General features: G+C 28.3%; 1 protein-coding gene and 1 long non-coding RNA gene across 3 annotated transcripts; one reads left to right on the top strand and one right to left on the bottom strand.

Annotated features, from left to right (window-relative positions):
- Positions 1-8,664: 8,664 nt before the first annotated feature.
- LOC107447386 (ellipsoid body open) lies at positions 8,665-45,802 on the top strand. 2 transcript variants are annotated; one of them, XM_016062290.3, is made up of 25 exons: positions 8,665-8,929; positions 11,471-11,558; positions 12,379-12,491; positions 12,591-12,788; positions 12,910-13,069; positions 14,191-14,313; positions 16,131-16,351; positions 21,975-22,204; positions 23,816-23,942; positions 25,520-25,629; positions 26,704-26,812; positions 27,682-27,774; positions 30,236-30,471; positions 31,343-31,435; positions 31,518-31,668; positions 32,368-32,514; positions 33,840-34,029; positions 37,674-37,829; positions 38,223-38,337; positions 38,925-38,984; positions 39,454-39,565; positions 40,448-40,606; positions 41,488-41,586; positions 43,429-43,659; positions 43,974-45,802. In XM_016062290.3, the coding sequence occupies exons 1-25, from the start codon at positions 8,912-8,914 to the stop codon at positions 44,055-44,057; spliced, it is 3,423 nt and encodes a 1,140-aa protein (XP_015917776.1). In that variant the 5' UTR covers positions 8,665-8,911; the 3' UTR covers positions 44,058-45,802. The 2 variants fall into 2 exon arrangements, with proteins under 2 accessions (XP_015917776.1, XP_015917777.1); XM_016062291.3 differs by having other exon boundaries at positions 8,666-8,929; positions 16,131-16,339.
- LOC139426343 (uncharacterized) lies at positions 13,196-13,400 on the bottom strand. Its single transcript, XR_011637588.1, has 2 exons — positions 13,283-13,400; positions 13,196-13,251 (listed from the first exon to the last, which is right to left on the bottom strand). It is a non-coding gene; the product is annotated as an uncharacterized lncRNA (long non-coding RNA).
- Positions 45,803-59,210: the final 13,408 nt, after the last annotated feature.

Raw genomic sequence — 59,210 nt, 5'->3', positions numbered from 1 at the left:
GAACTTTGATTAAATTTTTTTATTTTTGTTTTTTATACTAAAATATAATCTTATAGTATGAAATCTCTATAAATACATATTAGAGAGACATTATAATAATATTATATTTATGTAAAAATCGTTTTATCTGAATAAACGGCTCAGATTTATCTGAGTATGTCAGAAAGAGTATGTCACATTTAAAGTATGTCACAAAGAAAAAATTTCATGTTCACGATTTTTTCTCGCCTTTTTAGGGTGTAAGGAAGAAGAAAATTCATGTAGAAATAGTGTGCCTCCCAAAAAATTTTTTATTATTTTTTGGCCGCCTAACTGGCGTTTATTTGTAGAATTGCTCATATAAGGAATGGTGGCAAAGAAGTAAAATTGTTCACAAGCGCTTTAAAAGACTTTCAGTGCAATAACCGCATAGTTATGGCACAAAGGAAGCATTTGGTTGATTTTTTACGTGGCAGAATCATCGGACGACTGGATCGTACCCAGCTGGTAGTATCCGAGGAACTTTGAATCACCCAGAGTGTCATCTCCAGGCTTTGGCAACGATTCCAAGATGATGGTAATGTGAGTAGACATTACAGCACAGGTCGCCCCCGAGTTACAACGCCGAATGAAGACCGGTATTTGGCAGTTCTGCCAAAAGAAACAGACAGAGCTCAGCATCAGACCTGTCTCGTCAGCTCTCTTCAGCTACCAGTACGACAGTTTCAAGGCAGACTGTGTACATACGCTTAGGGCACATTGGTCTATATGCTCGTAGGCCTGTCAGATGTGTTCCACTTACCGCAACTCACTGTCGCCTACGATTAGCTTGGAGTAGAGAGCATGCATTGTGGACACCGCAACAGTGGTCTTGTGTGATGTTTTCCGACGAGTTCAGGTTTAGTTTGCAGTCTGATTCTCGCCGGACTTTCATATGGAGAGCGCCAGGTACCCGTTACCACCAAGACAACACCATTGAACGACACCGTTACGGTGGTGCAGGATGGCTCGTTTGGGGAGGAATTATTCTTAGTTCCAGAACTGACCTGCATGTTCAGGGTGTAGCGATGACAGGCCACATCTATAGGGATGTCATTCTGGAACAACATGTATGTTTGTTTCGGGGCTCCATGGGTGCTGAATTTCTGTTTATGGAGGACAACGCCCGTCCTCACCGTGCAAACATTGTAGACGATTGCCTTCAATCGGAAGATATCACCCGTATGGATTGGCCAGCATACTCACTGGACTTGAATCCAATAGAGCATGTGTGGGATATGCTTGGCCGACGAATTGCAGCCCGTCAACCCCCTCCCACCTGCCTACCGGACTTTCGGAGGGCATTGCTTGATGAGTGGTGTAATATTCCCCATGATCAGATTGATAATTTGATACTCAGCATGCCTAGACGTTGTACGGCCGGTATTGTATCGTCCGGAAGACATACTCCGTATTAACCATCATACTAACCATGTTATACTGTTTTTTGTAAATAGGTTCTTCTTTGAAATTTGCTCCAGAGAGTAAAAATCGCAATTTTTTTTAATTATGTCAAACATATAGCATCTTTTTTGCTCTTTACCTTTTGTTTAATACACAGACTTTACAAATAAGTCAAATTTGTTTGGCTTCTGTCTCTTTCTGTGCCTGAACTTCATTATCCTTAATTTATGGACATGAGTGTAAAATGATCAATTCTGCGTAAATATGCAGTGGAATGAGTTTTCGTTATTAAGAAAGCCTTTTCCAAATTCAATAATGTAATATTGGGACAGTATATTATTGAAATTAGAAAAAAAAAAACCTAAGAGCTCTCCCGAAAAAACCAATTGAACTCGAATTAGATAAACAAAGATATTCGAACTAATGGATGATTGACAAAACAGGAAATCCGGAATTATATTACTTGCTTGGGTTACATACGTGTAACATGTGGTTACATACGTGTTGTGTTACATGCGTGTTGCATCTTGAATTGTGTTACATGCCCCGTTTTCAGCATTGTATTGCATATTATGCTGAAAACGGAGCAATAGGAACGGAGTTTAGAATCCCAAATGACAACACCGCGAAGTATAAATTATAATTATTTTATACTTTTCATTAGTATGATTCAGTATTAGTTAAAACTAAATTCTTAGTAAATCCAGTAAGTTCATATTTTATTTTTTATTTTATGTAATAAATTCTTTTTTTTAATTGGGTATTAATTTTTAGTAATCAACATGTATTATTCATAATAATATTTCAAATTAGTAATTACTTAAGTAAAAATGAAAGGTTATTAATTTTTAGTAATCGATATATTATTAATAATAATCAGACTAACCGGGATAATAATTCGGCAAGGAAATTCAGGATTGTTCTCCCCAACATGATGTTTTATCTAATCGGATATTATATTAATGACAACCAAATGAGCGGGCCTAAAAAAATTCGTTTTATAAAAGAATGGTTTATTGAATAACAAAATTGTTATTTTTCTGGTCAAAAATATTATTTTTCTGATTTTGATTGCCAGCTCACTAAGCTGTCCGTTGTCGCAGTCGGTTAAGGCGTCGCTCTCACCGCTGGTTAAGACTCAGGGGTAATGAGTTCAATCAACACCTCCTAGAAGTAGAAAGGCCTCAGCACGGATCAATTTAGTAGTCCGATGTGACGAAGTTAACTGCGCAGTAGACGAAAAAAAAAGAAAGATGTCATTACGTTAGGAGTACTAAGCTGCGCAGTGGTTGAAAATACAAAATATGTCATTACGTTTGGACTACTAAAGGATATTTATGGTAACCCGTGCTGAGGCCTGTTCTTTCTAGGAGGTGTTGGTTCAATCCTGGTGGCAGATAAAAATAAATTTAAAAGCAACTAGGTGTATCTGTTGTAAAATTACACATTGAATTCATCGTGGCTGTTGGTTATGATGTGGAAGTTTGAAGAGAGGGGAACTAGGTCAGGCGCTGTCCACGTCGTCTGACGATAGTCAAATTATGAAACATTCCTACCATAGCAGTTAAAAGATTAAGTGCTTGGCAATAGTTGGAGGACGATGATGAATAGTCAACTCAGTAATACTTTTTAAAATAAGGAAACAAAAAAATAAGGCAATGTGTATCTTTTTTTAAGATTTTTAAATCTTTCACTTTGCCTTAAGAAAGTTTATTATGTACAATGTTTAAGCATTCAATATAATGACAAAGATCCTAGACTTTTTAATATCAAATTACTAATTTGACAGAACTTAAGAAAATTTACAAGAATGACTGACTAATGCTGAGAAAAGTCGTTCAGACATGCATGTGCTTAGTAAAGAATAAAGTTGCGAGTTATCTGAAAAAAATCGTTTTCATAAAAAGTGGGACAAATTTCCTAAAACCTGGTCAACTATATCTAAAATGTCACCAGAGTTAATGACAGTGCCGTAAAATATTAGTAAGACTAACTTCCTTTGCTCTTTTATGGAATCTAAAACCCCGAAAGTTATAAATCACCTACTTTTAGAGTTTCTAATTAAGACTAATAACAAAATCGATTCCAGAAACTTTAATTTGCAAATATATCTTCGAGCCTAGAATTACAAAATTTCTCGGCATTTAATAGGTATTCCTTTTGGTCTGAAATTACGAAGATTCTGAGCAATTAAGAAAATTTGTATAAGAATTACGAACTTTTTGTTAATTATCTTTTTCTTTTTAGTATATTTTATTTACAGGGAGTTCAAAATTAGACTGACGGTTTTTAAAACTTTATTCTAGAAAAGGATTAAAAACTTTACAAACAAATATATGGGACAAGACATGAAGTTTCCTCTCAATCTATTTTAGTTCGAAAAGTTTTCAACAGATGGCTCTGCATCTAGTAAACCTGTAAATCAAAGAAACACAAATGAAAATCTTCAATTTTTCGAATTCTTCCAATATATAAAAAACTTATCACGATATTTTTGAAATGTCCACTATCTGCGTCAGCCATAATCCTATTCCGTAATCGGAGTGTCAAGTTTTTTACAACAAAACACAACGAAGGAAATGATATAAGGAACTTAAAGCGCCATCTGTTAGAAAATTTTAACTGAATTAAGGAACACTGAGGGAAAAAATTATGATTTTGTCATACGAGTCTTATAACAAAGTTGTTTTTTAATCTTAACTGTTATTAATAGCCGCCAATATAACTTAAGACACCTCATGAAAAAAAAACTACATTATACTAACATAATTATAAAATATTATAACTGCAAGAGCTTTATTTTATTTATATTTTAGCACATTAAATAATATATAACACACATATGAAAGAGTTCATTCTTTGGCTAGTCGACATAAGTTTCTATGATGCGTTTTGCCAAAAATGTCGTCAAACATAAAATATTATTAACACCATACTAGCGAAATTTAGCACTGAATTTTTATATCAACTCAACCGTTCATTGATCAAAAGACTGTTGAAGTTTAGCAAGTAAGTCTTGATGATACCTAAGAATAAAAGCTTTTAATCTAGATATTTATATAGATTTTTGGTCCTTAAGCAGCACATTAAATGTATAATTAAATTTGTATAAGTCACAAATCCCGTCCTTCAAGCAGTTAATTCGAAACATATATAAAGTTGCTATATTCAATCTCAATCTATTTTCAATCTCAATCTATTTTCAATCTCAATCTATTTTCAATCTCAATCTCAAAGCTCCATAATCTCAAGGCACAGTAGTGATCATTCCTGAAATACTCTTTCCTTCTGCTTAGGAACTGAGTTATTTATTCCAAATGAGTTTTAATATCTGTTACAAAGAAATCAACTCACTAAAAATGATTGCACTACCATATAAAAAATTATAAAACAAAGCTTTTAGAATGACCAGTTGCGCAAACAGCGGGCTGCTCTGTAAAAACAAAAGAAACAGACGCCTGTACAGCAAAAATTTCAACTAAAATAGTCTGAAGGCAGCAGAGAGAAATCTTTATATTTTCTAGTCAGTCGCGACATCTGTTGATGAACTTTTAAAGTACTTTTTAAAATGTACTTTCAAAATCAGCTCATTAAAGCAGGTTCATCAGGTTGTACATTTCTATCTTCTTACTTTTTTCTTAAACAGATTTTTAAAATCATCTGTTATTTTAAGAACAACCAATACCTTTAAGAATATCTAACTTGAACCTTGTCTGGTAGACATGAATTTTATAAAATAGAGGCACCCTAGTGATCTTTCATCAGTTTTTATTTTGTTTTATGAATAACAGACTTAATTTAAAAAAACATGAGTTGATTCCATGCTTGACGCTATCTAGTCGATTCCATTTCTTATTTATTATTCAATCCATTCGAAAATTATCTGTAAACGTAGTGGTTTATCATTCTTCCCCTTCCCTGAAACGAAAATTTTTTTTCTACGTCTAAAACCGTTGTATCTATAGACAGGGAGCCACAAAATCTATTTTATTTCCTAAAATATTCCGAAATGGCATCGATTGTATATACCTTTTATGTGTTATGCAAATTTAAATTTTCCGAATTGCTACTAGCCTATATTGCGATCACTTAAAAAACAAAACTAAAAGATAAGGCATTTTATAGCATTTTCAAACATCATCTGTAGCTGAAAGTATTTTTATGGCTTGTCTGAGGATGCGAATCTGTTGTTATTTTAGAGAAATTGAAAACAAAACGAGAAAAAATTGTTTCCTACAATATGTTGAAGATTATGCAGATAAATATTTTTCTTTTCTTTTTTTTTCCCTCTTCTCAATTCCCTTTAAGCTTAATATATTTTTTAATTTTGTGCTGTACTTACTTGTTTTGAAGTTTATTTCAGTTTATATTCAATTTAAATACTTTTATTTTAATTTTCTTTTCATGCATTTAAAAAAAAACTTACAACTTCAAGCAAGGTACTATTATAAAAGTCTATCTCGTAAAAAATAATAATTATAAAAATTATATATTTTTTGTCCCGTAGTGGACTGATCGTTAAGACACGGTTCCCAGCAGATCACCGAAGTCAAGCATCAATGGCTGCGGTCAGTGTGCGGGTGGGTGACCACTTAGATCAGCCTGCGTAGGAACCGAGGGTGTGCGGTTTTGGTCCTCGTTAAACTGTTCTACAGTAAAGTGCTCGACTTCGCGTGCAGGTCGTCGGGCTACCGAAGCGGGGGTGCCATCCCCTCCGCAGAGGATCAAAATTGTGATGGCATGTCTTCGGATCATCCTCAGGGATGTTTCCCAGACCGTCGCCAATAGCCCATTGTGCAGCTCTAGTGCGACGTAAATGAACAACAACTATATATTTCCTTCTTTTGAAGCAAACAGAAACTATATTTTCATCTGTAACTTTAACAAATTTCTCGTAGTTTTGGATAAATCAAAAAACAAAAACAAAAAAACAAAAAGAAGTTCTTTGTAATATGACGCTTATAAAAATGGCGGCCTATCTGACAAATGTTTTTGTCATTCAAACCTCTTGGAACTTTTTTTTTTTTAGTTTCTATTATGAATTAATTTAGTAGTAATCTAATAGCATGCTGTGCTCAGAATGTTTGGAAGTTTATTTCATTCTTTACCTTTTAAGAAACTGTTTCAGAGATGTCTAAATAAGATTAGAAGCTGGCATCTAACGTCATTTATCTGTCCACTAGCAATCTGTCTATGATTAATGAGTTACAGATGTCAAGCAATAGAAATAACTTAACGTTTTGATTGTGGTGTGAATATGAATAACTTAACAGAAATTGTGCAAATGACAATTGATTGATTTATTCTGCTCAGTGATCTAGTTCAGCTTCTGGCTTGGACATCTATTCATTAGATAGCTGTGCCTTCTGCTCGCTGCAACAACTGCTATGTAATTATGTTTTTGTTTTGCTTCGCAGCAAAATATAATACACCAAGCACTCAAAACAAAATTCATTACGCTGCATTCACTTGCATTGGTTTTAATTATATTGTGAAAACATTAAAATGAGCTGATTAAAAATTTTGTCAAGCCCTTAAACTCAAACAAAGAACTTTCATTTTAATAAAAAGCAAGCATTAGTATGGATGGGTGGTCTAATGTAAACAATAACAAGCGTCCTTAAAGCGGAAGAAATTTAGAAAATTTCCGGTGTATCCCTCCGCTTATGTTATGACTACGAGGTGATGTGTGAACAAGCCTAATATTCTATGCAGTTTTGTTATTGTAATTTGGGTTCAAATCTAAACATAATTGTACCATTCATAAGAGCTTTCAGAAATGTATTGATTCTCAGAGGTCGTAAGGCCAAAAAAAATTTTGGAAAGTTAATATCTCATTGTGAATAATTCCTAAGATTTGCCATGTTTTGTATTCCATCCCTTATTTGGCTACATTTGAATAAAATGTCGCCAAAAATAGCTTAAAAATATCTTTTTAAGTTAGCCCAATTAGAAAATATTCTAATGATTATAATATTAATATGATAATGCTGAAGTTTAAAGGCTGAAAGAAAGAACTCGGTACATGTGAAATACTGCAAAAAATATGATGCAATAATATGATGGCGCGCTTTTTCAATCTGTGGGGTAAAAATATATCGGAAGCAGTAACCCCGAAGTCTTGAAAGAGTAATTTTACCACTAGCGCCACCACCCTTAGCTTTACACGATCACCCATCCATATAGAACACTAATAATAACACATTTTACCTAGTGCTATCATTTAAGTTAAGATCAAAATTTACACTGGAGCACTAAATGGGGATTATCCTCTGTTTTCATTGTAAACTGTGCAGAAACATTGACACTTTTGATACTTATAGCAACACAAAAACAAATCAAATCAGAAAAAAATACGGTTTATAAAACCCTTAATCTGTTTAATTTTAATTAACAAGGACAAATTTTTTTTCAAATATATCATGAAAAAACGTCGGTCTGTTTTATGAATCTTTCTTCATTTTTTTTATTTTGTTGAGTATTTTATTAACTTAACACAAGGTGGTAGTAATCAAATTAAAAATGAAGCCAAATAATTTTGTTATCAATTTATTTTGAAACGGAGCTACAATATGTAGGCTTATATTTTACTCGCCTGTGTTTATTTCACACTAAAAATATATATTGATGTGCTAAGAACTTATTTAGGGAACTCTTCCGCTGAACCTTCCAGGCATCTGCGGACTTGTCGGAATAGAAGGAGCGGGTTGGAATGAAGTTCTCCTGCTTTTGGTGCCAAATCACCTTGGCGTCAATAAAGTTTCATGGTCTTCTCTTTTTTTCGAGCTCGTGTTTTTTTCTCCCAACTTTCTAACGATTCTAATTACGGCTACTTTTACATATTTGTTTCACCTATTCATTCGCCAGAAGAAATGCACTCATTATTCGCACACTGTAACGTTCCTCATCTATGAAAAAGTGAACCCTTCCGCTGAAATTTCCAACGGGATGGAATGAAGCTTGGCCAAACAACCTTGGCTCTTTGTTTGCAAGGAATGAAGTTGCTTGTTTTTTGTGCCAAGGATGCTTCACCTTAAACTCATTTTAAGGACCATTCTCACTGCCTGTAAGCTACATTAGAGGAAAATATTTACCCTGGATTCAGGCTCTCGCTCATGAGGGAGGAAAGTCGCAAACAGTGAGAATGGGCCTTTAGATATAACGCATATGAATAATCCGCTCACGCGGAAAATATTTCCGCAGTAGTAAAAAGGAAATGAACTGAAGAAAAATACAATTTCTGAAGTCTATTTTCTATTAAACGTTTTATTTCATTTGTATTGAAAAAACTCAACTAGTTTGACTTTCTAAACATAGATACGAGAAAAGTATAACTTTTTGAACGAAACCTGAAGCAAGCGTGTCAATCTAACAAATCGTTTCAACGGTATAAAAATCAACCCTGCCTAAAGTGTTTGTCATCTGCTTTGATTTTCGGTCAATTTTCGGTGTAGAATTTATATCAAGACTTGTCATGTTAATTCGATAAATGAAATTTTTTACAATGGTTAGTAATGTCTTATACTTGATTGTGGTATCTACGATTTCTGTTCTTTTAATCATACTCAGTATATTTGTATCTTACTGTCACTTGATTTTTCACACCCTAAGCTGTTCCTTACAATAATTCTAATTACAACTTCATAGCAAAAAGAAAGTAATTGGTACACACTCTAGTTTTTAGCTTTTAATTATGTATCATTACATTAGCTAATGTCAAGTTAATTATCAAATTGCTGTTTTTGTCCAAATGCTGCTACTTTTACTGAGATAATACCTGAGCCATTTCTGAATCTGGAAAGATTTTCATTTTGGTATCTGTGCAAAGATAAACTCTTAATTTTGGCTACAATCAGGCAGATGCATGCGAGAAACTAAACAAAAAATGTCAAAGTATGAGGTATACTTAAAATGTGACACTCTTAGCCACCCTTTAATTTACTGTATGTATTAATTTTAAAATTATTCTTAGTATAGCTATCAGACATTTTCATTTTGTGATTTAGAAATTTCGGTTGGCGTGTACAGGTATCAGTATATAACAATCCCCTAGGAATATATTGTGTATTATTCTATATTAGTCATTAACTGGGTTTGGCTGGGAGTAGCTACAAGTTGGTCCCTTTCTGTAATGCGTTTTTTTAGTTTCCCGATGGCTGCTGCCCAGAAGATATGGCTCCAAAACAGTTGTCTTTCCTGCATTCTCAAAATGTCAAGGCAGATTTTTACAATACATAGAACATTTCGTGTAGATTAATTATTAAGCAACTTATGACCAAAAATGTGTAGGTGTTGCCCTGCATTCCACTATTTTACATTGATAAATCATAGTTACCAATCTTGTCAGCAAAAGCACAATTTATTTTGATAATATATTTAAAATTTACTGCACACTGACAACACTTAACAATTATAGTTAACTCTTTATGTATCAGATTCTTAAAAAAAATGCTCATCTTTTTAAGTTCGTCACTTTAAACACTAATTAATACAAAAAAATTACATATAATTAAAAATTTATTGAAAAAAAAAATAGTTGCATTTCGCTAACAATGTTAAAAATGGCCCAACAGTGATAGTTTCATTTATGCTCTTTGAAAAATGACATAAAGATTAAAAAATTTCAGTTTTAATAATAATCCTGAAACAAAAATGTGCTATTTTGTTAGCAACAAATTGAACTTCAATTCTAAAAATCGAGTAATGCTACAGGATTGCAGAAATTGTCCTTCAAAAGTGTTAGGAAAATTCTATATGTTTTTCTTTGTCTCTATTGCAAATATGTAATACAGTGACATAAGGGGTAAATTGTTGATTTTTTAATAATAAAAAAAAATGCTTAAACTGGTTATAATATTTTATTTATAATTTACAGGAAAATATATATTTGAATTATAATTTAAGGAAATTTATCTTGGAAGTGTGTACTCACATGCAATAGATATCTGTCATATTTGTTGCTTTAGAAGTAAAAATTAATATTTCAAAACTATAATATATTTGTATAATAATCGGTTAGGTAATGACCAAATTAGTTATAACACCTTTCTTGGAAGATGGCTATGGTTGAGGCTCAAAGAGCTTAAAATAGTTTTAAAAAAATTAAACTCTATAAAAAAGTTTGTTTTTCATTTCCCCCCCCCCCCTATTTTTTAAGCTGAAGGTAGAGATAACCTCGACCTCTCCCCCCATCCTAAACAATACTTTTGTTGGATCTAGGACTTGAAAGTCACAAGGAAATGGTGACAAGTATAACATAAAATTTAGTTTTTGACCAACTTTTTTATTGTTTTTTAGATGTTGAATTTAAATAATGTCATTCATTTTAAGGCGGCTCATATGCAAAGCTTAAAGTAATGGTGGTCGATGTGTCGAGAATTTCTAAAATTGGACTTAAATTAAATAAATAAACAGTGGTTTAACAAAATGTTTTATTTGATATAAAAAAAATTTAATGTTTTGTATAACCTCAAATTTAAGAACTTTTTTTTCTAATTTTGCTCAGACACTTTGTAAAGAAAGCATTATAGGCGTGGAAACTAAAAAGTCACTGACAATTTTGGTAACCACAGATTTAAGACATTTTTTTTTTTTCTTATTTTGCTAAGACACTTTGTAAATGAAGCATTGTAGGGGTTAGAATTAAGATGTCACTGACCAGTGACTAAAATATTTTGCCTGTCCATATGCATTTCCATTGGCATGTTTATGTGTCACTTTTTTTTATGGAAAAAAAGAATGCAAAATATGTTAATTGCTCAAGATTATGAGGAAATATGTTATTCTGCAACAAAAACATGAAGCCTAAAATCAAATAACTAAAATAGCCTTTATAATCCCTTTACTGAACTAGGAGTTACTGGTACTGACTTCTGAAAATTATTTTATGGATGTCCCTTTCAAATTGTAGTCATTTTTAATCCTGTATTGCATGAGTATACTTCGTTTTAATTTCTTATCTTTTTTAAAAAAATAACTCTGATGTTCTTAAGCAAAGAATTATGTAGTCTTTTTGTTTTTATTAATTCCTTGTATCTTAATTTTTCAGTCTTCTGAAGAGCTTTTAACGTCACTAGAAGTCCTTATTCATGAATTTTATAACATTTCTACAACAAATGAAAGGAAAAGACAAATAGGTACTATTCTAACATTTAAAAATGTATTATTGCAAAATATTTATTATTTGTATTTAATAAATTAATATTAATCTATAAACTAATAATAGTAACAATTAATAAAGTTGTTGCTAATATAGTTTTCTTTTACTGAGTTACCATTTTGTCAAAAATAATTTTTCTTTATTGTCCATGCAAGAGAAAATTTATCAATAACATAATATGCTGTTATATTTTTATGTAAATCGAATTTTAATTAAAGATTTATCAGCAAACAATTACCCTTATAAAGTGTATCTCTTGAAAAGGGACATTTGTTAAAATGTGCTTTTTTTAAATTTATTTAAAAACATGTACAGTACAGAACCCGTTATCCGGAAATCAGAAAACCAAAAAACCGGAATGAAATTCAATAAATTCTCCGGTCATTTTTTTTTTTAATGTTTTTTTCCTCATAAGATTTTAAGATTTTTCTTTCTTTTTTAAAAGATGTTTACCTTACCATCATTTTGGAAATAATCATTAGTGTATTACTTCATCGTTTTTTCTTCTTTTTAAGATTATTTCCAATTTTTTTTTTTTTTAGTTGGGTTTAACAATAAAAACGGCTTTTTGTAGCAATTCAGAAAACCGGAAAAATCACTTATCCGGAATAGCGATGGTCCCGATCGTTCCGGATAATCAGTTCCCTACTGTAGTATAACATAATAGTAATTCTGTATTAAACTAAACTCACCGTTTGGGTCATTGTTTATCTGAACATGTTTTGCTTTAAAGATTTGCTTGTTTTAATGAAGTAATTTTTCATAACTATAAACTTACTGATTTCTTTGGTTTGCAGAAGAAATTTTAGAAAATTTTAAAAATCAACCAGAATGTTGGAAACACTGCTTAAGTTTCTTGTCTAATACTTCCAATGAATTTGTGATGATGTATTGTTTGACTGTTTTGGAGGTATGCAACAAAGCTTCATATAATATGAATTCAACTTACAAGTATTTTAATTATAATTTTTATCTATATGTTTCTTAATACAATAATTTTATATTTCAGTATGTTATAAATAAGTTGTGGATTAGGATGCCAGGACCAGATAAGGCAGAGTTAAGAACAAAACTCAATAGCTTTATGATTAACCATCACCTGAAAGTACCGAATTATATCACTAATAAATTAGGAAAATTGATTGTAGATATTGGTAGGCATGATTGGCCTCATTTCTATCCTGATTTTTATATGAATATTCATCAGGTAAGATTAAATCAACGTTATTTTATGCAATGTAATATTTTTAATGAAGAAAATTTTGATTGTTGTAGGTAATAAAATCAATATTGTTATTTGCCTCTTCAATATTTATTTTTACTTACAGCTTGCACAGTCAAGTGAAACTGCACCTCTAGGTTTAATGTTAATAATAACATCTTTTGAAGAATTTACAAGTCCTCGTGAAGATGTTGCTGTTACACGTAAAGCAGAATTACACAGATTGATGTTAGACCAAGTTCCTGTAGTATTAAATATTTTAGCAGGTTATTGCTTATCTTTAAATTTGTTTTTTTTTTTTTTTCCTTATTTTCTTGTGACTGAAACCAAACCTCTATATGATATATGTGTTTGATTTAATTATGTGTAATTGTTGTCTACACCATATTAAATCAGGGTGGCCACCCACCTGGAATTATCAGGGAATTTTTTTTATACTGGAAAAAACCTGGAAATATCAGGGAAATTTGGATAAAAACCTGGAAAAATCAGGGAATTTTAAAGAAAAGCTGGAAATTTTTTCTTTGATAATTTTTTTAATTTCACTAATTTAAATTATTTACTAATTTTCTTAATTTAAATTATTTCATCCATTATAGCCACTTTTTTTTTAATGGAAATGTATCGCCAAACAGTTGAAATATCATAAACTTAGCGATACTTTGCTTGCATCAAAATTTGCTCTATTACGGCTCTGTTAAACTAGAATGCCACATAAAATTCTCCCACGGTTGCTAAAGGAATGCAGAAACCTTTGACCGCTATGGAATTGTACAATTTAGTAAAGATTCTGGTGGAGGTGGAAAAAGGGATTAGGATATTAGCTTCTGTTTTTAAATTCTGTCCTTGGACTTATTTTTAAAAAATGTTTTTTTAAGAACCAACTATATATTAATATTTCATTTTACTCTTTTGTAGATCAATATATGATCTTTGATTCAAAATTTTGTACCAAAACATTTGAAAAAGAAATAAAAAATCTTGCCAAATTGTCAAAATAAATTATTTTTTTCAAGATATGTTAAAAAAAATAACATTTTGAATAAAATATTTTATAATGTAGACACTTTTCTAGTACACATCCTACACTTTATAAGAAAAAAGAAACAAAAACCTGGAAATTTTAAGATTTTTATCTGGAAAAATCAGGGAAATTTGAAATCTGATTTGAGTGGTCACCCTGTAAATTAAACTTATAAATCAATGAAATGAATAGAAAAATCATAAATTTTGCGGCCACTTTAATTAAAAATATAAAATTTAATTTGACAATTGCGCTACTAAAAAGTTTAAAAGCGTGCTATTTAAACTCCTTGAAGCAGCTGTTAAACAACAAAAGTGGTTAGTTTATAATTTTTTATACACAAAATATTATTCTTATTTTCAGGACATCTAGATGCAGTGTTAGAAAAGCACAGTCATTTGGTAACTGCTACACCACCTCCATCGCCAACTCACTACCAAAATAATAGTCATGAAAGTCTTTTCAGCACATCACCATTGCATACTGGTATGGTAACACTCTTTAATATTTACTGACCAAATAAAATTTATTATTGTGTAGATTTCTAAACCGTGTACTTATTTAAATTCTTATAATATTCTATCAGGTTATAAACAAAACTTTTTTGGAAATACAGTAAGAGACTCCTTTTCTATCAGTTACTCATTTCTTAAATAATTCTCTAATTTAAAAATTTTCTACTAAATGATTTAGTTGTATAGCGTTTGTATTTTGATTGAAAAGTTATTAATTTATTTAAATACTATATTTTCCATAATTGAACTGTATGATCGCTAAAGGGAAAAGATTAGGCTAGTGAAATTTCTCAAAATTTTCAAGCATTTTTGAGCCATAAGTTTGATCAAGTATAGAAGTGTTCACATTTCAGTCATGAGACCTATTGCAATTTTTATCCTTATTGTTGAGTTATAATATTAGGGAGAGAAAAAATTAAAATAAACCATTCCTACAATGAAAGTTTTAAAGTTAGATTGTATCAATAGAAACATCATAAGCTGGGTAAATTATATTGTTGTGGTAGGAAAAAAAACTATTGAGTTTTAGGTCATTACAAACATTAAGGTGAAAGATTACTATTTGTACAGTAGGCTCCTGACTATCCAATCTAATGTGGAGGAATAGGCAGAATAACAAAATAGTTGAATATGGTGAAGTTCTACCTCCTACCACCTTTTCCATAGAATTAAAAACAAATGTTACATATTTTAAGTAATTGATTAATACGAAAATACTCAATCTTTTTTATTTATTTATTTTTTAAATGAACTGCATAAATGGGAAAAGTTATGACCAGAAAGAGTCAATGTGTACTGATAAATGGTGCCATTCTTCAGTCTTGAGAACTGAAAACGATCTTGTAAAAAACTCAGTTGACTTAATTCCCTTAAACCTTTTCCAATTATTTTTATTAATTAAATTTATTTTTTCCCATAAAATTGTGCTAAACCTTTTCTGTTAAAAATGAAAATAAATAATTTTAATAAAAACATTATTTTTTATATTTATTGTGAAATGATCAAGTAGTGATGTCACATCACAATGAAAGAATGGAATTAATCGAACTTCAACATCTTCTTGTGTAATCAAGATATGTACTATTGTTAAATATAAATACGTCCTAACATTTTGAAATACTAACCAAAGTTAAATTACGATTATTTAAACAAAATACATAGAGTGCTAGGACAAATAAATAGTGGTCTGCTGAAAAATAAATGGAGAAATGATAGGCTTTAGAAAAAAGTTTGGTTTATATCAGCGATTAGTGTGAAAAGGTATTCAAAGCTATCTGCTGTTTTTATTTTGTTTGTTGTATAAAATAAGGAAAAATATTGTTTTATTTTTTTTTTAAGAAAAATAAAAAAAATCATTGGTTTAATTATATATATGAGCCATTATGATGGAAAGATATATTTTGGAGTAAGATAGCTATAAAATTCTAGTAAACAATGTTAGACTGTGTTAATTGGTAGAAAAAATAAGTTCGGTCTTTAAATTCTTTTAAGAGTGACACCCATACAGTCTATCTCTTTAACATTCTTGTTTCTTCCACCTTCCTCAATGAGTTTTAACGAAAAGCTGATTCCATTATTCCCTACTTTTACTAGGCTGGATAATATAGAGATCATAAGCCTGCTGTATATTTAAAAAATATTGTAACTAAGTTATGTTTTTTCTGATACCTAAATAAATGTTTCTGTTTATATGTGTCTGTCATGGATCTCCCTAATTTGATTTTTTTTAAAATTTCAATTATTCAGTCTTACTAATTATCAACTGTCTTTTTATTTGAACCCATTTAGGTAGCATATTGAGTGGAATGTTTAAGTCTACAAGCAAAAATCCATTCCAGTCCATGCCTCCGTTAGACGATGAATCTCACCAGCTCAGTGTATTAGCCTTGAAATGTCTTGCCCAGTTGTTGAGTTGGATACCGCTTTCTTCTTACATTACTTCATCACTGCTAACAACGGTTTTTCATTTTGCTAGTTTCGGCTGTCACCCTGAACCTGTAAGCATTGATGTATGTTTTTGGTTCCTCTTGGCGGACATGTTCTGGGATCTATCCTATTTTTTTTTTTCACTCTCATAATTTAACACTTTCATTTTCTAGCTAAACTTTTCATGCATGTTTACTCTTGTATGCAATTGCATGGTCAAACATTGTCCTGAAACACTTTCACTAATTTAAAAAATTTATTAAATAAGCATGTGTGTTTATTAATTGTAAGATGTCACAAAAATAATGTCAGAACTTGACAGTTCGGAGATAGTTTATTAGTTATCAGTAAATTATTATTGTTGAAGCTATTTTTATATTGATTGTTTTTTCTGGTAGGAAATTGTTTTTGCTTGTGTGTTGCTATTTGAATCTAAAAAGTATGTTAATATCTAATGTACGATAATTTTAAATATATTAAGGAAATTATACATTAGGGGAAATGCTTTAATTGCTTAAATGGGAATTTAAACATATCAGCATCATTCAGCTGCAATTTATTAATTATTTTATTTTTTGCATCCTTATTATTATAATAAAAGCTCAGAAAGGCAATTTTTACTTCTTGGATTTTTAACATTTACTGTAAAATAGAGATTATATTGGGCAACTACAAATTCTAAACAACTTTAATGTTACACGAATTCTTGATAAAAATTTGGTCAATTTACCCCTTAAAAGTAAAAGCTGTTTTTTTTATTTGTTTTTGAAATTGATAGTTTAAAGTAGCGGTGCGGTTCCCAAATGGTTTTCGGCGGAATCCCAGGATTCCGTGGAATAGTTAAGTTATAAATAGGTTCCAAGAGTTTTGGCATTTGTTTTAACCAGTAAACTTTAATTATAGTTAGATCTAATCAATAATTGATTATTTATTTGATATTTTGGTTGCCCTTGTGAAATTATTTAAAGTAAAATGTCATTGAAAAAGAAATGGGTGTTTTTTTTAATAAATATTATTTTTCTATTAGCAATATATTGATTAAATTATGAAAAGATCATGCATTTATAAAACTTTTGTTATTTCCCATTTGCAATTTTTTTATTTACTTTATCCGTGAAGTTGAGGCTCCATCGAAAGAAGATTAATAATTACGAGTTCAATTTCCGAAAAATATTGGGAACATCTGATGTAAAATAAGATAAAGGTTTGACAGGCTTTTTTGTTCTAAAAACAAATGACCAAATAATATAATTTTTTTTCCTAATGAGTTTTAAAGTATAAATGCAAAAGAAGTGGAACATTTAGTATAAATTAAAACTTTATTAAATGAGAAAATATAATACATGTTGCATTGATAAATGAGGAAAAAAATTGTAAACTTAAATTTTCTTACAAGTGATTTTTGCTCCTGTGGGCTTGAATAGGTTTTTTTGCCCTATTTCTATGAAAATATAATGGCATATACTTGAATTTGTTTATTGGTTTTACATGAGGTTTTTTAAAGTTTTGATTGATTAAATGACAACTTTTAGTAAAAATAATAAGGTAAAAAGGTGTTTTCGTATCAATATTACTATTTTATCAAAAACTAAAGAGGAAAATTTAATTTACCCAACCTGTTCAACTGACAAATATATTCAAAAAAGAGTTTTAAGTTATGAACCATGCATCTGCAACTTACTATTCTATGTATACAGTAAAACCTGTTTGAGAATTTTGACAGAAAGGACAGATAAAACTTCTTAGACAGTAAAACTGTTTTAGCTGATAGGCTTAAGTTATAAATATGTATAAGATTAAATCTCATAAGTTCTTATTTTTCAAATAATAATATGTACACATAGAATTACTTCATAAAATTTAACTTAGATATTTTCAGACTGAAACATTGATAAAAAAATTAAAAAAAAGTATATATTAAGACTAACTTTCCTAAATGTTTTTGATTTTTTCATGCAATTGCAGGATGTTCTTCTTCAAAAGTTACATCAATATGTTTAGAGTATTAGATTTTTACTAAAATTAAAATATATTTGATCATAGACAAACTTTACATTGGGATATACAGTCAATTCGCTATAACTCGAAGTACGATAACTCGATTATTACTATAACTCGATTTTTTTATGAGGTCCCGACCCTTTTATCTTCAATTTCATGTTAATTATTCTCGATTGCTCGAATTTTACTCCCTTTAACTCGATTTTTTTTGGATCTTTTAAAGCAAGAAAAAAAACCTAGAAGCTGATATCTTGCCCCTTCCTTTGCAACGCACACACAATGTCTTTCGCACTCTTCATGGAGAAGATAAAGCTGTCTCTCTTGAAGTATGTGAACAGTGGTTAAGTGAAACGTTACCAAATTTACTTCAAGGATACAGTTAAAATTATGTTTTCAATATTGATGAAATGGGTTTATTTTTTAAATGTCTTCCAAATAAGACTATGATGTTTAAGGATGAAAGCTGCTCAGGGGGTAAAATGAGCAAGGAACGTTTGACTGTCCTAGTTGGAGGAAATGCGCCTGGGACAGAGAAATTGACCTTACTTGTTATCGGAAAGAAAAAAAAAAGCGAAATCCCCGATGTTTCAAGAATGTTAAAACGTATCCTTTGGATTACAAGTCTAACAAAAAGTTTTGGATGACATCAGTTTTATTTGAAGACTATGTAAGAAAATTGGATCGGAAATTCTTCGCTAAAAAAAGAAAAGTGATACTCTTTATGGATAAATGCACAGCGCATAGTGATCTACCTAATTTGAAAGCAGTAAACTTGCAGTTTCTCCCGCCAAACACAACAGCAAAGTTGCAGCCGATGGACCAGGGTATCATAAAGTGCTTCAAACAGTCTTATCGTAAATGGCTTGTCAGAAAAATGATCTTAAATATTGTAAGCATTTAGAAGATTTGTAATTAATAAGCATTAATTAAATAATCCGACAATATTTTGAAAGTCCAAAACCGAAACTAACGGTAAGTCGAACTTCCGATATGGCGAAGTTTTTCGTCAGTCCTATCAGATTCGAGTTATCGCGAATTCACTGTATATTATATTATTAATATTATAGAATTTACATTCGTGTGAAAATTAAAATTTTTATATAATTTACTATAATTGAAAAGTAAATCTTCGATATATATGATGCATACATCAAGCTGCCCACTTGAATTCATATTCAGCTTTTGAACAACTGCAGCAATAGTTATGAAAGGGGTTATCTAGATGAAGTAACTATGCACTACAAGATAAGAAGATCAACTACACAACCCTGTGGAAAATTAGATATTATTAGTTCTTAGATTAGTAAAAGATATTAGATATTAATTCTTAGAAAAGAATGTTTAAAACCTGCTTCTTACAAATTCCTACATATTATCATGACTAAGCAATCTTAGAAGGAAGAAAAAAAAAGCACTACTATTTATCTCAGAATTTGTTCATTTTCGATGTTCGAAGTGCAAGAGAAATTTATACTCCGAAAGTAAATGTATATTATGAAAAATAGTTTTTTGATAATGGTTTCATCACAGAAGGGATGTTTCCTAGACCAATGCCAATAGCCTTTTGTACAGCTCTAGTGTGACATAAATAAGTATTCATCACGAGGAATGAGATTGTAAACACACAAATGTGCTCTTTCTAAATCTTAATGTACACAAGTTATATATTTGCAATAAATTAATGGTGCTCTTCTACTTAGTCTATTGAACTTTTTCCTTCTTTCTTGCTGCTTTGAAGGAAGGTATAATTACTCCACAGTTTACCTATCACCAGGTGACTCACTAATTAGTGCAGCAAAAGTTGAAGAGGTTTTGCTACAAGCTTAAGTGGGTATTGACATTGTGTGTTAAAAGCAAAATTTGCATGTGTCAATACTAGAGAAATAAATGTGACTTGGAGAAAAGAAAAATTTTATCAGTGTCAACTGAGTTCAATACACAGTTTTAGCTACACAAAAAAAATTTTATTAAAACTTAACTTTCATTCAGAATCAAAAATGTAACTAAAAAGCTTTAGCAAAAAGAAATGTGCAGTTAATTATTTCGTAACTTTTTTTGCTAATAAGATAGACAAACATAAAGATAATTTAACAAGTTTAAAAGAGTAATCTTGTGACTGTGATGTAACTTCACAGTCAGAACTCTTTTTTTTTTTCCCCTTTGCATTTTGGGTTTACTTTTTAACAAAAAGCACTCAAAGAACTGCAGGCAAAGAAAAACCTGTAACGCAAAACTTTTCATTGTGTATTCCGTATTTCTTTTTTTATTATTATTATTAAATTGCAGACTCTAATTAATTGAATTAAAACTGAGATTTTAAATGAAATTTCTGAAAATCTGAGTTTTTGAATCATTAAATGATTCAATAGCAAAATTTCAAAAAATGCAATTTGTGAGATGTCAAAACATTTAAGTCACCTGAACTATTTATTTTTACCTCTTTTTAGTTTGTTATTGATATTGATGGTGAAAAAAAAAGATAACTTTCATCAATGTTTTCTATATTTTTACTTACTTATCATTGTTTTCTGCAATTGCGGGTTTTCAAGTGCATGAAAAATATTTCAAGTAGGAGACAAAATTAGATTCAAAATGCAAAAAGGAAATTGATTGATTTAATATTGTAACGAATATTAAATGTCATCATTAAAACTATAAGAAATCATTAAATATTTTTATCTTGGAAAAATTAAATAATAAAATACATGGCCAAACCATTTATTTGTAATATTCAATTCAACCAAAAATATTTGATTAACAAAAGCAAACCTTACTCTTTTGCAAGAGTTATCTTAATTGAATGGACCAAATACTTTTCATAAGTTAGGCGTGTAATGTGTCAAATAAGTTTGATGTAATAATAGGACTATAATTTGATTATGAGTTCACAGAAATGATTTTAGAAGAGAGACAAAGGAAATGTGTGCTAAATTTATGGTGTTACTTTTTTTTTTCTTAAAAAAACATTAATGAAGTTTTGTTTTACTATATGAAATATGCCAATTGGAAATACACATTTTAATTCTATCTTGGAAAGTTGATTAGTTGAACCTCCTAATATTTAAATAATGTTTTTTTGTGGGATTGTTAAGACTATCTTTAAAATATTACTTAATTTTTCTGTTATTTTATGTTAAAATTATTTTTCCCTTTTTTTTCAGTTGGTATGAAAAAAAATTTCTTTTTGGTTTTTAGGGACGACAAGTTCTAGCAACAAGTTCTGACCATTTCGCACATTTGACTTACCTCTACATTTTCATTTAATTTTCTTTAATAATAATACCGAAGTTAAACTGAATTCATATTAATATACACCTATATCTACTAATATTCCTCTTTCTATGCTGTTGTAGATTGATTCGGTGGCGAATGGGTGCATTGAATAAAGAAACCAGTTTGTTATCAAATATCGATACCAAGCAATTTCAATAATAGTTAAGTAAAACAAAAAAATATGATGGTTTTTTAGGGCTTTCTAAAATGCCATTCATTCCGATCCATTGCCTGTCACACAAGTGATTCAGAATTATTATGAGTGATTACAATGCATTCTGTTGATCAGACAGAAATTCATAACATAGACATATATATCTACTAATTTTCCTCTTTCTATGCATGTGTCTGAATGCTAGTAAAATCCGTACATAAGGGGAGAAAATTAGAAACAAACTGAATCTTAAAATTTATTTTGCTTTTTAATTTTAGGTTATGCATGTCGGAATGCAACAATACCAGCCTCTAAGGAAAAATACAGATCTTGGCATTCAAGCAATGGGGTGCATTAATGAAATTATGTCTAAACAGTGTATACCTGCAGATTATGAAGGGTTCTTGCTTCAAGTATTCCAAGACACTTTTCATTTACTGCAAAATCTTACCAAGGATAACTCAAAAAGTGCTTCTAACAGAAATACTTTAGCCGATATTGATGATGTGTAATAACTTTTTTCTTTCTTATTTTATAGTTTAAAATTTGAAGGGGGTTGCATAATAGCTTTTTTTTATTTTATTTAAGTACAGCTATGTAAAAGAATATGTATAAATATATTTTATATGTCATGGCTCTCAGAAAATTGTGAACATAAATATTTGCTGACTTTTTACAAAATAAAATCCTTCGAGTTGGAACAACGGTAAAAAACTGCAAAAATATTAAAAAATTGCAAAGAAGTTTTAATGTACAAACGTGCTTTGGTTGTGTTCATTTTATGATAAAGCCAAACTTTATTTAATTTTCGTGCAATAGATACATTTTTATCTTTTTTTAAATTATTTTTTAGTACCAAGTATGAGTTACAACTAAAAATAAAAAAAAACTAGATTTTACAAACAGATAATGTTTTGATTATGTTTTTTTTTTTTTTTTTTTTAATTATATCAGGTTTGAGTTTTAACTTTGAAAATGATAAAAAGAACTGTAAAAATGTTATAAAGTTTTAATGTACGAATATGCCTAAGTAATATTCTTTTATGATGAGGCAATACTTTCTTTAATTTTAGTGCAATAGATACATATTTATCTCTTTTTTTTTATTCAATTATTTTTTTAGAACCAAGTTTGAGTTGTAACTAAAAATAAAAGAACTAGATTTTACAAATAGATAATTTTCAGATTACTTTTTATATCGGGTTTGAGTTTTCACTAGAAAAAGGATTAAGGGGATATTTTCAGATAAACAAAAAATTGTGCACACCAGTCTATACTATGCATGTTTGTGTTAGTGTAATATAAGTAATATAATATACATGGCTGACCATTCATTCTATATTGAAAATTTGTCACCATTTATGTTTAGAAACATTTATAATTGTGCACAACTAAACCATGTGAAAATTTGATTGGAAATAATAATGCATTTTTATATGTACTGAAACATTATGCTAAGATGTTTGAATCACACAATGTTTCTAAAATTGGTAATATTACCCTAATTTTAGAAGCAGTGCCTGCAATTATTGCATTGGAAGTTAAAATCAATATCTTTTTATGATAACTCTGTTGAGGTATTTATATCTTCTGTTTTATTAGAAACAATCTTATTCTCTGTTTTGAAAATCATTGCTGTTATTGATTTTTAAGAAGAAAAAAAAAAAACATCTAAATATTCTTAATAAGATGTTGCACACTATTAACTGTTTCTAAGCAGATTTTAAATAATATCAGAGACTGTAGTTATTAAAGGTTAACCAAAGATAATGCATATTTCAGAATTGTTGCAAAAATCTTTCTCATCGTATTTTACATAGTAGTACATTTAAGCTTGCAATAAGATCATTTGTCTATGCTATCAGGCTATCATCAAACAGGCCTGCTGACCAGGAACGATCCACTAACTTAAAAATGATGGTAAATAATAAAAACACAACAAGGGAAATTTATAAAGATTTCATAAAATTCCCCGTTAATTAACTACTATTTTTTACTCTTTTCTAGGCCTGCAATTTAAGACATTTTATCTCTCCCTTTTTGCTATACATTACACATAAATTAAGTTTAAATAAAATTGTTTTTCTGCCAATTTATTTTGATTTTTTTTTTCTAATAGATACATTGAGAAGTTCACATATTTTCTTCAACTCTTTGTAACTAATCATCTAAAAAGATTTGAAAGCAGTGCTCAGTTTCCAATTTTAGAATTTCTCGCGCTCCTCTTCAAGTATACTTTTCAACAGGTAAGTAAATTATTACATTTTGTTTCTTAAAAAAAAACATTTATGATGACTGTAAATCTAGTTCAACTATGTTCTTGCCTTTTTCAAAGTCACAGAACAATTGTAATTTTATTAGATTTTTGTGGAATACTGTCTTTAAATAAAAATGTAATTTTTTTAAAAAATAAAATTAGATATATTTTATAGTAAAATTTGGTTTTTTTTTAGTACAATAGTTACATAGAATGCTTTATTCTCGTTAAATAGTATGATTTTTTTATTAGAAATCAGGAAATTTTTATTTCGATTTGTAAATAACCCCATCTCTTTTATTGTTTTTTAAAATTTTATTAGAACTTATTTTTAACGTATGAGCAAACTCATTTATTATTTTCAGGGGTCTGTCCAGACATTTTGTGAAAGGTCCGTTTATCGTTAAATTGTGAAAAAATTACATTCTTTCAACCAGGGTCCGCTTTTATGAATTTGTGCAAATAGAGTCCGGTTATTGCAAAAAACTCTTTCAAGGAGTTTTTAAATTGTAAATAGATACAAGATTATGCTCGGCACTGTAAATTAAAAAAATTTAATTTTCAAAAATAAACAACAATTGCTGTTTCTAAATTAGAGATGCAACATACAAATATTTGGTATTTAGCCTATACTCCTGAACGCAGAATATTCATTTCGGACGAATAATGGAAGAATCGTCTGCCGAGGACATAACTTAATTTGTTCACATCCATCTTTCTTGTTTTCTGCCCTGGGAAGGGTTTATTCGATCAACAAAATTATAATGAAGATAAGTAAATTTGAGAAGGGTCCGATTAAAAGAAAAATCATTCTGTGAAGGGTCCGTTTTTAAGTTAAAATATTTTGTGAAGGGTCCGTTTTTATGAAAAGATATTTTGTGAAGGATCCGTTAACGGACCCAAATTTCTTCTAAACAGACCCCTGATTTAGCAGTCAGATTTTAAACACTCTTGCCAAAACTTATATAACTTAGTTGCTAAATGTTTATAAGTTATATATATTAATGTTTTTTTTTTATTGTTTGAAAATTTCAGTTGTTAAATTTCAGTTAAATGTTTCATTATCTCAGCATCCATTTTGTGATTAAATGTGGCTTTTTAATCATTACACTTAACAAATTTTTGGAAAGAGAATCAGTTTTATCTTTATATTATATATTTACATATGAATAATTCAAACTAATTAAAATTCTCTAAAGGTTAACGTTTTAAATAGTTCACAAAAAAATCAAGTATCTTATTCTTAATTTACAGAACAATTGTAGTAGAAATTGAGTATATTTCTCAGGCTGTGACTCCTAAGAAATTAACTTAGTCTATATCTCTTGTTGCAGGTCCTTTTTTATGCTTGTTGAATAACATTAACAGATTTTGTATCAATACTACTTAATTATATATATATTTTTTTAACACTTGATTCTTACTATGCTACTTAATTTTATGTTTAATTTCTAAACTATTGTTTAATAAAATATTTTAATTACAATTTTTTATATATTTATTTACCATAATAATTTTTTTTTCCTGTGTATCATGTCTCTCACATGTTACTTTATTTGATTACAGCCTTCCCACGATGGTTTTTATGCTTGTTTAGAAATCTGGAACACATTTTTAGACTATTTAAATTTCAAGTTAAAAAATGAAGAGAACAATTATGACGTGACTTTCAATAAGTAAGTTTTTCATTTTGAAGATTTTCAATTGATTATTATTGTTATAATAGTTTTAATTTGAATATTATTCATATTTCATTATAAAAATGTCTTTTCTCTTACTAACTCATTTGCTTGAAGAGTTTAATAATAATTATTTGTATGAGTTTAAATTTGCTTTTTAAAATATTAAACAGTTTATTAAACAAATAAAATTCAGTTCATATCACAAAAAAAAATTTGTTTTAGTTCTTCCTCCATTTTAATACTGTTTAACTTAACAGTTTTAGTATTCACTAAGTACTCTCATGTTATTGCCAATTTTAACAACATTCTGTGTGTAACATTTTTTCTATTTTTAATATATGACCTGAATTAATCAAAACTCTTCAATCTGAAAACTTAAATAACAAAAATACATTTTTTTTTCTTCTCTTTTTTACTGAATATGTCTTTTATTTACTGAGTTATTACAACTATTTTCTGAGGCATTGCATATCAGATACTAACACTAAGGAAAAAATGACTATAAAAAAATATGCTATTGTCACTTATTTCAAAGCAGTTGCAACTCGGAAAGTGATTTAGCTCACAGTGTTATTATTTTTTTCATTGAATCATCTGTAGCTCATTTGAACAACAAATATATTGTGATTCCACTGGATAGGTGTGGTCAGAAAAAAAAATGAAACTGCATTTTAGCAAAAAATGAACTATTACATGCATGTCAATCTGTGTTTAATATATATATATATTAAACACAGATTGACATGCATGTAATNATATATATATATATATATATAATAAATTCAAATATTGTGTGATATTTTACCATCTTTTTCAGAGAAGGTGGGAAGAAAGTCTCCTGCTTATTTTTCACAATAATATAAACTACTCAGGCTTTAATCGACCACCTTAAACTGTGTAAAATATAAAGATAAAGTAGATTGCTTCCTTTTGGACATGCATTCAATGATCACAATTCTTATGGTTCTTGATTTAAATTGTTTAGAATTCCTAAAATTGTTAAATAATTATGTGAATTGTAATTGTAACTAATTGTGACTTAATTATTTGCAATGATTTTCTTTCTAGGTATAGAGAAGCCTTATTAGCTTTAGTTCAAGAAATTTTAAGGAAGTTACAATTTCGCTTTAATCAGTCAAGCTTAGAGGAACTGGACGATGAAGATTTGGATGATGATGTATATATGTTTTCCTTATATCACACTAAATAAACTAAAGAACTTTAACGGGTATAAACATTTTAAAAACTGTCAGTTGGTATACAATTGCTATCATGAGAATGTTTGCTTGAATTTGACCCAAGTGGTTGTAATATTTCAAATAGTATTTAGCTTGGGAGGTGAGTGTGGTATGTGTTTAGTTAGCTGAGTTTTACTCCGAACTTACAACATTCAAACTAGATATATAGTTCCGGAACCCTTGATTATTTACTACCATGTCTAATATGAGTTCCAAAATAAAATTGTTTATACTAAAATTTATTTTATTTTGATAAAATGTTTAAAAATATTTATTGTACCTGTTTGTGTATTTCTTTTCTTTAAAATCATCCCGTTTAGTTCAACAGAGTTTATATATATATACAGAAATATTTATTTTTTTTTTTTTTTGTAGTATATAGTTTCTATGAACAATATGAAATGTAAAAGCATGATTTCAATATTTTTCTAACCAGAAAACACTTTTAAAAATAATACTGATAAAAGACTATGACTTGATTAATAAATTGTGGTAGTAAATTGAGGTAATAAAAATACTGCAAGTTACATTAAATTAATTTAATAATAATGTAGAAAATCTCTTTTTAGAACTTAATTTAAAAATAGCAATGGGAATTAGTATCATTCTATATTGCCACTATGTTTTAATGAATGTAATAAAATCATGTAATCCAGAATAACTATATTTTTCCTTGAAGCCACGTTAAAATCAATTTAAATCTGTATTTTAAGTTTAACTACTTATTTAATAATTTTTTATAAAGACTGGTTTGATCTATGTTATGGAACATCGCACTATTATCTAATATTTCCATTTTGTTTTTTAGTCCTTTACTGAGTGGCAATCTTTTTTGTGCCAATGTCTTGAAATTGCATCCAAAGTGTCTGATTTGATGCCAAATGAAATTTTTAATTTAGTTGTAAGTACTTTTTGACAGTATCTTATTCTTCTTTTATGTGCAAACGGGAAACAATGTTTATTAATTGTAAAATAATTTTTTACTAATAAATAGAATTTTAGAAGATAGCAATAGTCCCTGTCAAAGAATTGCACCAGTTTGTTAGACCCATGGAATGTGCACATTGTGCACTACACATCCTTAATGCTTTCAAACAAATATACAAAATCTGTTTGGTTTAACTATTAGCCATAAAAAAAAAATTTAAAAATTAAGTAGCATTACATCTCTTGATCTATACATAAGTATTCTTTTTAATATATTTCTGGAAAATTTTTCAACTTTTTATAAGTTAAGGCATTATATCCTTATGAATTTTGGTCTGTAACTGGGATGATAAATCTTGAACAACAAAATTTCCTATTAGGTTCAAGTGAGCTCGGATTTAAGGTCTCCTGGCTTAGGTCACAAAATGTAGATATGAACTATTGTCTACTGTGTGCAGAAAGTCGCCATGTTTTGCAGAAAATTTTCAGTTTTGAAAAATATTTTGATTCCATTTTATAGAAACCCGCTAATCTCATTTTCACACTTTTTTAAATTCTCTTTTGATTTTTGGAATAGTGTCATTATTTTAATGTAACAAATAATGTTTTTTGTTGCTACTTAAATATCGTTTCCTTGTTGCAAAAATGTTTTATGTGCAGAAAGCTTTTGGTTTTATACTCTGCCTTTAACCAGCTTACAAACGTTTCAGTTTTTGTTGATAACTTTTGCTTCTTATGCTATTCTAATTCAGTGTTATTCTTTGTTCTTTTCTTTTTTTTAATTTCATTATGTAATGACTTTCTGCTGATTAAAAGAATCAAAATACTTACTATCAGATTTATGGTAATTCTTAAAGCTTTTACTTTTTGTCTTTCTAACTTTGCATTGTTGAGTCAATATCATTTTTTTTTCTCTTTGTACTTATTTCACGCTCTATGGTGACTTTCATTTGATGTGTATATAATATACTAGGGTGTTAAACCCCTGTCCGCTGCTGTTCACCAACCCTGATGATTCCTTCACAATAATTGTTTCTTAGCAGAAAACAGTTTTTCTACTAAAATTAAAATTATTCATTTAACATATATGAACTAACATATACTAAAAGGAATTCTGTTTGCTTACTCTTGTGCCTCCACTCCCTATGTCCAAATATTATTATCTATTCTTCTTCTTTGTCAGCACAACAGCCCCTTGCAGGCCTTCGCTGCCTCAACAGCTGACAAACACCAGCACCGCCTATAAATGGCAACTCCCTTCCAATTTCTAATCTTTAGAGTTTTCAAATCATTTTCGATGTTGTTGAGCCATCTAGTATGGGGTCTGCCTCTAGGACGTGACCCCTCGGGGCTCTTAAAGGTGACCATTCTCATGGTGCTGTTTTCAGGGCTTCTCCATAGGTGTCCCAGCCATCTCTTATTAACTATTAGTATTATAAATATTTATATCTATTGATGTGACATTCATGACAATGACATTCATATTGCTATAACATTATATTGTTTAAACAAATTTGTTGAGTTCACAACCTTAATTTAATATTTTCACTTCATCACGTATCTCATTGTGCCGGAAGCTGCAGTCTAAATCATTTAACAGATCTCTTTAACTGTAATTTATAACAGTATATTAATGTTATTTGCAGAAAGGGAATAATTGTAAAACAGTTAATAAGATTAGACCACCTTAATAAATTTTATAATAATAATAAATAAATAACTAAAACAAATCTCTTAGTTTTAAACTCTTGAATGAAAAGCGTAATAATAGCAGTACAGGAAAATAACTTTAAATTAGGGATACAAAAACATTTATAGAAGAACAATACCTTCATGACTTTTATTAATTTTATGCCGATGACAACCAAAACAATATGAAAATGAATGAGGAAAAACTGGATCCTACCACTTGATTTTACAATAAAAATGAGCAGACTACAATGGAAAACTGCGACACAATCATTAGATTTTTATGTATAGTAAAATATATAAATACTTAACACTCTTGATAATTCACAAAACTGCTTTCATATACTCTTTTTATTTCCTATCCTGCATTAAGTAAACCATGCAGCTCTTTGCCAATGAGTTTTTTGCTGATATTTATGAGACATTTAGTTTCAAAACTAGTTTTATTCATTTTCTGAAACTTCATTGGTGTAATAAATGATCTCTCACTCTACATATGAAATTAAGAACATATATTTGGAAAGAACTGAAATTCTTTACCTTTCATCAACTTTAATATAACTGTTTTATATTAATTTGATTTTGTTACAATATAAGAATTCACTAGTGCTTTCTAGATTGATTTAGTAAGAAAAAAAATTTGGAAATGTAATGATTAGAATATATAAATACTCTATGTGAAGTGTTGTATTAATTTCAGTGAAATTATTATTATTTTCAAATTTAATTTGCATATTTTTTAACAGTATTCAATATTTGAAGAGAATTTGCGAATTTACTTGGAGCTTGAAAGATTTGTTAAAACTGATGCCAATCACTCGCCAATTGAGCTTAGCATCTGTGCTGAAAATGAATGTCGTAGATTGCACTGCAGTCTCAGAGATTTGTCTTCAATGCTACAAGCTTTAGGACGTTTAGTTGTGAATTTCTGTGGTGACAATTTTGTAAATCGAAAGTTAGAGGCACAAAAAATCTTAGAAAAGTAAGTCTATTGTTTAAGTTTTACCAGAAAATGCTGTTTACATATTTTATGTTGACAAATATATTAAGTCTAGTTTTCATGTTTAACTGTGTATCATAGTTTTCTATTGTTGTTATGCATATTAATTTTGTTGTGAAGCCTATGTATATTTATTCTACTGTATATGTTTCACTATGTTATCCTACATGAAGCATACTTGTTATAAACAGGGTGCATAGCGTTTTTAAAAAATGCTTAAATGGACTTATTTTCGTTTTTTAAAAGCTCTTAAAGGTGCTTTTTTTCATTGGGTGTTTTTAAAAAGTGCTTAATTTTCCCTTTTTCAATATGAGATTTTTCCTTTACCATGTTGATTTTCGCTACAAATTATGCTTAAAGACACAGTTCACATTGTTCTATTCTGCTTTTTCATAATAAATTCAGCCCCAATTTATTTCAGAGTATTGTCAGTCTGTAGCTTATGAAAACGCCATGTGTTTTACATGTTTCAAAATTTTATGAATTTTGACAATTGTCAAAAACAATGCCAAAAGTTTTTTTTTTGACATGACGGTTAAAATAAGATAAAACCGTCAATTGTCAAAAGCTTTTCAACCCTGCCTAATTATGATATTTTTTTAAAGTGCTTACTTGTTGTGTTGTTACTTGTTGTAAAGTGTTTTTTGAGTTCTTGAAAAGTGCTTATTTTTTGTTGAATAATTTGGCTACGCTCCCTGATACACTGATACTTCATTACTTTTGGAAAGTGTAACTTTTTAACCTTACCTGTTTTTTTTATTTGGTATCTATCTCCCCTTCAATTTAAATAAAGTTTTCAGGGAAAATAGAAATGTTTTTTTAATTAATTCATAATTTTTTAATACTATTTTAGATTATGCCATGCTGCTACTTACAGTAATCGTCTTAAATTTTATGAAATGAAAACAGAAGCTCCATCTGTTTTAAAAGGAGACTTTATTGAAGTGTTAGTATTTTTTCTTTCTTTTCTCTGAAGCTTATTAAAATTTTCTTTTCCAAAATTAATTTAATTAACTTATGTATTGCAGTCATGCTCAAATTTTAGCTACATTGAAGGCTTTTTGTTACTGGTTAACAGAATACAGCAAAGAAAACATTCACATACCAGAAGAAAATTCCGATGGTGGATCTATTGAAAAAGTGTTTGCTAATATTGCAATTGTAAATATAAAAAAAGAGGTAAAATGTTCACTTTTAAATATTCCTTCCGAAGCTATAACCAAAATTTTCTTCATTTTAGAAATATTTCAGGAAAATTATAAGTAATCTAAAAGATAAACTGAAACTAAATAAAGTATAAAAACTAAACCATGAATTTTTTTTTTTGTTTTTGTAAATTCTCTTGTTCCTCAAGTTTTAACTATGAATGTTATGAACAGACCTTACACTTGATGGGCTGTATAGTTTTACATTAAATGCTATAACCAGATTTATTTTTCCTATTTATCTAAGTTTTTATAAGTTAAAAAAAAGTTTTGCATTGCAATATTTTTATTTGATTGATGTAGCAGTAATTTTGTTTATGTCTTGAAAAGTATAATTTTTCCACTTTTTTACATCACATAACATTTACATCTTATGATTGGATTGTTATTAATTGTTTTAAACAATATAATTTTAAAAATATTTTGATGCAATACTGTAAATATAACTGTATTGTAATGTTTTCCTAATATTGAAAAAAATTCCATTTTTCTCAAAAATATTATACAATTCATTTTGGTCTATAATTTTATTGATACTATTAGTTTGATTAAAAATTATCTTATAACTAGTCTTTATATCAGCAGTACCTGTTATAATTTTTTGAAAGGAGTTATTTCTGTTTTACTGCAAAAGGATTTAAAAATGGCCTCTTAATGCATACTTTTCTTTCAGGTGCCAGAAAAAGTTACACATAGCGCTGCTCACTTATTAATTTCACTTACTTATACTGTGAGACCAGCTCTTTTATTTCAGTTTATTCCCGTGCAAGAATTATTTTCTTTGGTTGCCAAATTAGCGCTCAGAACTTTGCCAATAGAAGTAAGATATTTTTAAATGTGTTTCTTGTAAACAATTTAACACTTTATATTTATTAAATCTGTTTGAAGTTTTAATAGGTCAATCTAATATAAGGTATAATATCTGAATAACATGTGCTAATCCTATTTAGATATTAGACCTGAAATTTAAAAAGTAACCAGGTTAATAAATTAATTGAAGACAAAAAAATAAAGTGTGAAAGGCTATTTTTATAACATTTGTACCAGCTAATAAACGATGTATTAAAGTTATAACTCAGAGACCCATTTCACTCAGAGCCCCATTTTAAACAAAAGCAACTCTTAAAATGTATTCATATCTTTTAAGGAAAAAAACACATAATTGTGTATTGTTCTTTTTCCACTGAATATATGAGCGAGTTCGCATATTAATAAGAATATGCTCTTGTATGATGTTTATTAATATCTAATAGTAAATATTGTTTAAATTACATTTATTTAATGAGAAAAGAACTATCTATTAATGCCCAATTAATAATTTTTTAGTAATATTTTGTATATTTATATTAGAAAATTTGAAATCAACTGAAAAATCACTAAATAAATTAGAAGCTCAGTGTCAAACTGTCAAAATCTGTATGTAAAATTCAATGATAAAAATTTAAATTTGACAATTGTATTTACTTAGATACTGTAAGTAATTAATACTAACTTTAAAAAACTTTTTTTTTCCTTTTTATCTGAGAATGGTGACAAACAACTTTTGTACTACATTAATTAAAGGAAGTGGTCCTCATTATCAGCTGAACTCTTCATATAGGCTGTCGTTTATAAAATGTATATAAAACTTACTTATAATTAATTCATGTAGATTAAAAGATTCATTATAACAACTGAATAATATGTCCTGCCATTGCTAGAATTCAAAAATCTGCACTATCTACTGACCATGTGTTGTGTGTGCCCATTAATAAAATATAAATGGAATAGAATACTGAAAAGTAATGTATGTCAAAGAAAAATAATTTTAAAAAAGCAATTTTAAGTTCATGTACTTGTGATACATTTTTAAAACATCCAGACTGGAAACTGTGGACACTAATAGATTAAAGTTCCTGTCCTTATAGTTGCAATGGATCCCTATTTTACATGGTTAAGAATAATTTCATATTCTTTTAAAACATGGTTACAGTTTTGGGCATATAGAACTCTCCAGTACATTTCCTATAAGAATGAACGTTCTCATAAAACTTAAGCATTTGAAATGTACGTATAATATATCCTTAAAAAAACCTTGATACTTATTTAAATATTGCCTATTTCTTGAATAATGTGTGTAAATATGTATTTTTTTTTTAATTTCAGACTCAACTAGTAGTTTACAGATCTATGTCTAACCTTTTAATTTTACCCTGGCCAAAAATGCAGGACTCTCAGCAGCTCTGGCCTGCTCGATCTACACAGCATGATGCTTTTTTAATATCACTTAGTGAGCCACTAAAATCTGCCTGTACTAACCCAGCTTTCCTAGAAGATAAATCTCTTCAAGAAAGAGGTAACATTTATTTTTCTATGTTTGCTGTATAAAGCCTGATTATTTATACATGCAGTTGTTTTATGGTAGATGTTTTCTAGTACTATGTTATAAAATGTGTTTGTCATCAATGTGCTATAATGAAAGAAATATTTTGCATGATGTAATGCCTAATACTTTTAAAATACTGTTTTTCTTTCAGTAAAATAATTTAACACATTCAAAGAGTATTTTGTGTTATGAATATTTAACCGTTCCCTTTTTTTTTAAACAATTGCATAAAAACTTAATTTAAATTCTGTGACTTTTTTCTAAATTATTATCTGATGTTTACATATACAACTCAAACAATAACTGTTAAAAATAAGAAGGATCATATTTTATTATGTGAATCTATATTATTAATTTATGTGAAGTTTGAACAGTGACTTATCTTTTTAGTTTCAATTACATTTTTCATATGATATTACCTGCTTTAACCTAATTGTGTAAAGGATTTAAAATTTGTGAAATTATTTAATGTGATCTTCAAGCTGATCAGTTTTTCTATGGAACTTAATGCTTACTATGAATAATGCAGAGTTCTTCTTAAGAAAAAAAAAAGGGCAGAGCGCTTCCTCTCAGAAAAGGGCACTAACACCGTAGAAATTTATTAAAATGTATAATATTATGTAATAACTGAATTTTATCTTCAATTTTAAATTACCTACTATTTTATGTGTATGTTTAAAAGTAATTCTCTCGCATTATCAAAATAAGAGAAAAATTTGTAATTTATAAAAATAATTAAAGGGATGGTAAAAGACAAATCTGTGCATAATTTTTTTTTTTTTTTTTTTCAAAAAAAGTAAACTAAAAAAAGATTAATTGATAAACAATTTGAAAGCTTCTTTCTATATTTCAAACTGAAAATTATGAGAAAATTAACATTGAAAGGTGCATTTTTAAAAAAGAAGTTTTTATTTAAAAAATAATTTTGATTTTATAATCACTTAAAAGAATTTATTAACGAAGTAAATATTTGTAATAGTAATCAGAATCAAACCTATAAATGCAGATAATTTTTCCTGAGTGTAATTATTATTTAATACAGTGAATGAATCTTTTTAAGATGAATAAAAAGACAGTGTTTTTAAGAGATTGTGGCTTATTTTTATAAAAAGGAAAAAGGTGCATTTATTGGGATCAAAGGGCAAGCAGGGCAGGCTGCCCTTCCAAAAATGCTTAGTCAGAACGCTGAATGATATTTGAATGCTTCTTTTGTTAGTTTGTTTTTTAGTTTCTTATTTAAGAATTTTACAAATCGTTTGTTCTTGTTTTAAAAATATATAGATAGATAGATTTTTTAAAGATTTGCAGTACAATTGAATTAAACTTTAAATATGTGATGAAGAAAGAAACTTTTTTAATTAGAGTTATAATGTATTGTTATCATTTTTACTTTCATTTAATATTAAAGAAGCAGAGTCAGTATTCACTGCCACATGTTGGACTCTTACTATTGATATACAATGTCTTTTTACTGAATATAAAATAATAAAAATATCCTCTGTTTCCTCAATATTAACCGCTTCCTTGGTTATAAAGTTATCTCAAATTTTATATATTGCAATTAGTAATTATCTCTAGAAAACATGGAATAGCAGTGCTTGTTATATTGATTTGTTTTATCCAGTTTTAAAACACCAAAAGGAAATAATTCTGTCTTTATTGGCAGTTTGCCACATTTTGTTTGAGAGCTATCATTTCATTTGGTAACAGGACTGGGTTTTTTTTTTTTACTCAGTTATATGTGAGATAGCTAAATTGAAATAAAAAATTATGTTAATAATGAATTAGATTAAAGAAGAGATAAAAATTATTAGTGTATACGAAGATAATGCAAATAATTTCTCCTGTAAGTAGCTTTATGAAAGACTATATTCGGCCGTCAAAACTACCCTAGCCCCTTAGCTAACTCAGGTCACTAAACTAAATATCAAACTAAATGTTTGTTTTTTTCACTTGTAAAAAAAATAAAGACATGTGAAATTTTAGATAAAGACATTAGGCAAGCATCACATTAGCTACTGTAGTCAGTGATAGTATATTCTAAGTGAAGAAATATACTTCAGCTCTATCTTGCTTAAAGAATAGTGGTTGCTAAAGTGAGATGAAACATTTAGAAGCATATTATTCTTCATTTTATATCTATTAGACAAGCATCACATTAGCTACTTCAGTCACTGATAGTATATTCTAAGTAAAGAAATAAACTTCAGCTTATCTTGCTTAAAGAATAATGGTTGCTAAAAAGAGATGCAACATTTAGAAGTATATTACTCTCCATTTCTAGTAGTTTGTAATATTTTTTGAATAAATGTTTCCGTATTGGGCACAGCATCATAAAAGTTTAAAATAATTTTATTATCCTTTGTTGCAGTTTCTTTTATTTAATAATTTAAAGTCTTTTTCTTTTTACTCTAAAAGATTGGCAGTGGAACTGATTTCATAATTATTTTATCACTTCACTGTATTAGTAAAGAAAATCATACTTGAGCAATTTAGTATAGTGTCATTTTTGGGTAAAACAATTGATAACAATAAAATATTTTTTTTAAAAAAGCGATGTGCAGGAATTTAGCCATCCTAAGTTAGTGGGTGACATATCTAACTTAGCCCTTTTTTAAGGTTTTAGGTTTTTTAGTACTTATGTTATAGTTTTACAATACAGTTATACAGTACAAGAATGTTTTCATGTTTACTCAAATCTGTTTACCGAAATTTACATTGACTTGAAACTATTATTTGTGAACATATGGCCATCGTTCTTAAGATAGTGCTATTGTATTTAATAGTTTAGAAATTAGTGTTTTTATCTTGTGATGTATCAATATGTTTTATATTGACACCCATGATGTTTAGTATGTATTTCATTGTATGAAATGTAATTTTCTCGCTGATAAATCTTTTTATTCTATTATAAAAATATAAAAATCAAAAATGATAAGTCCCACACTAAACAATAAAGTAAAAAATACAGCGCATGTAAAAATGGGGAATTTTGTCTGACATTTTTCTGAGCAACTGAATCAATTTTCATACTTATTTCTTCTGAATACTCTAGAAATACTAAAGAGATTTTTGTTTAGAACATTTTTTTAAGGGAGGAATCAATTGCTTATAAATCATGGTGTTAAATAGTTGAAGTATATAATAAGAAAAAAGTTTTTTATAGATAGGTTTATTTCTAACAGATGCTGGGAAAATGCATTTAAAGTTTTGTATAGATTGCTATCTTAATGCGGAAAAATCATTTTAGCTGACAAACCACCCTACTTAAATCAGTTAAGTTTAGTCTCAGGCAACTATAACAGAAAAGAAACTATTCTTACAAATAATGTATTTTCATTTGAATTTGACTCTGCTTAAGGGCATATTTCCATTGTGATAGTAGTATAATTGTTTGATGCTTTTTTTCTGGCTTTGCATATGTCGCAATAAATTAAGCTAAGTTATATTCTTTTTTAATGACTACTTATTATTTTTAAAGCGTTCATAAAATAATAATTAGAGCACTTATGTCTATTTCGCAATAAATAAGGCTAAGTGATATTCTTTTTTAATGACTACTTATTATTTTTAAAACATTCTTAAAATATTAATTAAAGCACTTTCTATTCTAGCAAAACCAGATGTTATATGGGTGATTAAAGTTATATGTGGCTTAATAGAAAATTTGTCTGATGCTCCCACTAGAACAAAACAAATATTTTCGAAATCCATTTTGCCTTTAATTCCATTTATAGAATCCTTGTTCCATCTTTATCTTCAGCATTCAGGTGAGCCTCGCCTTCTTTCTTATATTAAATGCTATGTGTTATATAATAATACATATTTGTTCATATGTCTGGTATAATGTTTTCATTTTGAAATTTCATGTTTTGATTTGTGTGGCTATGCTTAAGATATTTCCTTTTCATGTTAAATTGAACGTAATATTTAAGTTTAATAACAGAAAATTAAACTATACTTGGTGGATTGCTTTAAATGGTTTTCAACATTTTGATGTTCGACTCTCCAGATAAAATTATTCGTTTTCATTTTAAATTTCTGATAATTGAAATCTTGAATATCTAAATTCGCTTTCTTAGAAAAAAATTTCTTTCAATTTACTATAAGTCACTTTGTTGCTTGTGTCATTTTTTTAATGAAATTATACTTTTCTTTTTCAGACATCACCGAAAACATTTTGGAGTTTTATTTGTGTCTTTTCTCAGTTTTTAGAGTACAAATTGGATTGCCATTTGTTGAAAAAACTATTCAGACCTTATTAACCCTTTTTTCATCGTAAGTATGCGGATTTTACGCAAAGCATTCATGATTGTTTTAAATTCATGTTATATTGAATCACTTGTAAAATTATATTGCAAAAAATTTATTTTATAACACTTATAAGATTCTCATCTAGCTTTGGCTGCCAATCTCAAATTTTATCGTAATTAAATATTTTTATCTAAGAGCTTTTCAACTTGGAAAGGCAATTTACGTATTTCTGGTGCTTAACTGAAGAAATTTAAAACTTAAGAAACCAAACGTATGCAGTTTTTATAAATATCCAATATATAATTCTTATGACCACAAAATTATGCATTTTTAACCAGCACATTAGTGAACTAAAACTTTGATTTTTGAATGTTTATAAAAAGTTTGTATTTTATATAAAACAATAAATCTTAAGTTCTGAAAGCCTCTGAGAATTTTGATTCTGAATTTTCTTCCTACTTTCTCATAGAATATTTTAGAAACCAAATGATGTGTTGCAAGAAAGCCAAAAATTCACATTAAAATTTCATATCTTTATATTTTTCTTACATTTCAAATTTAAATACATATAATCTGCTCTTTGTTTATAATAATTTATTATCTGTACTTAGAAACCAGCTGATGCACTTTACATTGAATGAATCATCATCTGGTTGCAAAGTAATTGAAAAGTAAGTGCTCTTATAACTATTGTTTATTATTTTGAAATATTTATTTATGTCATAAAAATTAGAAGGCAAAGGCAGCATATCAAAACTTTTGGAAATATTCAGAAAAAAGCTTTGTCTGGCAGACGATTGATAAAGGTTTGATATGTCAATAAAATAATATACACAATCATAAAAATACCATAAGATTCACACTTGTCCTGTTATGTTTTGCTTATCCCTCCTTCTAACATGCATATATATATATATATTAGATTTTCAAAATCCTAATCTTTAAAAAGTTCTTAATTAAGCTCTTAAAAAAAATATTTTCTTGAAAAGTTTCTTTAATGATCCTTAATTTTTCTAATGAACTTTCAGAATTTGAAAATTTGCCTTCATATGAAAAAAACTTTAAATTGTATGCTTTTTTTAATTGCATAATTGTGAAAAATTTATGAACATTTATTTAATGCCTATGTATAATTTCTAGACTTCTACAGTTGCTGCAGCAAATTGTACAGGAACCTAATTCTCAATTCAAAGCATTCCTTCCTAGCACAATAAACCTTTGTTTATCCCAAATATATCCATTAATAGCAGAAGTAAGTAAAATCTCCAAAATTTATTATTTTTTATTTGTGTTAATCATTGTGCTTTCTTACACTATTTCTGGGATGTATATTAAAAATTTTAAACCAATGTATTAAAAAATGGTGTGTATTTCTACCTTGAGTTTTATTTGAATTGAGCTCATAATGTATTGCTTTTATTATATCATGTTCCTAGCAACAAAATAACCTGGGCCCTCATTGGACCCAATATTTATGAATCTTGGAAAAATATACTCAATAAGTATAAAAAGAATAAGAATTTAAAGGGCCATTATTCTCTGATATTGGCCATTATTATTCCAGTTCAAAAGATATTTTATAACTAATATCATCAGCCCTATATAGAGTTGTCATATACACCCAATATTTTATAGTCATTATTCAGCCAATATTGGCTGTATATAGGCCCTATATGAGATTGTTGCAAGTGTTATAATTTGTTAAAACTTTGATAGTTAAATTCTTGTTATTCTTGATAGTTTTTTTTTTTCTCTTCTTGTATTTAATATTCTATTTATTTTTCTTGTGCATCCTGTTTTCAAGTAAACTTAATGTTACTGAGAAGACAGTTTCTGTCTTATCTTTCGAAGAATCGACAAATGAAGTGCACCTCCAATACAAATATTTTCATTATTTAGGCTCTTAACCCGTTGATGGTTTTGCACCAAAAAAGTCCTGTAATCTTTTCTGCTTAGCAAAACGTTTTTCCATGTCGTTAGAAAGGGTAATAGTGTATTGGGGAAAAACATTATCCAAATTTTACCCATTTGCTAAGCTGCCAGTGGATTAAATGCTTATTTTCTTAAATTAAAACCAAACTTACAATATTTCTGAAACTTGTTGAGTTAAGCATTCATCAATTACATTTTCCAGAGACCATCATCTGAAGTAAAACCACCACTGTTTGAATTACTTCACAAGATCCTTCTTCATAACTGCCGTTATTTTTTTAAAGTGAATGTTATCAGTAGTCTTGGGGAATCAGGAAATGAAAAAATAGAAAATGAACAGCATTTCACAAAAATAATGGAGGTAAGATTATGCTATTTGTGTTACTATCTTTTACATTCACTTAAATTTTATTGTAATTTTCTAAAACTTATGAGAATATTCTCTGTGTTTTATATTTTCTTATAAAGAATTTCCATCCCATTAGTTTTCAAGGGCTGCAGTGAATTTAGTTTTTATATCCTTAGTGTAAGAAAAACATGAATTTGTCTAATTAAAAAACAAAGAAATTATGTATATTGTACATGTATAATATTTTCAACGTAAAAAAATTTACAAATCATCACCTTTCTTTTTCTAATTGAATTATAGCAGATTTTTATCTTCCTCTGTAAAAAAAATTTTTTTTACTATGTTTTAATTTTAAATTAATATTCTGAACTATTTTTGATTTCAACTTGGTTTTGTCTTTAAAAAAAAAAAATATTTTTAATGTTTCTAAATATTTACTTTTTTTGGCACCTACATTTTTTAATTTTAGTCTTTAAATTTGAGAATTTTTTTCTCATAAAAGCAGTTATAAAATTTCTTACGCTAATCAAGTATATTTTTCCAACTAAGCAGTTTTAATAAAGCTGATTTAAAATTAGTTAGATTACAAAAACTAGTTTATTTAAAATAATTCTACAATATAGCTTTGGTATTAAAAAATTCTTTGATCTGTTAACTGTTTACATTTTAATTATTATTATTTTAGTTTTTATGTTTTTTAATATTTGCTATGATTGTCTGAGTTATAGTTGCAATGTCCTAAAGTTTTTAATAATTAAGTCTTTATTTTGTTTGTTTTATAAAAATGTTTAAAATAAAGTTTCATGTATAATTTTAAACATAAAGATTTCATTTTATTCTTGAAAACTTGTTTTAATAAAATTACTTTACTAATGTTGATTATTTTTTCTTAGGCTTATGGTCAATCATTTTTGCAACCAGATATAAACCTTTTCAAGCAGAATTTAATATCTTTGGAAACCTTAAATAATAAATGGAAGTTATATTACAAGGTAAAATTTGTCTTTCAATTTCAACTTTTTATGTCATTTTTTAAAATAAAATTATTAAATTGAATGAAAGATATATATGATTAATTTTTTTTTTAAACTGATGCTGAAATGCTAATTGTTTTAGACTCATTGTCTCAAATGAACTGGGATTTTTATTTCTTAATTTGTATTTATTCTAAATTTCACAAGGTGAATAAAAAAAGTCATAGAATTCTTATAAGACCCTCATAAGGACTTAAGAGCATGACCATTTCTCTAACTAACCTTTAATTTACTGTATTTACTATGAAACTGTATAAGAGAAAAAAGTTGTTTTAATTCTAAGTCATTAAAATATTAGCACCTTGCATGAGGGCAATTTTTACAACAAATGTATTATAGCTGTTATATTAATTTTAAAAATAATGTTAGGCCAGGTTTCATAAAAGTTAAAGCAAACTTGTCACTGTAATTTCAACTTTAATTTATAATTATGCATTTNACATGTATTATTAAATATATATATATATATAATGACTTTAGTACTGATTACATATATACTGAATCATTTATGTTTGTGGTAATCATGAATGGATGATTTCTTTGAAAAACAGTGAAAACAAAGTGGTTTTGCTACCACTTTTTAAACTTTTGTATGGATTGCAGATAATTTAACAACTTATTTTTACGTGACACACTTGCAATGTTTGAGTACACTATATTTTTGCTACTACTGGCAAAAATATTTACTAAAACTATGGAAAACCACCTTTTGTAAAATTCTTATTAAAACTGCACGAATTACCATAATACCAATTGTTCGTATTATCAAAGTTTATTGAACCACATCTGCATATGGCGATTTCTTATGGCTCCTTTAAACAAATTTACCATTAACGTTTTCTCCATTAACTTAGCATTTTAACACACGGCTTAATTTTCTTATTCTAATGCACATACCAATATTAATTGAAAATTGGTATCAATAATATAGGTGAATATAATAATATCCTCAAGACGAGTAAGTATCTTTTCTCCATAAACTTTGCTTTTTTAGTAGATTGGTTGTTTTTTTATTTCAATTAATATATGTTATCAACATTGTCATCAATAATAGTATGGCAATTTTTTTTTGCGTTTCTTCTAAGCAAATTAGTACCGCTTTTCCATTAATTTTGCCTTTTGAATGCATAACTGATTTATTTTCTAAATTTTAATTACTATTTATTTTAAATTATTTACTTTCTTTTATAGAAACGCATTTTAAAGGAAATTACTATAAACAAAATAAGCATGTGGTATCAGACAACTTAATTTGCTGACATACTCCACGAATATAGCTCATGTTATGTTGTTCATTGAATTGATCTGATATAAATAAAAAATAATTAAATATTTTGTATAATAAACTTTTCTGATGAAATAGAGCTATAAGCTTGAAAATATCACTGATGCTGTCTTTAAAAGTTTTTAGAAAGCTGAATCGCTTGTAGTAAAATTTAAAATGATGACTAACGCTTAACAAATCAGAAAACTCCATTTTGTTTTTCGTTGATCCCGCTCGAATGGTTAGCCGCAAAATGTTCTAATATTGACAGTGACGTTCCTTGTGCTTCCTGCTATCTAATGGCCAAATTTCATCGCTTTTGGTTGGGTGGCTTAGGAGTCAGTAAAGGACACACACGGATATTTTTTTATAGATAGAGAAGAAATATTATTTATCTTTTTACATTCTAAATTTTCATCTCTTAAACTTTCTATATTTATTTTTGTAATTCTCGTTGAAAATATTAAGAACAATTAATATTTAAATATTTTTTATAAATTCCGAAAATAATCTGATCAATTTTCATTTTATTTTAGGGTTACTTTAAAAGTATTATGCTGTTTCAATTCATTAGTGTTTTCTTGCAAACCTTAATCTATAAAACACATAATTTACTGAGGGATGAAATAGTTAGCACAATTTATAGCATGGCACTTGTTGACATCCAATCATTCTACTCCACTTTCTTGCCTCAATTTCTTCAAAGTATGGAAAACTTAGACTCCAATCAAAAGACAACATTGTTGAGGAACTTCAAACATGAAACAGTAAGTAAAAGTTCAATCAGTTTGACATTGTTTAAATATATGATAATATTTGTGTGTTAGAAATGTATGGAAAGTAAAAAGACAACAATTGTTGAAGAACTTCAAACATGAAACAGTAAGTAAAAGTTTTAACCAACTGGAAATTGATTTACACAAACATCAGGTTGTCCACAGTTTCACCTACCTTGGTTCTATAGCTACTTCTTATAATAGCATATTTAAAGATGCTTAATAATAATTGTTAAAGTTGCTTAATTTAATACATATTTAATAAATAATTTTTCTGTATTTTTATTGATTATCTTTTCTTTCAGGATTCTCATACCTTTGGGGAAAATATTCAAAGATTTGTGAGTGACATTAGATACTACTGTCTTTGTTCTGAAACATCAATTTGAAATGTTGTAAATTATATTCTTTGTTGCTCTTTCATTTCATTTGTGATATTTTTTTTCATTGATTGTGATATCATTTTCATTTGCCTTCACCAAGATATGAGGGAAAACTTTATTTTGTAACGATGACAAAGCTTCTAGAAAATGTCCAGTTATAATGTTTTAGAACATGGAAAAAATTCTGTTAAATTTGATACATTTTCATGATATGTGATATTTAATATAATATTTTATAGTACTAAGAAATGTATTAAAATTTTAAAAATAAATCTTCATACGTATTTATTAAATGCATTTATATTGGCAGTAATTTGTTTCACGTTGCTCAAAAGAAACAAAAATATATTTTTTATTTAAATATAAAGCTTCCTTTTTTTTTATTATTATTACAAAAATTAGTTTTTTTTTTTTTTTTTTTTTTTTTTTTTTTTTTTTTTAAAGAACATTTTGAACAATACTACCCAGTAATAATACAATATTTTAGCTCATTTTAAAATGACCTTACACTGTTTATTTAATTCAAGTAAAGTGAAATTCCTTACTTCTATTTGTGTTTTGTTTATTGTATATACTATTAAATTCAAGGAATTTGTACTGATTAAATTAATTAATTAATCAGTAATCAAATCAGTAGTAATATTATACTATTAAAATCAAGGAATTAATAAATTTTATAATTGTACCCCCTTAAGACTTTTTGGATTGTTTTAGGTATTGAATTCTAAGATATGTATGAAACATAAGTCAATGCATTATAGGTTTCACAATTTTGAAATTAGTTATTATATTCTTTTCATGACATTTGACAATTGATTTTGCATAATCCCTCATTTATTTTTACAAATAATTATTAAATTCTATTAAAACTAGTATTTAAGTTAGGCTTCAAGAATATGTTATTTCTATATTAAGGTATTATTCTATCTAGTTTCTAATATTATTATTATTTTTTTTTTTAATTTTGACTGGAATTCTAATAAGATTTCTATTTACATTTAAGTGTATAAGCAATTTTATTCATACAAACAGAATTCTAATCTATTTGAGAGTGTTTTTCAAATCATGAAGTATTTGATTTTAACCTGCCTAATATTCAACAAATGAGTCTTGAAGAAATTATATGTATTAAGAAAATTATGTGGTATTAAGAAAGTATAAGTTTTTTTTTTTTTGTGATATGTTGATTACCTACTGACGTTCCTTCGCTTTTATATATATTTATATAAGTTCAAAATGTAGAGAAAACAGAAAAATTACAGAACAATGTTGTTTTTCTTAATTTTCTCCGTTTTCTCTTTCTTTTTGTATTTTTTTTATTATTATTGTGCTATATATATTTTTTAAGAAAGTCTAGAAATTGGGGGAAATATTAAATATATTTTGCAATTTCATTTTTTCTAAGCATAGTAATTTATCAGAAAATGTTATTAAATTTTGTGTTACTGTCTGTCACTGATACTGTTACTGTCTGTTGACATGTTTTTTTAAATTTCTCAAGAAATATAAGAGGATTGTTTTATAACGTTGGAGATGTGTGGATCAGGCGATTTATCTTAGGTATCGCTCAATTTTAAAGCTTTACAAAGCTCTAAAAGACTGGCAATAAATTACGAATGAAAACAAGTATTTTTGAACACCCTATGCCTGAAAATAAAGCAACAAGCTTATATCTTGCATAGATTTCTTTGGTTGTTATTTTCAATAATTGCATGAAATTTCTAAAACTTCGCTTAAATATTCATGAAGATATGGATATTTTTATAAACTAATTTTTTTCCTATAACTTTAAAAATATTCATCAAAATTTTAAAAAAATTTTAGAGCATTTTTCAAAAAGCACCTAATAAAAAAAAAAATGAGGTGTTTTCACAAGATTTATTTTGTACTATTATAAATGATGTCTGCATTGTGGGGATCATCTCCCATAAAAGTTTGTTTTCTTTCACATTTTTTTTTTTCTCATACCTTCACATTGGATGTTTGGACGATTGTTGTAAATTACTTTCATTTGTTATTATATTTTATTTTATGATAAAAAATTAAATTCAGGGAAAAACCCTTATCATTTAGAGCTTTCTTTCAAAAAGTACAAAAACTACTTAGAAATTTTCCAGAAATATTTTTATTTTATTTCGTTTGTTATTTTTTGCCGGCCTCTTCAGGCTCTGAAAGCTTTAAAATTTGTTGTTAAGTATGAAAAATCGCATGATCTAAAGTTATAAATAAATAAAAAAAAAAATTTTAATTATTTTAGAAACATTTATTTTAAAAAATTTTCGAAAACTGAAAGTATCTCTTTTATTCCCAGTTTCCAATTATTTTTTTTTTTTTTTCAAATATTTAAATATATGGTTTAAAAAGAAAACTGTTATGTTCATTGTATATACAACATGTTCTTTGTTATTAATGCATTTTCAATTATTTATTTTGAAATAGTATTACTCAAACATTTCAACTCTTAGTGGAATTATTCAGTTATTCATGTTAAGTTTTTCTTTTGAATTGCATGATACGATTAGTAAATTCTTTGTAATGAAAGCAGAGCTTAAAAGATTATTATCTAAGGGTGCCAATTCAAACACTACATTTGTAATAGTATTGAATTGTAATGTTGTATGTTTAGGGACCAACCAGCATTTTCAAAGTTCCTTTCATGTATTTATTTTGCTGTATATAGTGTAAATATTATTGTATGTTGTACAGTTTTCTTTTTTACAAATTTAAATAAATAATTTTGTACTAAACTTGCTGCTTGATTTCCTTAAGGTTACGAATTTTTAAAAAAAAAAAAGATTTATGTTTTTGAAATAGATTAATTTGTAAGTAATTTTGAATTTAAAAATATACTTTAAAATTTGCTTGTTTTAAAGGTATTTAAACTTCATTTTCTTATATACAATTAGGGATGCATAAAGCATAAATATCTTTCATTAAAAAACTTGTCTCATATATTGAAATAAGCTTTAGGATATAATTATACAGGATTTTTGTTTTTTGAATTTATTTGCTATTAAGTATTAGACTTTTTTGCTAATTTTTTTCTTATTGAAATTTAAACTAAAAAATCTATTTTGAATTTCAAAGTTTACAGATCCTAAAATTCAAAAGAGTATAGAAATTGAATGAGTTCCAGTATACTTAAATTTCTAAAAAATAATTTCAGTTTTTACATTTATGTTAAAGTAATTATTACAAAGTTAACTCGATTTAAAATGTAATCTTAAATTCCAGCTACATAATTATATTAAAAGACCATTTTATACATTACTCAAAGGTATACCATTAAATTTTACTTTTAAAATTTATTTGCAGATAGCGCTAAATATTTTGTTTTTATTTATATAAAAAAATCTTCCAAGTATGACTTTATTCACATTTATTGTTAGTCTGTTTATTTGTACTATAATACTCATATATATGATAATCCTAAAATCATAAGACAAACTTGAAGAGAAGGTAGGGCAAATCATAACCATTAAGAATGGCATCATACAGCTTTAATAGTGCTTCCCTATTATAAACTGTTTCTATGTGTCCTTTAAACAGGCACTTTTATTTATCTAAAATATCTTAATTTTATATTTTCTAATAATTATTGACAAAAAAAGTGTATTTAAATAGGTTCAGTAGTAGAATTTTTTAATTCTAATTTAACGATTTGGTTACTAACTTGACAAATCATTAAATTACAGCTCTGTGTCTATTTGAATGTAATTCTCAACAATATTTATTAGAAAACATAAGAATTTAGATAAATTAGTAACTAACTATGTTCGATGGCACGTGTAAGAAACAGCTTATAATAGGGAAACCCCCTAGCTACTTACAATGGCTGCCATGGGTTCCTTTGCGATTCTTAATCCTTATGATGTGCCCTATCTCCTCTCTAAGCTCGTCCTGTGATGATCCCTATTCGGATACTTATTTTATATCACTTTAAGCATTTCACATATATTTAAGAATTTAATAAAATTAAAGACAAATTTATACCTTGCAAATTTTTTTTGTAAAAAAGGGCAATTTTTCCAACTTAATTATACAAAAATTGCATTAGGATAGTTCATAATTCCCTGTTTGGTTTATGAAAGCTATAATTATAGGGGGGAAAGCTGTTTTAAAGATGAAATGAAACCTTCACTTAGCACAAAAATCTCTTCTTTTTTTTCGCACATCTTACTGATATTTTTATGTATGAACTCAAATCCAGTTTTAAATCTAACTTGTCAGTGCTTTTCTAACTCTTATTGTCATAAACTTTTGTACCTCATTATAATTTAGGACAATTCATGTGTCTCACTGATGGCTTTTATTAGGTTGTGTGCTGCTATGTACTGAACTGTAGCTTATGTTGTTAAAAACCTCATTTCCAAATTAATGTCTACTCTATGATTGACAACATAAATTGTAATTGTCAGGTCACAACTTAAAACAGTATTTTTTTTTAGCATGAAGATTTGAAATGCTGATGAAACATTTAGTTTTTCTGGCTGTAAAATATATTAATATTATTTCTTCATATACGTTATTGGTCAGAGTTTATAAAATTTTTAAAATGTCGTTAAAATCATTGATATAAGTTTAAAGTTGATAGATAATTTACCTTATAATCAAATTGAGACTTTTTGAGCACTTTATATTAAGCACTAGAGATCGTAATATTATTGTGGCTATCTGTGCTCTAAGGTTGATGACCAAGCTATCAACCTGACCATGTGAAGAAAACTAACATGCTATTTTAAACTTTTCTGTGTCAGTATAGGCATATCATTGATTTGAACATAAAAATTTGATTATTTGTCTCTTTAATTAAATTTGCACCTGATAACTTGCAATTTTAAACCTTTCTTTGTTAGCATATGCTTTGATTTGAACTTACACATTGAATTTTTTTGTCTGCATTGAACAAGTCTGCACCTGAAAATGAGAATCATTACTTGACCTTTTATCTGGTGCAACAAATGTACCAGAAAACATGCTTTAAAATCTGCTATGTGAAAAAAAATTAACAAGTTATTTCAAACTTTTCTTAGCATATTATTGACTTGAACTTGATTGAATTTCTTATCTGCATTAAACAAATTTGCACCTGAAAATGAGAATCATTACTTAATCAGTCTATGCATAGTTTTGATTTGAACTAAATGAATTCTTTTGAAAGTGTATTTATTGAAACTGCAATAATACAACTAACTGTTATAATATTTTATACAACAAATATTTTTTTTATGCATATCGCAGTGCTAGTTAATTGCTTTACATGAAATAGAAAAAAACAAAATTGTTGCTAAAAATATTAAATTGAAAAAAGATATTAATACTTTATGGGTATACTATATAGAAACAACAACACCTTAAATAATCCATTAAATTCAAAATAATAACAAAAAGTTAATCAGTATCTGAATAATCGTTGAAAAAAAGTATGTTTGAGATATTTGAAGACAAAGTTTATTTTTTACCACGTTTAAAAACTCTTGGAACTACTCTGAATAGTCCCCTTCCTCTGGGAGGCCCTCTGTAAAACTCACGTGGTCGAATTTCTTCCTCAGATATCTTTGTTGTGATTTTAGACGTCAACACAGGATTCTTATTGGTTAGATGTCTCCATTCATCAGAGCCTAATACATCCGTTTTGTTCGATTTTATGTATTTGTAAGAAGCTTCTAACAATGAATTGTTAAAATGATTATCAGCAAAGCCTAAGACATCACAAATGTTATGGATGCTCAAGGACTTTTCCAAAAGTGAAATACACTTATTTGTCAGCGATTCAATCCGATATTTTTCTGCTGTGACACATAACTTAGCTATCTCCATTGCAGCAACATTAGTGACTTTTCCAGAATACATGTACTGAACCAACAAAAGCAATGTGTCATGATCTATGTCTGTATTATCCACTTTTATCTCCTTGATTTTTGTATTGAATTGAAGCATTTTCGCAAAAACGGGGGATCTTGCTGCAATAATGAATTTATGGCAACTAATCTCATCCCTGCCAACTTTTAGTGTGATATCATTGTAGCAATCTCCATCATAATAATCACCATCAACACAAGGACGATTCTTCACTTTGAAAATATCAAAAAAATCACTGCTTAGATGGTTCAAATGAGCAATTTTTGAAGACTGTCCTTTGAGCAATTTCTTAGTTTCAAGAGTTTCATTCGATTTCTTGCCTTCCGTTATTTCAAGTTCTAATCTTAAATTTAACTTATTGTCGGGGAGGTACTTTTCTTTATTCGAAATCAAATCCGCATTATTAAGAAGAGCAGGAAAAATCCAATTCTCTTTTGATATCACTCCAACTTTCTTTGTTAAGTCATCAGACTCAAAGCAATGCTCATAATCAGAAAACCATGTCAAATCTCCTGCTTTGTCAACAACACACAACTTACTGCGAAGATATACAATTTTATTTTCGGGGAATGAAACAATTTTAAAACTTATCTGTAAATCATTGGCAGGTAATCGAGTAAGAGTTACGATGAATCGGCCAAGCTCTAAGTCAACAATTTTTGAAACAGAACTTTTCATGAATGTGAAATCACAGATTTGCCAGTTAAAAACCTCCTTAAAAGATACAACTTTTGTGCAGACCGTTGAATGAAAGGGAACTGGCAGTAATTCAGATTGCAAATGAACAAGATTATATTCTTTGGCTACCTTGCATAACTCAAGCAGCTTATCATCAAACGGTTCGTTAATCTGCCCTGTATACAGATATGCTAACAAAATTTTCAGCACAGGTAAAGATATATTTTGTATATTAATGACTGACTTACATTGCTCTCCATCTTGAATTTGTAGTTTCTCCGCCAATTTCGGAGCTCGAATACAGAGAAGTGCTCTATGAACTGGTAATTTATCATTGCCCACAGACAACGTTAAATCAGTGAATAACTGCTTTCTGTAAAATTCACGTAGATCTTTCGATAACTCTTCATAGTCGTTCACAATGTCATCATATTCCCCTTCGCCTTCATCATTAAACAGAATGCAGCGTAAAATTAAGTCATTCTGTAAAGGTAGCTTGGATCTTTCTAATTCTATGGCGTTCGTAAAATCACAATGGAACACTCCGCTACACCTTCCTTTAACTTTCTTTGAACTGTGAACCAAACCATTATTTGTAAGCAGCGAAATTTCTATCGTAACTGGACAATCTTTGGCATAATCCCTGCATATTGGTAAACATTTCAAGAAATTTCCACCACGCCCCGTTTTTGGATAGAGCTCCAAATACCACTCTGTATTTCCAAACAAGTAAAAATTAAAACGTGGGCTTTCCAAGCATTTATTATCTATAACGACATTCCCAATTTTTGGAAGATTGGAGTTAAAATTTTCAATTCTCCAAATAAATTCGTATTTCCTACCGCCTTCTTCCATTGCGAATCTATTAGTAATAAAATACACAGGTGAATAATGAAAGTCTAAACCAGACGATTTCGCAACGCAACTTGATAAATTTAGAAATGAAACTAAAATCAGCTGATTGAAACTGATAATAGTCGAATGCTTAGGGAGTAACTTTATTTACTTCTTTATTTGCGAATTTTATTTGTTTGCAGAGGCGTGTCTATGGTAATCAGCGATGGCAAATCTCTAACTGGCGCCCTTCCTAAAACATTAATATTTTCTTTCTTTTTATGCAATACGAAATAAAAGCATTGTTTGAAGTATTTAACTCTTTTGGCAATATTGCAAAAAGATTNAATATATATATATATATATGTATGTATATATATTTTAAGAAATAGATAGATATTATAAATATAACAAAAGAAAATTCTATTTTTAATTGTAATGCGTTCACGTGTATTCGAAATCTTAATTGGTTAGAAATAAAAAGGCCTATTTTATCATATTTATAGAAGATTCTATTACGTTTTTTCAACTGTCACAAAAAATTCTAACAATTTGTTTAATTAAGCTCAATTATATTTTAAAGTTTTACAAATATAATTTAGTAACAAAAATACGCACACACAAAGAATGTAGCTTTGTGAGTTAAAGAACTATAACATAACTGGATGATTACCCAATATTTTCAAAATAAAAACTGAAGGAAATTAAAATTTAATTAAAATTTAATTAAAAAATTAGATTTAAAAGTTGTTTTTAAGGAAAAGGAGAAATATAAATCATTGGAATATGTGAGGAAAAGAGGGCTTTTTGCATCTTTATGAAAATATATAAGAATGCGTATGTTTCATCACTAAACAGGCTTAATTTTTCAATACATAAAAGCTTATTGTTGTTTCTATTTTCTTAAAAGAGAGATAATTATTTAATTTTAAAAAAATTATTGTTATTGTCACTTTATTGATAACTTTTTTTTTGAGTTACTAAACTGCTGTACGATTATAAACTACATATTTATAACCTTAATATTATTTTGTTACCCTTTTACTTTGATTATAATAAATAAATTAAGGACACTTTATGAGCCCTTTTAAAAATCGTACAATTTTTTTCAAGTAATATGATGTGAATTGACATCAATGTAACGTAAGTGATATATATTGTAAAAAGATTTATAAAATTGCAAATATAGTATTTATTTAATCTATTTTTTAAAAAAAAAAGGAAAATAAATGGCAATCTGAAATAAAAGAAAAGATATAGGAGAAAGATAAAAAGTATTTGTGGCCGAGAAATATGGAAGCGTGTTCCATAACTCGAAGACAGTTTGATAAATATTAAATAAATATAATTTGAAAATTCAAAACAAACATGTCCTTAAAAATTAAAAAAAATTTTTTTTTTTCAATTTGTGAGTAGAAAGATTATTGAAATTAGCAATTAAAGCATTAAAATATAATAAAAATTGTGAGTGAATAATATTTCTGTGACTTCGAGTTATCAAAAAAAAAAAAACAATACCAATGTAAAAAAAAAAACAATACCATTAACTGACGATATGTTCCATTCAAAGAAAAGAAGAAAAAAAATCGAACTTATACAAGTGGTTAAACTCAAAATTTATCTGATAATGTAAAAAAAAATTTTTCTTTATATTTATCAAATTTATCTGATAAAGAAAAACATTTGTGGGTAGTTAGCAACTATTTGCTGAACGTAATGAATGTTACGTAATATGCTCAAAATTATTTACTTATCTCAATTATTTTTCAGGAAATTTAAAAAATTATTTCCCCAATAACATTTGACATTTTAACATTCGTTGTTTTTTTTATTACATATTAATTTTAATAATAATGCATTAACGAGTATTTAATTATACAATTTTATACACATTACATTACATTATATACATTAATTATACATATTTTTTATAATTTATATAATTATTAATACAAAAAAAATCAATGTGCATTTTAAATGTTTTGTCATAAAACAGTAATAATAAAAACTAAAAAATATTATAAATTCTAATTTATAACATTGAAAGGGGGGAGAGCAAATGTCCCTCTCGATCTATATATACAGATATGCCAACTTGTTCTGCTTAATAGGAAACTTTTTTCTAGTGGTAGTAAAATTTATGTTTTAATGTTAGATTCTTGGTTTATGTAAATTTGATATAAAATTATTTTTTCAGCCACTACGTATGCATAATTCGAAATTTCGTGTGAAACACAATTTCATTCCAGTTATCTAGTGGTAAGCATTTTAAATTTTACCAAAATTATCTAAAATTTTGCAAGTTTTGGTTTTTAACTCTCTACAGGAACCGATCAAGAGAAATTCAGGCCCAAAGCCCACCAAATTCTCCGGACCCCTTACAAAATATTTTGAAATTAAATTACTGGACTTTGCGTAATACACTCCTCAAAAGTGAAATTGCAACACCAAGAAATAATGCACGTAGCGTCATGCAAATTTCAGGAGCGATAGTAGTGAGATGGATATGCAAATGATTAAATTTGCGCACGCATCTGATCACGTGGTACGCATATTCGGGCTATAAAGGCCAGCAACTTTCCCTTCTCATAAACGGCATCTGAGGTTTTGCGTAGCATTTGCGACTTTCGAAAAAGCGTAGAAAATGCCTCTGAGACGTCGGCGAGCTCAATACCATCAGTTAACGACCGGGGAGCTCAATACCATCAGTTATACCGCGCAATAGCAACTCGTGTTGGGCACAACGTGAGTACCATCCAACGTTGTGTCACACGATGGATTCAGGAAGATCTACGTGCACGCCGAAAAGGAAGTGGTGCGCACAGGTGCACGTCAGAGCGCATTGACCGGCGTATTCGCCAGTTGACTATTCGAGACCCTTTCTCCACGGCACGTGCCATCCGAAGCCCGTTGCCTTCAGGAGCAGGTGGATCTGTGTCCACCCAAACCATACGCAACAGATTGCATGAAGTACAGTTACGTGCACAGGTACCAGCAACAGGGGTACCGTTGACCGCTTTACACAGGGCTAGACGCCTGGCGTGGTATCATCGTCATCGTACCTGGACCATCCAATGGCATCGGTTATTGTTCACGGATGAATCTCGTTTCTGTCTGTGGAGAAATAACGCCCGTCGACGGGTATGGCGGCGACCCGGAGAACGCAACGAACCAGCCCATTACGCTGAGCGTCACAACGGTCCTACACCAGGCATCATGGTTTGGGGTGGCATAATGTTTGATCGCAGAACGCCCCTGGTACACATTCACGGCAGTTTGACAGCGGACCGCTACGTCACACCCGTTGTTCTGCCCTTGTTGCAGGGCGCACCCAACACGGTATTCCAGCAAGACAATGCCAGGCCGCTTGTCTCACGGCGAACTCTTAATAGCCTGACTGGATTTGACATCCTTCCCTGGCCGGCAGCCTCTCCAGATCTGAATCCCATAGAACACCTATGGGATCTCATTGGACGTGGCATGAACAGAGGACCAATGGCGCAAACCATCGATGATCTGCGCACAGCAGTGGATGTGGCTTGGCAAAGGTTACCTCAGGCAACCATCAATGGAGTCATTGATAGCATGCCTCGCCGGATTGAGGCCTGTATAGCTGCCCGAGGTGGCCACATTAGATATTGAATAAATTGCTTTATAATGATTTTATTAGTCTGTTTTTTTAATCATTTGCATATCCACCTCACTACTATCGCTCCTGAAATTTGCATGACGCTATGTGCATATTATTTCTTGGTGTTGCAATTTCACTTTTGAGGAGTGTATTTTGAGTAATTAGTCCTAACAATAAAAAAGAATCTTTGAACTGCATGATTCAAGATAAACATTCTAAGAAATTTTGAAAGCAGGCAATTGAAGATTATTTTTCTAAGATGAAGTTTACGTATCTAAAACAACAAAACAATGTTAGATCAAAATAAAAATAGTCTGGGGACCACAAACAATTGAAATCAGTGATTTTTGCTAAAAATCACTGATTAGCTGGATTACTTTTTTATTTAGTACTTAAACCAACACAAAGCTATCCCACCTTTCATTAGACTTTTTACTAAATTTTGAGGCCCCTCAGAAATTGTGGGCCCTAGGCCCATGCCTATTGGGCCTAGGCGATAATCAGGTCCTGACTCTCTACCACGTAATAAAATATTTCGGAGAAATCTTAGCAGTTGGCATCCCTGCAAATAGACATCATTTCTAGAAAATATAACGAACGCATATTATGCTAACTATTAATTTATGTATTGTGCATTTATTTAAATATTTAGGAAATGATTACTTACAATCAAAGGAAAACGACGTTGCTTGCGTTTGCTTAAATAGTTGAATGAATTATAAAAGCTGTAACCTATCAGAATAGATTATAAAATTCCAAAATAGACCTTAAATATTTTATTTTCTTGAATTAAATTTCGACATAACAATTAGAAGGAGCAGAATTTTTCATTTCTTTCCCGGTAAATTGCCTTTTCAGAAGGACTACAATTTTGCAATGTGATGTTAAAAGAAAGAGAGAGTTACAGTGGGATGCACTATGGGAGGTCTCACTTTCCTTTAGATAAGGAGAAAAAGTTTCTTTACATTTCTCACCTACTTTTGAACATCCAAAATTTCGTTCGTTCGCCTTTCATTTTTTAGTCTATTGTATTTTTGCTCGTTTTTTCATATAGATAAATATTTTAAATTTAAAGATTCAGCTTCCTTATTATAGTTTAGTTTTAACGTATAGTCTATTCAATTATACATAAATATTATCAAATAATCTAAGTCGAAAATCATTTTTCTAAGTAAATTATTTTGAATTGAAATGAATATCAAAGTAAACTAAAATCAATAAAAAATAAAAATCAATTAATATTTTTAGGATTGGTTTTCTGTTCTGATTATTAAAGAGTACGTGATTTTAAATAAATACGTTATGTATTGCTGTGGAAAAAGGCATTGATTTATATCTATATATTTACTACTCAAGAGCTATTACATCATACATAGTCCAGGCTATATAAACCTTTGAAATATGGCATAATTTACATTAATATATAGTAATAACATTCATTCTCAATACTAGTACATATTCTATACTTTTGTGATTGAAATTATGCTATTTTATTCAGTTAATTATTTTATTTTAATATATATTCCTGATTTTTAGTGGCTATTTCAGAGTTTTTTTTTTTTTTTTTTTCATTTGTGCAATATTATAGTTTGACTCTGAGTTACAGTTTCAATAAAATCTTATAAATAATGTCTTGTTTGTTTAAAAGATAGTGAACGTTAAAATTTATAACTCATATACGTGAGTAACCCTTTTGAATGAACATTATAAAACTGTTTATTTTATGATCGCTTATACCTGACAAAAAAAATTTTTTTTCCGTTTCCTCAAATAATTTTACATTTAGTTTGCGCTTTAGTCGAAAAAATGACATGTATGATACATTGAAAAGAGAGAAAAAATTAAGTTCTCTGAAATTTTCTATAATAAATAAAGAGCTGACTTTCTGTCCTTTTTTTTTTTCGTATCCGTATTTCGTATTTAAATTATTTCTATTACAGCTTTGACTTGTTGTGAAGCAATGACAAGCTACATATTAGAAAATTTTGAATTCCTTTGAAATTAAATATATGGTTAAAAGACTTTTTGTAAAAGAATCGGAAATGAAATGTGACTTTGTTCAGGAAATTTTCTGAAATTAAAAATACTTTTATTGGAATGTATCAAAAAATTAGCAAAGAGAGTAATAATTATAATTATTAAAAACTAAAGCATTATTCTTTAAATTATGATTTCATAATTAAAATTTGGTTTTTGCCGAAATCGTCGTAAATATAATAGCAGAAAACAAAAAGCTTTTTTTTTTTACTTATTTATTTTAGTATTTTTCGTGAATATATTCATGAACTTTAAAAAATTATATTTAATCTGAATTGTTTGATGCTCGTCATCAATTTTGTTTTTACGATTAGCGGTTCCCATTCATACTTCACTCTCCCAGTTACAAGAACGAGTCTCTCAAAAGACCTTGATGTCTTCTTTTCGAGCCCACATGAAAAGGTTAAATGTTGTATGCTTTTTCTAATTCTTCCCTAACTATATACAATATATACATAAACATTTAATAAAATTTTTAAGTAAAAAAAATCGTTGATGTTGATCGATTTTGCGCCTTTTTGAAATAATGCGCTTATGGCATTCGCCATAGTTGCCATACCCTAGATACGCCACTGTTTATTTGTTTAACAGACTTTCATTTTCCTTTTTATTCAAAAATAAAGTTTCTGTCTCGTCGTCACTGATGCAGTCGCGGAATTGAAGCAATTATAATAAAAATTCTTTCTCTAATTTCAGTAAGAATTCTTTCTCTAATTCAGTAATGAAAATTCTAACTCTAATTTCAGTAAGAAAATTAAAATAAAATTTTTTATGGTAATCATAGGTAAGAAATGAATAAAATAATTAAATTATAAAAATGTTTTTTGTTACACTATATTTGAAACTAATCATGGGGGGGGGGAGTTAGAAATTAACCAGAAAATGAAATATCTGTCTTACTTAATTATAAATTTTTCTATAGATAATCATTTTTAATGTATTTGTTAAAATAAGTAATTTGTTACAAAATATAATTTTTTTACTAATGCTTTAAGTGCTCGAAATAACTCCTAATCTAACATTCAAAAATTTTGATAATCAAAAAGTAATTCTTGCACTTCATTAATTATTTATTTTAACAAACATTTGAATAAATATAAAAAATGATCTTGTTAAATATACATTTAAAAAAGAAAGACAGAGCAGCTGTAGTTGTTAAGGAAAATATTAAACGGTTCTAGCTGTTAAATTATGCACTTTTTAAAACTAATTTAATTTTTTTCATTACATCAATACATTTTAACAACTATCAGACCAAATGCTTATAAATGAAAATTATATAATTATCTAAAATAATATTTTACCTACCTTTCGACTGTGTATTCTGAAATTCTATAGCATTGTACATTCAAATAACTAAAAGTTCTCTTTTTTGGATTTTATTATGATTAAAATTTTAAACATTTTATGATGATTAGAATTTTTAACAATTTAGCCCCAACAAATTTTGATACATTATTGTGGGAGGTATGGAAGACAATTTTCTTAATTTATTTATTTAATTTTAAATAATTTTCTGACATTAGCACTTGGTTTGACACATTTAAAAATTATTTTATTATAGATTGCCATTGCCGTCTAATACAGGCTGATTAAAATATTATAATAGGTATGGGATTAAATATTAATTTTAATCCTTAACGCGGTATATCAGATCAGCAGCAGACAAAGGGAAAATCGTTTTATTTTAGCTAACAAAATGTACGCGGGGTTCTTTTATTATAAAGTAATGCTATTAATGATATTACATTACTAAGCAACATTTTTGATAAACAGTAAATGTTTTTTTTTTACTTTTATAATATTTATATTATAACATATATATATGTATATATATATATATATATATATATACAGTCGAACCCCGCTATAGTGAACCGTCTGCGGACTCAGTAATGTGTCCACTATAACCGATGGTTCACTATATCCAAATTTTTTGAAGAATATTTTTTGCATAAGACAGTTGAATGATTGAAAATTGGCTTTGCAATTTTGCATAAGTTATTTAAAAAATTATTAACTAATTAACAGATAATAAAGCAAAAATTGATGGAAAAAGTAATTACGTCGCTAAATATTAGTTTTATTTTCACTTTTTATGAAAAAAATTTGTGATT

This window comes from Parasteatoda tepidariorum, chromosome 8, assembly GCF_043381705.1.
Source record: "Parasteatoda tepidariorum isolate YZ-2023 chromosome 8, CAS_Ptep_4.0, whole genome shotgun sequence".
NCBI classification, from domain to species: domain Eukaryota; kingdom Metazoa; phylum Arthropoda; class Arachnida; order Araneae; family Theridiidae; genus Parasteatoda; species Parasteatoda tepidariorum.
Note: the sequence above shows the minus strand (reverse complement) of the source record. Positions and strands in the feature narration are given on the sequence as shown.

Coding starts and splice junctions, on each gene's coding strand:
- LOC107447386 (XM_016062290.3), top strand. Junction 12,492..12,590: donor ATTGTTTGACTGTTTTGGAG/GTATGCAACAAA, acceptor TTTATATTTCAG/TATGTTATAAATAAGTTGTG. Junction 27,775..30,235: donor ATGAAATTTTTAATTTAGTT/GTAAGTACTTTT, acceptor ATTTTTTAACAG/TATTCAATATTTGAAGAGAA.